Source organism: Mesoplodon mirus, assembly GCF_964341445.2.
Source record: "Mesoplodon mirus genome assembly, chromosome: 3".
Taxonomy (NCBI): Eukaryota; Metazoa; Chordata; class Mammalia; order Artiodactyla; family Ziphiidae; genus Mesoplodon; species Mesoplodon mirus.
Window position 1 is genome coordinate 66,310,780 of NC_138978.1, and position 72,089 is coordinate 66,382,868.

Genomic DNA, 72,089 nt, shown 5'->3' on the forward strand with positions numbered 1-72,089 from the left:
CTTCACTGCATGTATACAGATCATTTGAATTAAGCAATTTTTCTATTTATAAGTAAATGATTATGATCATTCTAAGCTGCTAAAAGGAAGTTTCTTCTCTTAAATAGGTTTTACATTCTAAATAGTTTTACATATTTTAATTTACTAAGTAAATGTTTTATGCAAAAACAATGCAAAGATAAATTTGATCATGGATTCTACATTTCACAAAAGTTAGTCTTATGCTTTAGTGTATATTGGGATATCTCTATAAATAATACATTGATCATCAAAAGGAAATGGATTTCTTTTTAATGATATTACAGCATGGTCATGTTTAAATGCCTATTTAAAGAGAACCTCTTTCAGATGAAAGGGAATGGAATGTAGATAGATTCACCTTCCATTATCACATGATAAGAGCAGAGGAATGACCTTCAATGTCTTCCCAAACCTGAGATAAAACGGCTTTCTCTGGATACATAGAAAACAACGAAACAAAACAAGACAAAACCATGGCTTCCATTTACTCTGTCAATTCATCTTCTGCAACCTATCAGAAATGGTCAAATTGGGATTATCAAGGACTCATTTTAATCTTGGTTTCAATTTCTTTTTCCAGAAGCATTTTGCCAGAGAAAACAAAAGTAGCAGTTTCCTGTTCTCACTTGCAACTTACATCTTTTTCTCTCTCCTTACATCCAGATTAAGGACAAAATCTAAAAGACTTTGGAATTATTTTTAGCCTCTTCACCATTTCATATTGAAACTGTGCAGGGCCCTGTGGGTCCCTCTTGGGTACAAAAGCCTCTCCATGTCCCTGGTTTCTTGTTTGTAGCAAAAAAAAAAAAAAAAAAGGAGAGGGCTTTAGTCTCCCAGACCTTCCCAGAGTTACAAAGAGCAGATTCAAACAGTTAATGATTAGGACAATAGAGTCACAGGACTCCTAGTTCCTCCTGAAGGGATGCAGATAACAATCTGATGCATATCTTTGAGTTGTTCTATAGAAACTAAGATCCCCACTCAAGTGGAGGATGGTGAGTACATGCTGACCACAAGCACTAGACTCTGGACTGGTTGTAACCAGAATGTTGAGTTTCTGGAAACATAATTCCTGAACTTCACCACCAACCAATCAGAAGGTCCAGGACCTCATCATGTGCCCTAAGATCCTCTCCCCTAACTCTGTCTTTAAAAACCCTTGTCTGAAAGTGATCAGGAGTCCTGGTCTTTTGAGCATGAGCCACCCATTCTCCCTGCTTGGCCCTTGCAATAAACCTTTCTCTTCTCCAAACTCTGGCCTCACTGTGCACTGCGCACAGGAACTTGGGTTCAACAAATTTTTTTTCTTTTTTTTTATAAATATCTCTTCATTTATTTCAGCCAAGATCTCAAAAACAATAAAACTAAATTGTACCAGAAAGTGTCAGCAAAAATTCTCTTTCTCTTAGGAAGTCTGTAATATTCCAAAGTGACTGGGTGTGAGCACAACTTTGTGTGCAGGAGCACATCGTGCTGCCAGGTGTCCTCTGGAGGTGGATATCTAGATGTGGGACAAGGGAAGAATCCAACTCTAGGATCTTGAGCTGTGTTAAGACATGGTCACTTCTTGGGCTGGAAAGGTCAGATGCCAATACCAGAGATGACACTGTTCAAAAATGGTCTGAGTTGAAGCTTAACCATAGGTTTGGAATTCTAGGAAGATCTGTTAGTTGTATTCTTGGTCCTGATCTCTGAATTATAAAGAGTGTTATTTGGTTAAGCAACAGGACTGTGAAAAGAAGAACTACCACAGAGAAACCAGTAGTTGGTCAGGAAAGTCAAGCATCCACATTCCACGTACTTATGCATCACAGATGTGACCAGCTGTGAGCAAACCAGGTTCATTTCTTCTTTTCAGCCATCTTTATCAGCCGATGCTCTAAGTCTTGATTTAAGAATCAATGGAGACCAAGCAGTAGCAAGGCTTTTAGAATTAGTTTCCTTCTAATGACAGTTTTACTATAAAATGGATACAAATAAACCAACCCACCAATGGAAAACTGTGAAAAACTGGTGAGATCTGTAACAGCTATTATAGTTGTAAATTGTTTACATGATTTTATCATTGAATATATGTAACTTGCTTTAAAATAAGGCAGTAGCTTAAAGAAATGATGACTTACCTATCTCTAGCATTTAAAAGCATCCTATATCAAGACTTATAAGCAGTCAATTCTGTCTGTGGCTAACCCTGAATACTATAGACTACGTACCATAATGTTTTGCCCTCAGCAGGTAAAGAACAAATGTATGTGACAAATGTGAATATATCATTTCCCCTGTTCAAGTGAATAAAATTACACCCACTATGTTCTACCTTCCTGCTGACCCGACCTTCAACTTTTAGAGAATTAGGCATGTCTATGTGTTGAAATAAGTACAACTCTTTGTGTTATAGGAAGATAAGAACAGAGACTAATTCAGAAGCCTATACTTAATATTTATGAATCATATGGAAATACTTGGAATGGGTACCATTTTCAGTCACAGAACTTATTTTTAAATTAATTTTAAAGACCCCAAGATTAAAGTTTAAAAAACAAAAACAAAACAAAAAGAGAACATGAACAGCTATAGCTGTCCATATGCTGCTAATTCTAGAGAGGAATTCCACCAAATGTCATGAGGCAAAGGGCCTTGGTGTTTGTTGTTGGTTGTCTTGGAGGAATCCATCAGTGACTCTCCCATTTAATTGGCTGGTCTTAACCTATCAAATCATCTCTTTCCCTAGAGGAAAAGACTAGTAATAAATACTTAAGTTTAGTGTGTTATCTAACGTCCTTTATTATCATCCTAGAAAGTCTCAGTAAATATAAACATGAACTACTTATTGGAGTAAGTAGTGCCTGTCAGTGGTCACTCTATACTGATTTATTGAATGAGGAATACCTTGAACTTGAACTTCACTTGTTGCTCTCCCATCTCGGAAACTAAACTTAAGACATTGATTAAGCCCCACTGGTGTCTAACCTAGTGACTAATTCAAATGGGGCCAGCAGGGGCTAAAGCATAAGGCTTATGGCATTAGTACTCAAGGCACCCTAAAACCTTTACCTGAGCCAACATAACTTACCTACTTACTTATGCAAACTCCACCCCACAGCTTAAATCTGGAAAAATCAGTGGGGGGCGGGGAGGGGGAGGGAGATCAACACCTATAACACACTGCATGTCACTGCTTCTGCAGCCATTCCTAGCCAACACGTGGGAAAGATTTTATTTGTCATCACATTTCACTTTTCCTTGATCCTCTACTTTCTTAATGGCTGCTTGGATAGCCTCTTGGCTGACCAGGAACTGGTGAGGTCCAACAGCATGCAGGTTCTCATCCAGTTCCAGGAGAATGGGGACTCCAGTAGGACAAGTAATGTTGATAATGTCTTTATCTGAGATACCTTCCAGATGTTTCAGGAGTGCCCGGCTGCTATTTCCATGGGCAGACATCAGAATGGTTTTACCACTTAATACTTCAGGAGCAATCCTTTCATTCCAATAAGGAAGGAGTCTCTCCAGAACATCCTTTAAGCTCTCGGATCATGGCAGCTGATCCAAAGGAATGGTGCACACTTTGTACCTCCAGTAGTTGTAGATTTCATGGTAGTAAGGATGGGACTCCTCTATGGGTGTTGGGGTCACAACACCCTCTATGGGTGTTGGGGTCACAGCTCTTTCTCCACAGCCTCACTTGTCCCTCGCCATGATTCAAAGCCATTTGCTCCCTGTTGAGACCCATCAAGGCTCCATAGTGACGCTCATCGAGATGCCAGGAGCTTTCCATGGAAACCCACTCCTGCCCCAGCTCTTCCAGGATCAGCCAGGCTGTGAGGATGGACCAGTTCAGGATGGATATGAACATAAAATCAAACTCAAAGTTTAGTGCTTTGAGTTGCTGCCCACAGTTCTGAGCTTCTTCCATTCTTTCACTGTTAAGTTTTTGATCCACCCAGCTACAAAAACTGTTCTCTTTATCCCAAGCACCCTCTCCATGTCTTAACATAATCAGTTTGTACTTGGATATACTGATGGCTGAGCTTCTCTAGTGCTTTCCAATGGGCCAGTGTTCAGTGACAGCAATATGTCTGCAAAAAGGCCACCAGCGGCAGGCACTCCTCAGAAGTGTTGAGCAGCCAGTGCCTCTCAGGACTCCTCACTGCGGCCAGCGTCGACTCTCTTTTCTAGTCCGGGAGCCAGAAGGGGCAGGTCCTAACAAAAATATTTTCAATATCTTTTAGATGTGAAAAGGACAAATAGAATCACTGATCCAGGACTTTTAGAATATCCATGGTTAAATTTACTTTGAAAACATCAGTTTTCTATTTCAAAAGCCGCCCCTCATTCTGTGATTTGTAACAAAAATTATTAAAACTAGAAGATGCCTCATATATATGATTTTATATTAAAGATCAAATTTCAGATTTTTGCTTCATAAATTACACAACATGCCATTTGGAAAAGGCCAATATTTTGGTTCACTTGTCAATGCTCTCAGTGTTTAATGAAGCAAAGTGTAGCTGTGTTAATATTTTTACTGTGGCACTTGATCATATTTTCATTGGCAGACCCACAGATGGCCATTTTTACTCCAGAAAATATCTGGCTAGATAAATTCTAGTTTTGATCTACTTGTTGTTCACATATGTTTGGAAATCTCTGCTGCCTTTGCTTTTTACAATGAAAGCTTTTATAATGAAATATTTACATTGACTTCTTAGCTTTTTTGAAAGCCCTCCCCAGTCTGCATCTCAACTTATCTTTCCAAACTTTATTTTACTGTTCCCTTCGTATGTCCTCTGCTTTAGCTAAGTTGAACTGATCATCATTCTATATGAAAATCTGTCATTGTTCCTTCATTCCTGGGCCTCCCTTCACTGGAATTTTCCTGACGTCCAACAACTCACCCTAACCCTTATCTCAAGCATTATTGCCACCTATTAAAGTACCATGTGTCCAAAAGGACTAATCTCCAAAATATATAAACAGCTCATGCAGCTCAGTATTAAAAACAAACAAACAAACAAACAAAAAAACAACCCAATTAGAAAATGGGCAGAAGACCTAAATAGACATTTCTCCAGAGAAGACATACAGATGGCCAAGAGGCACATGAAAGGATGCTCAACATCACTAATTATTAGAGAAATGCAAATCAAAACTACAATGAGGTATCACTTCACACCAGTCAGAATGGGCATCATCAGAAAGTCTACAAACAATTAGTGCTGGAGAGGGTATGGAGAAAAGGGAATGCTCTTGCACTGTTGGTGGGAATGTAAATTGATATAGCCACTATGGAGAACAGTATGGAGGTTCCTTAAAAAACTAAAAAAGGAATTACCATATGACCAGCAATCCCACTTCTGGGCATATACCCAGAGAAAATCATAATTCAAAAAGACACATGCACCCCAATGTTCATTGCAACACAATTTACAATAGCCAGGTCATGGAAGCAACCTAAATGTCCACTGACAGACAAATGGATAAAGAAGATGTGGTACATATATACAATGGAATATTACTCAGCCATAAAAAAGAATGAAATTAGGTCATTTGTAGAGACATGGATGGACATAGAGACTGTCATACAGAATGAAGTAAGTGAGAAAGAGAAAAACAAATATTGTATATTAATGCATATATGTGGAATCTAGAAAAATGGTACAGATGAACCAGTTTGCAAGGCAGAAATAGAGACACAGATGTAGAAGACAAACGTATGGACACCAAGGGGAGAAATCGGGGGTGGGAGTGGTGATGGGATGAATTAGGATATTGGGATTGACATATATACACTAATATGTATAAAATAGATAGCTAATAAGAAACTGCTGTATAAAAAAATAAATTAAAGTTTAAAAAATAAAATAAAGTCCCATATGTCTAATCTTTCAACTCCATAAGTGCTGCACTAACTTTTGCAGAATTTTTTCCTTCCTTGAGCTCTGGAAGTATGGCCTTATTTCTTAGGACAAATTTCTGTTTACAAACTGTAAGCTTCTTGTTATCTTTCTCCTTTCAGAGTACTTATTCACATACTCTCACTACAACTATTCAGCAATATTGTCACCTCCTTTCTTCCTTTTCCTGACCCCTCTACTTTGCATCAATCTTTACAACTCTCCTTTCTCTTTTTTAACTTGAACTTCATGGCACTCTTAATATTATTCATACCCCCTAGAGCTTATTTCTTTATTTTAAGCCCAACTTTGAATGAATCAATACATCTTCCCTGTGCCTTATCTTCTGCTCTGTGGAAAAAAAAAAAAAAAAAGTAGAAGCCACCAGATAGTCTCCCTGATCCACCTACATGCATCCCATTTTACTAGTAAAGAATTGTTCTGCGTGTGCCAGTCTGAAGAAAATCTCCCCACCTGGCTGTAGATCCCATCTACTCCTTTAGTCACAAGTACTTTATCCTTCTCTGACAATTCTATCCTTTCTCTCATACATTCAACTTCTTCTCATTGCCCCAGAGATCTTAAACATAGTCAAATTTATTTAATTAGTTAAACAAACAAAGAAAAACACAAATCCAAGCTTTATTCTCCCTTTCCTTCCTCTCCAGTTACAGGGTCATCTCTCTTCTCTCATTTATAGCCAGAAGGTCAGATAGTGAACTACACTCAAGGTCACGATTTCTTTTGTTCCTACTCACTGCCCTACTCAAGCTAACATACCTTCAATCATCATGATTCCATGAAGTAATTTTCACCAGTGTGACTAATGATTTCATGTTGATAAAGATAATGGATATGTTTAAAGTACTTATTTCATATCTTTGTAGTATTTGAGCCAATTAACCACTGTCTTAAAACACTTTCCTTCCCTTCATTTCCATGACATGATTTCTCCTAGTTTTCTCGTAACCCTCTGCCTGCTCCTTCCCTGTCTCATTTGTCATCTCACCCTCCTTTACCTAGCCATTAAATTTAGAGTTCCTCAAGGTTCAATCCAAAACCTTCTCGTCTCTCACTTAATATTCTCTTCATAGGTAATCTCAACCACACTCAGAGGGGTAATCACCATCAATGCTCACCTCTGCCTCAGATTTCTCCCCTGAGCTAGACCTACTACTCTGAGTCTTAGCCAGTCTATTTTCCACACCATAGCTAGAGAGAGATTTAAAAAATCAGAATCTGAAATTGTCTTTCCAGACCCTCTCCTCCAAATTCTCCACTCCTGATTAAATTTCTTCAATCCTTTCCCTTTGGGATCTTCCCACACTAGGCTTTCTTCACTTCAATCACTCAGGCCTCATTTTGGTTCATAGTGATCACCATGATTTCTCCAACTACTAGTAATTTACACATGCTGTTTCTTTTTTCCTAGATGCTCTCCTCTTCTCCCTTTAACTTAAGTACAACTCATCCTTCAAATTTCAGCTAAAATAGAACTTTGTCAAGGAAGATTGTCCTGACCTTTCTGACTAGAAGACCCCCTCACTTACGTACGGCATATCTCTCCTTCACACCACTTAGCAGAATTGTCAACTTTTCTCTGATAGTGAGATTATTAGATTAATATCTCGCTTCCTTCCCAAGGGCAGTTACCTGGTCTTTCTTTTCTTGAAAATAAATTCCCAATATCTAGAACAGAGCCTAATATAAAATGGTAGTTCAATAAATATTTGGTTGGTGCTTCCCTGGTGGTGCAGTTGTTGAGAGTTTGCCTGCCGATGTAGGGGACATGGGTTCATGCCCCAGTCTGGGAAGATCCCACATGTCACGAAGTGGATGGGGCCGTGAGCCATGGCCGCTGAACCTGCGTGTCCAGAGCCTGTGCTCCACAACAGGAGAGGCAACAACAGTGAGAGGCCCGCATACCAAAAATAAATAAATAAAAATAAATAAATAAATAAATAAATAAATTTTTGGTCAATGAATAAATGAATACATGATGCATTCCTCTTTCAGTATACATCACTCATCAAAATATACTATACACCTTGCCCTTAATAAGAGTTTTACAAGTAGTTATTGTATTGTATTAAGTGATATATCAAATATTAAGTGATATATATCATATATTCAACTATATTTATATATGGTATATAATATGTATTTATATATATTTGAATGATTGAATGCTATTTAAAAGAAAACATAAATAGAGTAGAATCTGTAACTCTGAACAACATATTGATATTCAATTCAACTCTGTTCATGATTATTTCCATACCATTTTGTGTGGTATTTGAACAAGAGCCATGGCAATTGGTTTTCTTTTGGATTAAGAAATTTTCAATAATGTCCTTCAGCTCATTTATTAGAACATCTGATTAAGGTTGGCTGTAGCAGTTTCTGTTTATATTGAAATGTCACTTTGTTGTCCCTTTTAGACTGACATGAATTGACTAATCATTTACATTTTACATTATATTAAACTCCAAGTTCTTTGAATGAAATAGCTAGTAGTGTCATACTTTTGGAGTGTGGTTTTGATGAATATATTTGTCCTACTCCCTAGGAAAAAAAATGGTTATAAAAGCTCAATATAACATTATTCATTTTCCTGGCTTACCCCACACCTTGTTTTTGAGAGCAGCATGCATAAAACAGTAACAAAAATGTTATATTTTAAGGATGATTCATTTTAACACATTTTGAAGTAATCATTAGTTTGTGATCTCTTATTAATAGAGGAGATGCAAAAACTACAAGCAATAACCACTAATTAAAGTCACTGATGAGAGAAATTTGAAAGAAACACTTTACGTTTTCTTTGGAAGAAAATTCAGAAGTATGGCAGGGCTCTGGTTAAGTTTACAAATTTTACCTAGTCCCGGATATCTAATATCCAAATTGTACATTCTATATTAATCACTATTTCTAATTAAGGTTTGAAAATATAATATTGCCTTTTTATTAAACAAAAATGAATGTTGATTTCCACTAATTAAAAAGGAACTTATTATCACAGGATGGGGTTCAAGGGAATTCTAAAATATTTGCCAGGTTGATTTTGTAATAAATATTTTAATACAAACATCAATGAAATTATATTAAACAATTAAAATGAATGATTAACAAAAAGCACTTTACTTCTTATCTAATTATAAAGTAACAATCTCCTGACTGGTCTTTCTGCCTACAGTCTGGCTATATCTAAGCTCTACTCCTCCTTGCAAGCAGAATGGGCTTTCTACATGCTAAGCAGATTGTGTCTTTTTCTTTGTTCAAGTTCTTTGATTTCTCCCCTAGCATTTAAAAGAAAGTCTAATGTCTTCAATTAAAAACCCTGGACCTTCATGATCCAGATAGAACCTGTCTCTCATTCCAGCTTTAGTTAAAGCCATTTATAGAAACACACACACACACACACACACACACACACCCTCTCCCTCCAGGCAATGGAACTGCCTACATTTCCCAAATGCTTTATATTGTTCCTTTCTCTGGTCATTCATAGGGTGTTTGTACTACAGGAGAAAGCCTCTCCCTTTCTTCACCTAATTCCTGCTTATTTTTCAAAGCATTTTCCAAATTAAACTGAATATAATACAGTTAAAATATCACCTCTTGAAGGATGCCAACTCCTGATGCTCCAGTTTCTTTTAGGACCCCAGTGCACTTTGCAGTAAACCTCAGTCACAAGACTTTATAACTATAAGCATCAATTTGCTTGTCTGACTTTTGGCAAAAATGTGTATACTTTGAGGACTAAATTTTCTTTAATTTAGTACCTGCTGGCCCCTGACATACCAAATTCACTTGCCAAATACTTATCTATCTGGTGTGATGTGGCAGTCCCTTAGGTTAGAGCTACAGACACAGAGCTTAAAGACACATGGACCCCATCCCTGGGGAGTGGATCATGCATAGATAAACAGTAGAGACTCAATACTTAGTTGCTAATTGAATTAATAAACAAAGAAATCTCAATTCTGAAAACTGTCTAAAGAGAAAGCTAAAAACTTTAATTACAAAATGGTGAGAATGACAAATTATTACAATTTATTACAATATATGATTAAATGCATGCACTCTAAATCACTGACTGTGTTACACAAATTTAAGTTAACTGCATGAACTAAAATTGAAACTCAGCTCCTCTCCTTCTTTGCCATTTACTCATTCCTATGATAAATGGCATATGGAATATTTTGTTTATTGGGATCTTTGGTTTCAAGGATCATGTCCTACCCAGCCACCTTGTTGATATCTCCTTCCTAATCTGGCAGTGTAAACGTCAAAGACTAAGACAAAAGCATTAGTCTGATTTCTAACTTGGAAGCTTCATAGAGAATTTTAGCATTGGTGGTAGAAACAGAGATTGGTGTTGGGTGGGGACAGAAATAACTTTATGCTGCCCCGGCTAATTACTGACTCCACAGGCAAATGAAACACTTGTTACTGGCAACTTTCCAAGCCTACCCATAGTAGATATTTGTGACATTTACTAATATGTCCAAAACTATTAATGTTGCATGTCAACACCACTTTTGCCTACTTCAATACCAACTACCATCTGCTTTGCTCATTTGTCAAGAACAAAGCTTTTGTCCCAGAGTGTGCTGGCAGCTGCTCTGTCAATGGAAGGATTACCACTCAAATACCAGCTTTCTATCAGGATACCCCTTGGTTGAGGATTTGTCTCCAGAACAAAAGGGTTGCTACTTCCAGAGTACATCCAAAACAATGTGCAACGTGTAGTATCAGGGAGAAGCAATCTTGTTACTTAAGGTAAACTTGATGGGGAAATTACTGTGGGCATCACCTGAGGGTCCACTATGGTCGATTTTTCTATCAATGACTGGAGGACACATTTGATTCATTTCAGCCCAAAAGCATTCTCTAAAGTGTTATAGATGTGTTTAACATCATTCTTAAGAGAAGGGAGACAGGCAATTTGCTTTATCTGTTTCAAAATAGTATTATTCTTACTGTGCAACTCAGGTAACTCTACCATTAGGTGTTACATAGATATTTGAATGGGTTTCCTGATATAATTCGAGAGAGATTTTGATGAAACTGGTCAGCAATAACCTCTTTGGTTGGTTAATTTTACAAAAAATGCCTGTGAACATTTTCTTAAAAATGAAATTGTAATAGAAAAAAGATGCACTCACATAAAGTACCTTGTAAAATGTGTTTAACTGGAACTTCGGGGATTCTTTTTCTCTTTGTACATTTTTGGATGACTGGGACAGGATACAGAATATTTTTCTGAGTTATTTTATCCTTTCAGGGCAGAGATACAAAAAATCTTAATCAAAGTTCCTGTATATTGTGTGGCAAGGTGCCCTATGAGGATACAGAAGCAAGTAACTCCACATATTGCATAGATCTTGAAATGAGGGGAACTCCATGCTACCGAAAACTTATTTAAAAAAAAAAAATCTGGCATTGTTCCTAGAGCTTCTGGCTTTGTGCCACTTAATGAAACACTCATGATAGATGAGCACTCTCCCTGTCATGCCTATAAAGGAATGCTTGATGATTTTATTAACATAGGCAATATTGAAACCTCTCTTTGATGAACATTCTAATAAGGATGCCCTCTATGCTAGCAAAAGTTCAGGCAAATAACAAGGAAGAACAAATAGATGAAAGGAGACATCACAACATTGCAACACATGACAGGTATCTGACTTCAATAATCATGTGCTCTGAAACAGTATGCAATATATAGAATTATGTATAGCAATATATTATATATATAGGCCCAAAGAAAGAGAAATTCTGATTTTCAACTTGCAACTGGCAATGGTACAAAAATGTAGTCCCCCTTACGAAGCAATATCTTGATTTTGAGAATTTGTGTTATTTAAATCACAATCCGAATTTTTTTTTTTATTTTAGTATCTTATTGTAGTTGAAAATTTCTTCACTGGAATTAGCAAGTGAAACACAAAATGAGCTAAGAAAAGTTTCACTTGTTCAGAGAGAAACCAACAAACCAATTCAGGAGTCTACAGAAATCATGGCAGTCTAGACATGGAAATTTTTGCCTAAAGTCTATTGTTATTTAGGTGAAAACTTTAGACTTGGTGGTTAGCTGTTAATAAGGAATATTCTGGAAATGAGGGAATTGCAAATGTGCAAATGCCATACCTGTTTGTGTTTGACCTGCCTTTTCATTGCAAAACTATTAATGTTGCATGTCAACACCAGTTTTGCCTACTTCAATACCAACTGCCATCTGCTTTGCCCATTCCTGCCAATCCCTTACTATCTAGTTTAAAAGTCATACATTAATTTTTTAAACATCTTTATTAGAGTATAATTGCTTTACAATGGTGTGTTAGTTTCTGCTTTATAACAAAGTGAATCAGCTATACATATACATATATCTCCATATCTCCTCCCTCTTGCATCTCCCTCCCACCCTCCCTATCCCACCCCTCTAGGTGGTCACAAAGCACAGAGCTGATTTCCCTGTGCTGTGTAGCTGCTTCCCAACAGCTATTTTACATTTGGTAGTGTATATATGTCCATGCCACTCTCTCACTTCGTCCCAGATTACCCTTCCCCCTCCCGGTGTCCTCAAGTCCATTCTCTAAGTCTGCATCTTTATTCCTGTCCTGCCTCTTGGGTCTTCAGAACCCCCCCCCTTTTTTTTTTAGATTCCATATATATGTGTTAGCATACGGTATTTGTTTTTCTCTTTCTGACTTACATCATACATTCTTGGAAGCCTCCTTTAAACCCCACAGCTGCCTCTTGATATACTCCTCTAACTTTATCTTCTTTATATCACCTCTTATACTGTACTTAAATTGCCTGTTTACTTGCTTGCCACAATGAGATTATGACCTCCTAGAGGACAGAACAGTTGTCCTATTTGAAATTATAGCTCAGAGTTTAAAACCTAACAAACATAATATTTTTGAATGAATACATTAATGAAGATATAAATGAATATCTGCATTCATTATATAAGCCAATAGTGACTTATAAAATCATATTTAAAATATGTTCTGAAGTAACACACATATTTCAGGAACTATTATAGAGTTGAAGTGAAACATTTATTTGACTATAAAATAACTGATCATAATGCATTCGGCCTCTTTGGAATATCAAATACACATGTTTGTATGGGTTATATATATATATATATATATATATATATATATATATATATATATACTTTTTTCTATATCTCCCATATATCGTAATAGGTATTTATATAGATAGATAGATATAGATGATATAGATATATCTTCATCAAAATCTCTGCAATATTAGCATTTATTATACCACAAAACTTATGACATATTTACTCTCTTGGACATGGACATCCAGAAAAATCTTATTTATCTCAGCTCTATAAAAATGAAATATATTGAATAATATTTTATTTTATCCCAAAACAAAACATAAAAGTCTTGAAAGATACACATTTTAAGAAATAAATTCTTATTTGGTTAAATCCAAGTAACTCTTTAAGTTCAGTTTTAGCCATAATTAGAGAATTTAATTGTTGTTTCTTTTCTTTGGATAGGATTGTTGTGTCAATATAAAAATACTTATATATTATTCATTTCAGAGCTTACACTGAATTTTAGTGAGAAAGGAAATTCTTTTTTAGCAAAAGTTATGAGTTTAATTATAAAATATATAATATTTTGAAGACATTACACTGGAGGTACAAGTTTATGATATGATACAATAAAAATTTGATGAATGTATATGATACTAAATGCATTAATTAGATTTGTGTGTTATACCATACATTTGTAAATATATAATTTACAATGTTGCCAATTACATTAGTAAAACCATTCATCTTTTTTTTTTTTTTTTTTTTTTGCGGTAGGCGGGCCTCTCACTGTTGTGGTCTCTCCCGTTGTGGAGCACAGGCTCTGGACACGCAGGCCCAGCGGCCATGGCTCATGGGCCCAGCCGCTCCGCAGCACGTGGGATCCTCCCGGACCGGGGCACGAACCCATGCCCCCTGCATCAGCAGGCGGACTCTCAACCACTGCGCCACCAGGGAAACCCAAAACCATTCATCTTTGACAAACAATTTGTGTACATTAGCTTCTTTTGTCTTTTTAACTATTCCTTTGAATTACTCTTGGAAAATATTTACTTTACTTTTGGAGACTTGATATAGTATATGTATTAAAATATTTTCAAAATAAATACAAAAACACAAAACAATAATTTATATATTCAGTCTTGTTCTATCATTAAAAATAATATCAATTTCACTATTAATTCAAATTATATCTGTAAACAATCATACTATTTCAGTTCATGATTTCAATGATTCATCTTATGAAGAAAGTATATTTCCCTCAAGGTCATAGGTTAAGTCTATAATACCGAGGTTTTCAAAATATTTGAAATCTGATTCAACATTTTGTGAACTTAGAAATACTCTACTATTAGGTTTGTAGCAGAATTTTTCTTTTTGTTGACTATCAAAGATGATATCTTTGTTAGTTACATTACTCTGCATTTATACAAAGGCTGTTTAAAATTTAAGGTAGGGGTAGTAGACACAAATGTATTTAACAAGGTCATTTTTCAAATTTGAAGAGTTCCAGCACTTTGCAATGCATCAAAAAGCAATTTGTAATTGACAGTTTTCTTACCTAGAGTGTTTCTCAGTCAAGAGATTGTTCTCCAAAGACAGTCAGCTGGGTAAATGTCAGAAGCACAAAAAGTAAATTATAGTACAAATAGTGTTGATATTTCTATGAAATGGAAAAAAAGCATATTTATTTTTAAAATATAGAATTTTATTTAAAACAAGTGAAAACTTTCTATTGTGACCTTTACAAGATTCCAAACAGTGACGAATTTGGTCATTACAAATAACCTTTTCCAGAAAGAGCTTTACCATTTGGGACTTTCATTTGGTAATATATGTGAATTAATTTCCTTTCTACAAAATAACTCATGATATTAAACTTTTTATGAGATATTTTATCCCTAAGATTACAGTTTTAAACAAATTTTAGAAGGGAAAAAAAGTAAGGGAGCAGCTATATGATAGCCTATCATTTTAACTTGTATGGGGGGAATTATTAAGTCATTTTCTCATTTCTTCCTTCTGTAGAGAATGATATTGTACTTTTGTGAGCTTTGTGGGTAATTAAGTCTCACAACATTCTTAAAGAGCTTAGTAGAATTCTATTCAGAAGATTCACTCTAAAGCAGTTTCCAACTTAATAGATGGGATTCTCTGCATTGTTAAATCATTTGTTTGGAATCTGGTATTCCTTTTCACCATACAAATAATATGATGTATGGTGGTTTAAAGTAGTTTTCCAAGTTAGTCTTCACTATTTTTTTTTTAACTCTTGGGTACCCAAAGAGAACGTGTGTGTGTGTGTGTGTGTGTGTGTGTATTCTAGAATATATAAAATTATATAAAATTATGAAGATAAATTTAAAAGTGGGCAAATATTATTACCCACTCTCAGTAGCTTGCATAATAACATCTCTATTAGAATATGAGTTCCAGTCCCAATCTAGAATTATAAGACCACAAACTGACCCACTGCACCTGACAAAAATGTTCTTTTTCTTCAGTCCCACATCTCTAAGACACTGAAAACCAAGAAGACCATAGTTCTGTTTCAATGATTGGATTTTCTCATTTTACGACAGGATTTCTGAAAGGCAGAGGAAGGGAATGCATAGCAACACATAAGGGATTAAGGTGCACTAAAAGACCAGGTCTCTTTCCCTAGTTTAAAGTCCTTGTCAAATTAGTCCTGAGTTTTTTTCACCTTTCCATCTCTTTCCTCCCAGGAACACTGTCCCTGCCATCTTCTCCATGGTTAGCCAGCCACTTAATTGCAAACTCTATGGACTACTGGGAAAATAGAATACTTTATACCAGGCTGTCTACAAAACCTGATAGGGAATGGTGAGTGTCCCCAGAAAGCTAACACATAATAAGGAGTGTGACATTAGCACTTTTCAAAAACTCTTTAAGAATTATTAATAAAAATTATATCAGGGGCCTCCCTGGTGGCGCAGTGGTTGAGAGTCCGCCTGCCAATGCAGGGGATACGGGTTCGTGCCCCGGTCTGGGAGGATCCCATATGCCGCGGAGCGGCTGGGCCCGTGAGCCATGGCCGCTGGGCCTGCGCGTCCGGAGCCTGTGCTCCGCAACGGGAGAGGCCACAACAGTGAGAGGCCTGCATACCGCGAAAAAAAAAAAAAAAAAAATTATATCAGTATTCTTTGGAAAGTAGAAAAGACTAGATTTAGACCTTGCTTCCCAGTTATATATGAATGGCAATGAACTTCTCTGACCACTGTATCTAAAATGGTAGCCACAGATTCGATCCTCTAATTCTGCTTTGTAACCTTTATCATTACTGATATATTTGTTTTCTGCTCCTTGCACTAGAGTAAAAGCTTCAGTGATGCAGATATGTTTGTTCTGTGTAAGTTTGTGTGGTATTCTCAGGTGTTAGAACAGTGACTAGCATACAGTAGGTACTAGATAAATATTTGTTGAGTGAATGAACAAATAAATGAATACTAATTCAAAGACTTAATTGCTTTGAAACGTGACTCCCTTGACAATACATGCTTATATACATTGCAAATAAGAACAAACTATCTCTTAATGGGAAGACAGTTTTAGACACCTGCTTAATGACTGCTTTGCACATACATTTCCTGTATGAACTGGTTTCTCCTAATCCAAGTCTCCTTCCACAGCAGTTGTTAGGCTTCCCTCTTTCTCACCAGACCTGACTTCAAAGCCACAATTCAAATAGGCCACCTGTTTTCTCTGCTTCACAAATTAGATACTACATGGTTCAAAGCTGAAAAGGAGCATAACAAAGTGGATGAGAGACAAAAAGGATAAAAATCAGAGCTTGAAAAAAGAAAATTAGAAAATGTCCATAATATACATAAATTGCACTACACTGCAGAAAGTGATTATTTGCTCATCTAGTCTCTTCAGATCCTGAAATGCTGAGATAATTCTACATACATTTTACCCATGAGTGTGTCCAAGAAGACTGTGAGAGTCACAGAGGTGATAATACAGCCTACTATGGGTGGTAGTGGCCAAGCCATTAAAACATTTCTTGGTTCCTTTGTATCAGAGACAAACAGGATACTCATGCCTACAGAAAATATGTCCCCTTATTAGAACACAAAAGACGCATGAAACCATAAAATATTATTAATTTTACAATGCTATTATTTAACAGAGATGATATGGAAATTAAGCTTTACCTGATAGAATACTACCTGAAAGTTAATTTGTTTGAGGGAATTAGTCTAATTCCACATAGGATTTCAGGTGTAATAATGAAACACATACACTAAAAATCAAAGGTAAAAGGGTAATAATGAATCAGAATCAGGAAACTGTGAAAGGAGTTTAAAGGCCAGAGTTAAATATAACTATCAAATTTGATTCAGTTTAGTCACAATTCCCACAAATGTTAGTTAGGCACCAATTAATACCAATGCAAAAATAAGATGAGGTAATGAACATGATGAAAACACTAACTTCAATTCCATAAACTTAGTTTTAAGCATCTGAGATATTCCAGGCTCTATTAAGAAGCATTGAGGATCCAAAGACAACTACCCTACTGAAACTTAGCACCTGGCCATCATGCCACTTCTAGCTCTATTAGAATTTATTTTCACTTTCTCTTTATTTTTTTTATTTTTACATTTTAAAATTATTTCATAGACATGTAATCACCTACTATGTTTGATATTATTATACTGGTTAAATATGTCAAAGTCTCATGTACTCTAATTGTTTTGCTTTAACTATGAATACTTACATCTTGAGTACAAGAATACAGTCTAACCTTAAATCAATACACTTCTCAAAAGAATCAGGTGTTTTGTGAGATTTTATATCTAGAACCATACTCTGATTTGAAAACACGTTTCCAGTGAAATGATGGACATATGTAATCTAAAAAATAAAAATTCAGAGAAGATAATAAGTGCCTGTGAAATGCACACATATTTTCAAGGTGTTGGACTAAAAATCCAGTACAATGGGGTTTAGATTGCAGCTTAAAATAATAGTTACTACTCAGTGGGAATCTATTTTATAGCAAGAGGTATTCTAGGTGCTTTAGACACTCTGTCTCTAATCTAATCTTGAAAAAATTCCTGGGGATTACATATCATTTATCTGATTTTATATAAGGTGAATTTAGGCTTGGGGAAGGGGTTAAGACTTGCTAGAGATCAGGTAAAACTAGAACAGCTGGGGTTTCAATTCTCAAGGGTTTCTCAACACTTCAAAGTCTGCTCTTTCCAGTAAAGTAGGCTGACTCTCAATCCTTAATTGACTGAACTAATCAAAAATGACACAGAATTACTTAAGGCTGCCCCTTTAAAATGCTCCTTCATGATGCTGAGCCTACCAATCAAGTAGGATCTTACCGTTTAAATACTCCAGAACACGTCAGCATTTTTGCATTTTTAGAAATAGTTTGTGTTGTAGCATTATTATTTACTTACCTGTTTTGGCTCTTTTACTAAATTATATTATAGAATACTGACATCAAGTTTAATAATATATTAGGATAAAAATATGGAAGCCTGTGTTAAGTCTTTATACCTTGGCAAACTCAGCATATCAAAAGGATATTTACATATTAGTTTATCACAGCAAAACTCAATACTGATTATATAATCTTTTTTTTTTTTTTTTTTTTTTTTTTTTTTTTTATGGTACGCGGGCCTCCCACTGTTGTGGCCCCTCCCGTTGCGGAGCACAGGCTCCGGACGCGCAGGCTCAGTGGCCATGGCTCACGGGCCCAGCCGCTCCGCGGCATGTGGGATCCTCCCAGACCGGGGCACGAACCCGTGTGCCCTGCATCGGCAGGTGGACTCTCAACCACTGTACCACCAGGGAAGCCCTGATTATATAATCTTAAGAGCCTTCTTTTTTCTAAGCCTCACTAGATCACAAAGGTGCTCTAGCTCATGCGTCTACTAAGGACATTATATATATATATATATATATATATATATATATATATATCTTCAAACAGGAAGGGACATTTCTAGTTGGCCTTATCTGTAGACACACAAATCTCCCCCAATATGGACAGTCTTCCTGTGGTTGTGTTACAAGAGTCCTCCTACCCAGTGTCATTTGAGCCTGTAGAAGGAGACTGAGTTTCGTTCAGAAGCAAAGGAAAGCTTTATTCTTTGATCAAAGAATGGAGAGGTTCGGGCTAGTGCTCCAGAGTACAAGATCTCCCTGAAAGGCCCTCAGCTGGGCTATTGTATAAGGATCTTGTCAGTGGGGAGGGGGGCGGAGTTCTTGCAAGTCTGGCACAGCTGTGCTGCTGCTGCTTCTGCTCCCAGCACTTACTCCTGATTGCAGTGTCTGACGCAACACCTCTGCACATGGCCCACCACCGCGATCTTGAATCAGTGTGTGCCCAGCACTTGGGAACAGGCGCCTTGGAGCTGAAGTATCCTGTGCAGCCACTTCACACTGGGAACTCTGGTCTGAAGTGCCGGGTACAAGGCCTCTGCACTTGGCACCCCAAGAACAAGTGAAACTAGACGAAGTACAAAGGAAAAGGAAAAAAAAAAGGTTAGACTTTTTTATTTTATTAAAAAATAAAATATTTTATTACCCAGATTCTATATTTCCCAGAGGATAATTAATGGGTTTTGCTGGTGACAAAGCCTTCTGTTGTTTGTCCTGTTCCTCATTTTTGAGAGGCACTGAGGGACGCAGGTCTGCTGATTTGAGGCGTCATCATAACCCAGGTTGAGGAGCGGTACTTGCCAGCTGCTTGTAGACATGTTCGATTGTCCCCAGACCTTAGCCCTGTTTGCCCTGAGCAACAACCTTTTGTCTAACGTTTTGGAGACAAAGGGTACCAGATAATTTAAGATGAATGGTGCAAATATTAGAAGAGAATAATGGTCACATGTCAATTTTTTCCTGAAAATGAAGGTATCTAGGTCTTTTGTAGGCAAAAGTGTGCCCTGATGTTGAGGCTCACTGCCGTGGCCTGAATCTCCCTGGTGATACTTCTGTTGTTTTCCAGAAGAGAAGCTTCAGGTCAGAGAGGGGTTCACAGGAGTAGTCAAGGGGGTCTGTTGCACCAGGTTGTCTCTCTGGACGTTGGGGCTCAGAGGCCCTCTTCACTTGAGTGTGATGTGCCTATAGAGTGATCCCTGCAATTTCAGGGCACAGTAGGTAGTTAGGATTACCAAGTGGGGCCCATTCCACTTAGGAGTGAGCTGACCTTCTGGGCTTTCTGATTTTCCAGGTTTTTAGGTTCACCCAGTCTCCTGGCTGGAAGGGGTGGAGGGCCAGGTCAGTGGATGCAGGCAGCACCTGGTTACCATATTCAGTGAGAGCTTTCAAGGTTTCTCCTATCTCGAGGGCATACTTGAGTTCCATTACAAAGGAGTTAAGGTGTCCCTTCTCTTGGGCATGGGGAGTGGGTCTACCATACCTGAGTTCAAATGCACTTAATTTTAACTTACCCCTTGGGGCTAAATGCATGTGGAGCAAGGCAATGGAAGCAACTTAATCCAATTTTCTTGAGTTTCCTGATGTACCTTGGCTAAGGCCTGTTTCAAGGCCTGATTGGATCTCTCTACTTTCCCTGACAATTGGGGTCTCCAGGCTGAGTGCAAGTTTCATTTTATGTCCAGGGCACTCATCCCCTTTGTCACTTGAGACACAAATGCTGGATCATTATTACTTTGTAGGGATCCTGGGAGCCCAAACCTGCAGATTATTATCTTTAGTGAAACCTTAACCACTTCAGCTGCTGTCTTAGTTCTAGCAGGCAATGCTTCTATCCACCTAGAAAACGTGTCTACCAGCACCAAGCGATACCTGAAATTGCCCAGTACTCTTGACAGGACAGGAAAATCAATCTGCCAGTCTTGGCAAGGATATGTCCCTCTGGTCGGAATGGGCCTTATCTAGTGACCTCTGAGGGGTCTGGTGTTGGGGTCGTTAATCCGACTGATTATACTTTTTATGTCAGGAGTTACCATGACCTCAACTAACCAAGTACATAGGGCTTCCCTCCTGTAGTGAGTTCCTTTTTGAGCCTCCCTGATGGCTTGACAAGCTGCAGTTTGGGGAAAGGAATATTGCCCATGTTCATTAACTAGCCACACATGGCCTCCTAGATCTCTATTGATGCCCCATTTTCAGGCTTTGTCTAATGCTTCCTTTGTGTAGATTGGGGAAGACCCAAATAAGATTTCTATTTCAGGAAGTTTGGAACTAGCACCAAACTCTTAATGGATTCCTCGAAAGACCAAAAGATATAACTGGGGGTCCCCCTTGAATTTGTAACAGCCCATGCTTGAGACAGTCTCTCCTCAGTTAGAATATCCCACAGGAAGTTAGACGGGACCGCCTCCAGTCCAGAGCAGCTTGGCCACGTTAGTTCCTGATCAACTTGGTTCATTAAGGTGTGGCACAGCTGTCTGAGGCCAGGGTGTTCTCTTTCTTCCTTCCAGCTGAAAGGGAGGAGTTTTCAGACTTCCTGCCGGGTGACAGCTAAAAGCTCCAGGAATTCCTACAGGACACTCCAAAGGCCGTGGGCAGGGCTGCTTTATTGAGTTCTTGTCAGCAGGGAGGGGGCAGAGTTCTCTCAGGTCTGCACAGTTGTGTTACTCACAGCACTCCAGATCACAGTGGCAGCACAGTGTCTTTGCACACAGCCTGCAGAGCTAAGGTGTCAGGCACAATGGTTTTACACTAGGAACTCTGGTGTGAAGTGCTGTGTGTAAGGCCTCTGTACCCTACAAGCAAGTAAAACTAGATGAAGCACAAAGGAAAAAAAAAAAGAAAAGGTCAGACTTTATTACCCAGATCCTATTTTTATTTCCTGGGAATTGTGAATGGGCTTTGCTGGTGACTGTCAGCAGAATAAAGTGTCCTCTCCTCCTCCAAAGTTGTCTACAGCCTAATAATCCCTGAAACCTATGATTATGTTATGTTACATGCCAAAGTGGAATTAAGATTGCAGGTGGAATTAAGATGCTAATCAACTGACTTGAGAGTTAATCCTATATTATCCAGGTGGGTCCAGTGTAATAATAAGAGGTATTCAGAGAGAGAGAGAGATGTGACTATGGGGAATGTCAGAGTAAATGTGATAAAGGCGGGACCATCCATTCTTGGCTTTGAAGATAGCAGAAGGGGAGCATGAACAATGGAATGCAGTTAGACTCTAGAAGCTGGAAAGGCACAAAAATGGATTCTCCCCTAGGGCCTCCAAATAAGAATGTAGCCCTTCCAACACTTTGATTTTAGCATAGTGAGACTCATTGTGGACTTCTGAACTATAGAAAAGGAAGCCAATAAATCTGTGTTGTTTTAAGCCACTACGTTTGTGATATTTTGTTACAGCAGCTATAGGAATCTAATACACCTCCCTTGGCTGTTCCTTCTAGGTCAACAGCAATTTTGGTAGATGTCAGAGTATATGGATGTGTTAAATTCAGACTTTCTTTATTATATGTTTTGGCTAGCTCTTGTCCATTGATAGTTCCTTCTTTGGAAGACTAGTAAAGAGATAGTTTCCCATAGTGAAGTTCTGGCCTTGTCCTGTAGCCACAGGTCACATGTATGGATCTTGATTATATGCTTTAATAGCCTGTTTCATTCTTCTCTGTTACTTTTGAACATACTTTCTTAAAAGAATGAATTACTGAATGAATAAGCATAAAAGTAGGCTAAGGTTTATCCTCCTACTCGTACAAGTATGAATTTTTCTTCCCAGGACAAAAGGTTAAGCTTTGTTTTTTCCAATGAATGAAAGGAGTTTCCTTAGCAATTTCCAAATTTGAATTACTTCAATCCTAAATTACTCATGTTTCTAAATTTTAGAGGATGGGTATAAATAAGAACATCAGAGCAAGTTCTTCATCCAAACAATGTTTAGAAGACACAATAAGAATTTCAATTTCTGCATCTATTATCCCAAATGCAATTGTATTCTCCAAACAAATTATATTTCCAAGCTAGATCAGTATTGCTTTTATATTCCAGGAACAGATAGAGTTATATGAGAAGGAAAGGGGAAAAGAATGCATAAAAAGGAAAGTTTTAGCCCTGCCAGTATGTTCTTCAGTTTGTGCAATGTCTAGATGAAATACAAAGGAAAAAAAAAAAAAAAAAACCTTGTAACTTCTGCCCATCTGAGAAAAATCTACAATCAAGATTTTCATTTTCACAAAATGCTTTCATATTTGTAGGAAGCCATGGAATTTGAGACACTACTGCTTTCTTGGAAATTCAGAGATGGGCCTCTTGTATCCCATTACCCATTGCCATTTCCATTCTCTTTTCAAGCCAACCTAGCTATGATTTTATAATATTTTACTTGTTCTTTATGTTGGCTTCTTGCCTCCCCGACTAAGAAAACTATTTGTTTGATAAAGGTGTAACTCCTTCTTTTCTTCCATACTTTGCTTTTTGGAACAGATATATGTGCTTAACATCTTCACTTGAGTTATAAAGAGGAAGATAAGAGATATGACATCTATGACATCTAAATACAAAAGCGCCTATTGTTTATGCTAATTATCTCAGTTTTACTTCCCTCAGGTAGGGTAGTGTTTTTTTTTGTTTGTTTGTTTTTTTTTTTTTTTTTTTTCCGGTACGCGGGCCTCTCACTGTTGTGGCCCCTCCTGCTGCGGAGCACAGGCTCCGGATGTGCAGGTCCAGCGGCCACGGCTCACGGGCCCAGCCACTCCGTAGCATGTGGGATTCTCCCGGACCGGGGCACGAACCCGTGTCCCCTGCATCAGGAGGCGGACTCCCAACCACTGCGCCACCAGGGAAGCCCAGGGTAGTTTTTTACAGGAGGAATTTTTCCTTTAGGAAGCAAACATTTAACCCAGGCCTGCAGTGTATTTCTTATTATCCTACCTGATGTGTGGCTTATTTTCCCTTTATGACTTTTTAAATTTAGACTTCAAAAATTTCCTAGGGGTTTATGAATAAGGCATGTAGATAAATCAGAGTGAAAACATGGACCAAACTACCTGCTTTATTAATAACTAGTCAACCCATTACCCCTTTATGAACTCATAACATTCACTTTTCATTTAACAAACTATTCAATTGTGTGGTTATAACATTTTTTAAAAAAATCAGGTATGATAAATTTTATGAAAAAGTAATAAAGCAGTTTAAGGAGAACAGAGTGTGATGGGGCAGGAGGCAACTCTTCTAGAAAGCAGGCTGAGTAGGTCTCTTTGTTATCTCCTGAACAGAGAAGTAAAGTGTGAATACTTGGGTAATGACTATCCAGACAGAGGAAACATCTTTTGCATGTTGGTGAGCTAGCAAGGAAAGAGACAGGTGGGGATAGTGATAACAATGGCTTCAGAGAGAATGGAAGACCTAACTAGTAACACCAAAAAAAAAAAACAGAGCTCTTGGGTAATAGCTGGACTGGAGTCAGAACTTCTACTTCCCCAATTTAAACCTTGAGATCTGTACAATCATATGTTACCTTAGAGCCTAATCAGCTTAAGAACAATTATTAGAAGCTCAGCTTATCTTAATGAGTCATGGGAAGACAGTGACAGAAGAGGTAGCAGTGACAACAGTGCACTAGAGAGCACTGGTCTGCTCATTAGAAATGTGGCCCAGTGGCTAGTAAGCTTGGATCAGCCATTCTTACATCTTGGGGAAGAGTAGTAACTGGAGAAAATAGATACATACACTCCAACCCTTAGTGATCCCATCAGGCAGAAAGCTGTGTGGAAATCTCAATAAAAAGTGAGTTTATGAAGAAAAAATATTTCTTGCTAACACTTATCATTAGCTAGTAGCAATGCAGCTCATCATTTTGAAAGTCATCTAATATATGGGAGATGCCTTGATATAAACCTTCTAAATAACACTTTTTAAAAGATTTGCCCATGATACTTATTTTATTATGACAGCTTTGCTTTAGAACTGTCCATAACAAGACTGCTGAAAGGCCATTAATTTTGCAATGCTAACATAACATTTTACATGATTTCAGACAAAAATGTGACTGTTTATTGATTGTTACTATAATAAGTATTTTTTAATTAATTTTTTATAAACCTTATGAAAATAATCTCAGGCAGATGTAAGATGATAAGCTTTAAAGGAAATCAATACTGGGCTAAATTTTTCTTACCTATTTTTAATTATCTGTTGAAAATGATTAATTACAATAATATTAACCTCCATATTTCTAACAATAAGAACTCAAACGCATAGATGCCCTAGTCTTTTAACAAAGGTAAGAGATGACATGGTAATATGACCACTCCTCTTTACACAAACTCCAACTTGAATTTTTTTTTTTTTTTTTTTTTTTTTTTTTTTTTGTGGTACGCAGGCCTCTCACTTCTGTGGCCTCTCCCGTTGCGGAGCACAGGCTCCGGACGTGCAGGCTCAGCAGCCATGGCTCACGGGCCCAGCTGCTCCGCGGCATGTGGGATCTTCCCGGACCGGGGCACGAACCCGTGTCCCCTGCATCGGCAGGCGGACTCTCAACCACTGTGCCACCAGGGAAGCCCTCCAACTTGAATTGTAATGGATGTTGATTGTTCTGAATAAATTGTGGAGGTAAGAGTATTTTTTCTGTTTTTTCTAAATTTGGTCGTAGAAAAAAGAAAATACTATTGAATGTATCATAAAAATGACTGAGGAAGTTAATTCTTTTTTTCCCGCAAATGATAGTAGGTTTGCTTGCCTGTAGTTATTGAAAAACACTCTTGTTGTTAAAAATTCATATCAAATAGATGAATATAGAAAAAATGCTTATAATAGTACCACACTTAAAAATAATCACCGTTAATGATTCTGTATATGTTTTTCCAAATGTATTTTCTGGCATATATGGCTTTTTAGAAAAAATGGAATAATAATGTACACATTGCTTTGAATCCTTTTTCCCTCACAACACAAAATACTGTGGTCCTATTTCCATGTCAATAAATTTACATCTATGTCATCTTTATAAATTGCTCTATTCCTATAATGGATAGTCCAAATATAGGAATATATATGTCAAATATTGTGGATGTATTCCAAAGTGTGAACATTTCATAGTTTACTTAACCATATTATTATAAATAAAATTGTGATGAACAACCATTTATTTGAGGGCATGATGTGGGTGGAGAAAATTATTATAAGAAAAAATCACTCATACTTTTTGGGACATATTACATTTTCCTGCAGAAAATGTGAATTTTCTTTCCACTAAGTGTATGACAGTGCTTATTATGAGATTGTTTGTGCTGGAAAATATTCTTAATTTCTTCATCATAAAAGAAGGAATGGCAGCAAAATGTTTTTTGGTTTTTTTAACAAAATAATTGGAAATGAAACTAAATATTTCTTAAAAAGTAAATCATTAATTTTTTGATTAGAGAAATAAGATGATTTCTCATTTCATTTTACATATTTTTGATTGTGAATGAAGCTATATATCTTCACATTTTTTAACAAAACCTTTTAAAAATTATCTGCTTCTGTCCTATTTTTATTTTATTTATTTATTTAAACATTTTTATGGGAGTATAGTTGATTTACAATTTTGTGTTAGTTTCAGGTGTACAGCAAAGTGAATCAGTTATATGTATACATATAGCTACTCTTTTTTTTTTTTTAAGCTTCTTTTCCTATATAGGCCATTACAGAGTACTGAGTAGAGTTCCCTGCGCTATACAGCAGGTTCTTATTAGTTATCTATTTTATATATAGTAGTGTGTATATGTCAGTCCCAATCTTCTAATTTATTCCTCCCACCCCCGCCCATTATCCCCTGGTAATCATAAGTGTTTTCTACATCCCTGACTCTACTTCTGTTTTGTAAATGAGTTCATTTGTACCCTTTTTATTTACATTCCACATATAAGTGATATATGATATTTGTCTTTCTGTTTATGACTTACTTCACTCAGTATGACAATCTCTAAGTCCATCCATGTTGCTGAAAATGGTGTTATTTTGTTCTTTTTTATAGCTGAGTAATATTCCATTGTATATATGTACCACATCTTCTTTATCCATTTCTCTGTTGATAGACATGTAGGTTGATTCCATGTCCTGGCTATTGTAAATAGTGATGTAATGAACATTGGGGTGCATGTGTCTTTTTGAATTATGGTTTTCTCGGGGTATATGCCTAGGAGTGAGATTGCTGGGTCATATGGTAGTTCTATTTTAAGATTTTTAAGGAACCTCCATACTGTTCTCCATAGTGGATGTATAAATTTACATTCCCACCAACAGTGTAGGAGGGTTCCCTTTTCTCCACATCCTCTCCAGCATTTATTGTTTGTAGATTTTTTATTATGGCCATTATGACTGGTGTGAGATGATACCTCACTGTAGTTTTGATTTGCATTTGTCTAATAATTAGTGATATTGAGCATTTTTTCATGTACTTTTTGGCCATCTCCCTTACCTATTTTTAAAAGGGGTTTTATTTATTTATTAGTACTCTTTATATGTTATGGATATCAATCTATATCCATAATATGTAATTTTATGGTTTATTTTACATTTTCACCACTTAACTGTGTTGAATGTGATTTTTTTTGTGAAGCCATCATTCTGCATCTGAAAAACACAAATCTATAATATTCTCTTCATTATTCCTGCTGCTGTTGAGATCATATATTGTTTGTTTGCCATATTTTACTAAGAATGAACCTCATCAAACAAGGATTTCAGTTGTCCTTATGAGCTATCAGATATTATAGAGGAATGATTCAGTCAAATGAGTACTGTAAGCAATCTGTATTTTCTTAGATTACAAACATGTACACTCAAAAAAATAAAAAGAAACAAAAAAAACTAACAGTTCCCAATTTTCTGACTTCCACTATCTGTTAAATTACTGATCTATTTTTTTATCAGCTAATTATCAAATTTCTCTTATATGTAGTCTACATTCCCTGGAGTCCAGTGTCTGTTCCTATCACTGTCTACCAGTGATCTACTTGGTGAAAAGTTTCTGGGTTTTCTATCTGTTTTTATCCCACTCAAGCAGACTGACATGTAAGACTGTATAGTTTTTTTTTTTCTTTCTTTTGGCGATATCTCCACCTTTATGATTTGCTCTTGGTTTATATCCTATGCAGTATCCTTCAGTGATTTCTCTTTGTCCGCACTTGGTGAAATCATGCTTTTGTTCCTCTTCTCATCTCTTCTAACAGGATCATCTTAAATGATAGCATATGCTTATGTGGGTTAAACTACCACCTCTGTGCAATTGAATCTTGCATCTGTAACTTTGACTTATGTCTTGAGACCTCTTTGGAGGCCTATTTAATAAATGTTCAATAAAATTAATGAGTGAAGAAATGAAAAAGAGCACAAGTTAGAATTAGAAAACCTTTGATTTGAGACACTGCTGTGGCATTATTAATTTAACAACTGCTACTTGAGCATTTACTATAGTGAGGCAGTGTGCTAAGGTTTGGGGTTAAGGTGGTAAATTATTAGTACATGAGTCCTAGGAAAAATCACTTCACTGCTTAGTTTACTCAGTTGTAAAATAGGATTTATAATACTTTCTTAGATTCATCATTTTTTTGAACTTTAAAATATACAATGAGCATTAAATCAATTTGCCTAATTATATATAATGTTGAGAAAAACAAAAGGTGATAAAGTGCACAGCTTTTCCAAAATCATTTGAGAGAAAGAAGAAGGAAATTTGGAGTAAAATATTCAGAGCTGAAAGCTGTCAAGCAATCCATTTACTTAAATAACCAGAGTGAAATGAAGACTCTATTATCTGTGCAACTACATTGCCTTAAGACAAAATATTAGAATGTCTGTGATATAATGTGATCTGAATTCCAGACCAACTAAAATAGGATCCTAGTTTTTAGTTTGAGAATGCTCCTATATGAAAAGACACATATTTCTTGGTAAAATCCCTATAAAAAAATGAAGGTCACCAGGGAGTCCAAGAATGAAAGTGCACTGATAGTTAAATTAGATTCCTGACTTTCAGCCAACCAGTTCAGGACTTATCATTGTGCACAGACACCTACGCATTTCCTCTGAGATGGAAGTAGAGAGAGGAGAAACTTCTGTACCACTAAGTACATTGTAGGTGTAACCATAGCCTCCCCCTGTGTTTCACATAGGTTAAAGATGAATCAGATGAGAAAACTTTGAGTCTCACACATGTGTTTTATACTCCGACTAGAAAGTGACAAAAGAGTTGCCAGGGTCCTCAACCGCTTTCACAGTGCAACTGTGGACTTACATTATGACTTTTGGAGAGACTTCTTTCCAAGGTTCTCCATACATTGAACTAAGAATGCTCATCTTTTGCAAACCTCTGATCCTGGAATAAGGTAGAGAAGATCAGAGAACATCAGAGGCAGACAGTATGTGGTTACTCTCTTTTGTTGAATTTTGACTTTAAACCACTCCTATTGTCACTAAAAGTATTTAAAAATAAGCTGTTTTTCTGATTACAAAAGGAATATGTATTGATAATAAAAGTTATAGAAAGTTGCAGAAATTTTAAAGAAACAACCAAATGAATTCACCACTGAACCTATCACAGAGAGGTCTTTCTAAAAATTTGTGGGTTTTTTTATATTTTTTCTGTTTTAATAGTGTGATATAAGCATTTCATCATATTTTGTAAACATTTTTAAGGATTCTTAATGGTATATGATAGCCTATCCTTGAATGCATCTCAATTTTTAGATTGAACCATATGAAATTGCTGTTTGTATATCAAAATAATTGAATATCAGCAATTTCATATCATTAAACAAATATATAACCATTTTTAAAGACTGGTTACTGAAGTTTTTTCTAATGTTTTAATATTATACATTTTACTTTTTTATGTTACTGGGAAGCCAGTAACAGCCTAAATAACAGTAAGAAGTAACTACACAAATGAATTTCACCCATAGGATGCTATTAAATATTTTTATTCTATCGGCATTTGTACTATTCCTGACATATTAGATTAAAAAATAGAATTTAATACTGTATTTTTGGCATAATCAAATCAATAGTAATATATAGTCATAGAAAATAACTGAAACTGAAGTGTGTGGAATTTATCTTTCATTATTATGTGTGATTCATGTTTCTTCTGTATAATTTCTTGGGTTTTCAAATGTTCTACAGTGGAGATAAATTTTGTTCATATTTGTACAAATTGCTGCAAAAACATATTTCTACTTCAAAAGTATTCTTGTTTTCACAGAATTATATAATTTAATAAAATGTTTATTTTAAACTTAGATTTGGTTTTGCAGATGCTATAAGACACAGGTATACAGGAGAACTATATAGGAAAAGGAAAGAATAGCCTTTGTTAATTCCTTCCTGTGTGCAGATGCTTTCTTTCTAATTGTTTTTCAAATGACTTAATACTCTCTCATGATCACATGCTGATCAATAGGGGATAGGATTACTATACTTAAGAAAAACAAAAACAAAACAGGATGTCAAATTTGAATTTCAAATAGAAAATGAATACCTTTATTTAGTATGAGCATGTCACATGCAATATTGGGCATATAATTATACTAAGAGTGTTCTTTGTTTACTTGAAATTAAAACTTAACGGACTTCTTGTACTTTATATAGCAATTTAAATAGGAGCAAGTTCAACCGTTTAAACAGATTTTTTCCATGTGGCAATGTGAACCTAGGTTAGTCAGATATTTTAATTTTTTAAAAGAATTGGGGATGCATGTTCCAACATTATCTCTCCTAATTTTCATATGTTCCCAAATAATTAAAACACTTTAAAATACAGCTTAAAGTGAACAGCACATGCCTGTGTGCCATGTGTGGCCTGTGGGGGACCTGTTGGTGATGGCTGCCAATAGATGATATAATGGATTGATGCTTCTCACAGTTCAGTGCCTATAGGTGTTACCTGAGGATTTTGTTAAAATTCAGATTCTAATTCATTGTCTTTGAGGGGTTCTGAAATTTTGCATTCACAACAAACTTCCAAGTGAGGCCAGTAGTTGCCTTCTGTTGATCACACTTTTAGTGTTAAGGAATGCATGGCAGGAAGGGAAAGGAAGGAAAAAGGAAGTAGGAAAATAGAACAGATATCCAACCCAGTAAAAGGGGATGCTGAAAGAGAAGAGTTGAAGCAAAAGTCTCATCCATCTGTTATTCTTCAAATCAAGAATCAATCTTCTAGCATAAATTCAGAACAAATGCAAATAAATCTAATATCAGATTCATTTATCATATAAAGTATCTTAATTAAATGATCTTAATTATTTGAAAGAAACTAAGTATAAAGAAGAAAATCAGCAATATTAACAATGCAGATAATGAGGTGTTAGCTACCTGCACACAGATGCATGAGCACACATGCAAACACACACAGTATGTTCTAAAAATATACATATATATATACAGATATAGATATAGCTATATTTTCACAGACTCCCACCACCTTGTAATTCAGTGGTCCCTTGGGAAATACATTAAAAGTGGATATATAGGGATAAATATCAAGATAGAGTTTTAATTGCCTCCGTTGATTGCCCCAATCATGAAAGTAACCATAAACCACTACACCTGTCAGAGCCAGCTGTTGGTCACTGGGAAAGGCAAAGATGAGGACAGGATAATGAAAGAAAGCAGGGAACAGGGAAAGGCAGAGAATTAAAGAAATGTCTAGTGCAGCTATCTGATGGAAGGTATTCATCTTTCTTTTTGAGAAAGGACAGGTAGGATATTAAGAGAGATAAGTAGTGAGGGAGAAAGGTGAAAGAGGAAAGAAACTTAAAACACATTACACAACACTGAGGGGATTGTATAATGCATGTTACTTCCTACAATGTGGTATGTGCTTTCCTCACGCAGGCCGGGACTCAGTAGCTTACTCTGAATGTTGAGAATTCCACACGGGGACCAAGATACATAGCTGTGGGAACCTCTGTCAAATCAATGAAATAACTACAGTCACAAAGTTAAAAATCCTGCTGATTTCAAATAGATATTTTAAGAATTAATCTATACTTAAAGCTACATAATTTTTTCTTGGCTTAAAATTATCTCACTTAAGAAAGTTAATTTTTTTTTCTATTAAAAGAAGTAATTTATGTACTGTAAACAGTTTAGTAGAAATTTGCCTTTTGAAAGTATCAGTCTAAAATAGGGATGCATTTTGTAAGGGCAATTCCTGCTGAATTTTTAGCAGTATATGTTAACACCAATCACCATTTGAAAATAAGCAGGTCATTCCAGATCAGTAAATCTCTGGTATTAAAGAAAAAGAGTATTTAGGTCAGCAATACCCTTATCCAGGTTTGTCTAGCCCCCAAAATATCCCAAATATGGCTTTCATTTCTTTGTAGATTAAAAATTATTGATTTCTTTAAATCTGACTTTTTAATTTTTCTTTTGTATTCTATGTTCTGGAATAGAATGAAGCTTAAGCCAGTTGTTCTCGAAGTGTGGTCAGCCACAGCAGCATAATATTGCTTGGGAACTTATTAGAAATGCCAATTATTGGGCTCTATCTCGGACATACTTAGAAAGAAACTCTTGGAGGTGGGATCAAGAAATGTGTATTTAAAACCCTCCAGGGCATTTTCATGCTCACTAAAGTTTGAGGACCACAGTCTCAAGCTATGATTGCCTCCATTTTTTAAGGTTCTCTTTCTCTCAGCATGTTTCTGAAAACTTCCAACCTTGAGAATTCCCTAGAGACAGGGTGACTCTTATTAAGGTGAGCCAGATGACTACCTTAGGCAACCTATTTATAATTGTGAAGTAATTTTGAATACTGCAAATTCTAGTAGCATTCCTAAATACTAAAGTCCCTCCTTCAGGCTTACAAATATGGCTGTGGAAACCAAAATGTATTATGTAAATTTGTAGCTTTCTAAAAGAGTAGAACTGGTTTAGGGTTTGTTTGCAGACTTTGACAAACAGCAATTCAAAAATGTCTGTATGAATTATGTAAAATGTAAACTAGTTGCACTATTACTTTATTGAAACTATTGTTATTACAACCTGTGTTATTGTAAATCTATATCCTTGAATTCACTCAGAACACTCAGACAATAACAGAATTCTGTCAGATTTTGCAATGTCTTGAGCACCTACAGCTAAGGGATGGAGTAATTTATTTCCAATTGCTATCAGGAGAATTAGCTCACAAAACTAGTGTTATCAGTCAGCATGGCTCATAATAAGCAATTCATATCCATTGCAAAAGAAAATCACCCACAGTTGGTAACTAGAATGCAGTTGCTAAAGTATCTGTGGTCGTGTCTGTAAGGCAAGAGAAGATTAGTTGAATAAGGTTATGTAAAAAGGCAAAAGTAAATGACTTCAAGAAAAATGCAACTGGATTTCTGTCAAGTCTTATAGTTAGAGACTCGTACACTAGAGAAAAATTTAAAGAGGTTTCAGTCTAGGAATACATGAACATTTTCTTACTCTTGTTTGACTGTACTACTGCTAAGCAACCAGGCCAAGGTCATTAAACTTTGCTCCTAGTTACTTTAAACACATCTTTCTGACCTGGCTCCAATTAATAAAAATAATTATTTTTCCATTCTTTCAGCACTGTCATTTTCCTGGTCTTTGAATCAGTTTCTCTAGAGCGGGAATCACTTGGCTTTAACATTTAGGCTCGGCCGTGCCTCATTGTACTGCTTGTCCTGACTCTTATTTGAAAGATATTTGAGGAGCTATGCCAGCACTCATGAATTAATATCAGGGTAACCTCACTGTGATTTGATTCTTAGCTGGTATCCCATTCTGATAACAGTGTCTGCCTTTTCCCTGCCACTGAATTCCTCTGCCCCTCTTATGACCTAACTCTTCCAATCATGATCCCTATGCCTCTGTCATTACCTGTGAGATATGCCCCATATTTCTTTGCCTTTTTATGATTGAAATAAGATTATTTTCCTCTTCATGCTCTCCTTCTCCTCAACTCTCACCCACCTTTACTATTCAACATCTAAACCAGAAGCTAAGTTCCTGCCACCTCCTAAGAGACAACCTCAATTCAAACTGCTTGCTTTGCTGCCTAGATTTCTGGTGCTAAGTCACCTATAGATTCTCTAAAACTGCGAGTCACTGATTTGCTGGGATACCTCACTCTGCCTGGCCGGGTTATTGCTTGAAGTATGTGACACTCTGTAGTATTCTGACAAATGTGAATTGAAGATGCTTGAAGGCATGATAGAAGGAGAAGCCACAGATACACATGAAGAGGCAGTGCTCACTGCACAGGGCCTCACCGAGGGCATATTATGCACTTGCCATGTTAATTAAGGCACGTTATTGTTAATATCATCCACCACATGACTAAACTAAACTAGAAATTATGGAGATATACAAAAAGTATAGTTTCTATTTTTAAGGATATTGTATTCTAGTTATGGAGGCAGAGTAAAAATGGAAATATGTAAGTAAGGAGGCTGAAAGGAAAATTTTAACAATAAAAATCTAATTGTTTCTAGTTCAAAAAAGTTGCACCAACGTTTTTGGAAATTGATGTAGGATAGCAGTGAGAGTGGGGCGTGGGATAAAATGTTTAAGATATAACCAAACCTTTAATCATTTTAATTTTTGCCACGCTGGTATTCCATGTCCACTGCTCTAGCTGTAAAATAAAGAGAAAGGCTTCTTTGCTCTTCCAGTATTTGGCATCTCTATTTCCAGTCTCAGCATTACACTCTTATGAAAGGTAAAGACAGAGTGATATCGTCACTGAGTACATACCTGATACTGATATGTAAACAAGCAAACAATCAAAACACCCAAGGCTAACACTAACTCTTCAGCGTGTAATACCTTCAGCATTTTAAATATTTTGTAATTCAATCAAATATTATCAGCCTAAACTACAGGAAGCAAACAATGCATAAATCTTCTCATTCTGAGACCTTAGAAACTAAATACTTCTTAAATGGTGGGTGATATAGTTTTCTAAATATGGATGATAATGTTGCTCAAAAGAAATAACTAGGTTGAGAGTTAAAGCAACATCTGTAGAAACAAAGTGAAAACCATCCTTGTACGTTAAGGACACTAGCAATACCTTTCCACACCCATGTGCATTGATTAATAAGTATTTTGTAAAAGAACCATTATATTTTCAAAAATGGAGAGGTGTCCATATCTGAATGTCTGCTACAATGGAAGGCAATATCAGAGAATACAGCCCCCAAAAGCTTGGTATGATAAATTCATCAGGGAGAAAATTCAGCCCGTATTTCAATAAGGGAAGCATACGGGATCACGTAAACAAAAAGCAGAAAGAGGGAAGAGTAAATGCCCTGGGAACAGCATTAACATAATTGAGCACTTAAATGCATAAGAAACAAATTGAGACCACTTAAGTAAATAAGGAGAAAGCTATGTAAAGGCAGCATCAAGATGCTACTATTGATCTTTAACTGCTACCATCTCTGCAATTAAGTAAGGCTGACACCTCTAAGGATTAGTTACTCAGCATTGAGCTAAATGGTTATGTGCCTGAGCTTCTGCAGTGACAGCTTGGGTTTGAATCCAAGCACCAGCACCTGGCAGACGTATCATCTTCAAAATTCAGTTTCCTTATCTGTAAATAAGACACAATAATAAAATTTCATTACAGAATGTTGTGATTTTTAAAGGAGATAATAGTAGAAATTACCCTAGTGTATGCCCCATAATAAATATTCTATAAAATTATTTTACTGTTATTATTTCCACCAGGTCTGAAAAGGCATGTAAGCTTCAAATGTGTACTTGTGTAACTAAATGCTAAAGAGTGGATTTGTGTTAATAGAATTTTTCTTTCTATTAAAAAATTTATCTCACAAAATAAATATTGAATCAAGACTATTTTGATCTCCATTAACATTGCTTTATTTATGCAAAATTGAAAGGAAATTGACAAATTCGGATTATAAATCTTACAATATTATAACCTAGAAGGGAAAATTAGGAAGACAAAGTTTTACAAATTGTCTGATTTATGAACTGTAACTGACTACTTCAAAATACAGCATCAATCTTGGTTAAAACAACCAGATATTTGGACACTAATTATTGAACTGAATGTTGCAACTATCTACACTGTGGTTTGATCTAATTAAAAGAAGTGATTATAGATACTTGCACATGATATTTTTGTTTTAAGTCATTTATTAAATAATTTTGGTAATTTTTTTATTGAAGTGTAAAATATATATAGTAAAGTCATAAATATTAAGATTGCAGGCTGCTAATTTTTTATAAAGTGAACACATCAGGGCAACCAGTACCGAGATCTTGGTATAAAATATTACAAGTACCACAGAAGCCTCTCCTGTTCCTGTTCCTTAGTCTTTACACACACCCAAAGGTAGCCACTAGTCTGAGTTCTATCACTATAGATAAGTTTCAACTTATTTTGTGTTTTTTACACATGAAGTAATGTAGTATGCAGTATTCTGTGTTTGGGGTTCTTTTGTTCAACATGAGTCTGTGAGATTTATGTGTATTATTGCTTGAAATAGTATTTTCTATTTCATTGCTATATAGTAGGTCATTACATGAATTTATTATATAACATGTATTTTCTGTTATACAATTGATGGTGGTTATCTCCAGTTTTTAGATATCGTGAATTGTGCTTAGTGAAAATTCTTGTACATGACTCTGCTGAACATGAATTGCTTGGTTATAAGGTATGCAAACATTTAGTTATAGAAGATACTGCCAATAGCTTTATAAAGTTGTTGTACCAATTTTCAATAACACCAGATGTGTATTAGAGCACCGTCGATCTACTTAAGTGCCCCAAATCAGTACTGTCAATTTCTTTAAGTTGTAAGCATTCTGGTAGATATGTAGCAGTATCTCATTGTGGGTTTAATTTTTTTTTTATTGGAGTATTGTTGATTTACAGTGTTGTGTTAGTTTCAGGTGTACAGCAAAGTGAATCAGTTATACATATACACATATCCACTCTTTTTTAGATTCTTTTCCCATATAGGCCATTACAGAATATTGAGTAGAGTTCCCTGTGCTATACAGTAGGTCCTTATTCGTTATCTATTTTATACTTAGTCGTGTGTATATGTCAACCCCAATCTTCCAATTTATCCCTCCCCCCACTCCTCATTTTGGTTTTAATTAGTGTTTCCCTGATGATTTATAACATTGAGCACTTTTTCATATGCTCATTGGCTATTTGGATATCCTCTTTTGTTAAAAGCCTGGTCAAGTTTTTCACTAATTTCTTTAAAAATTGTTTGTTGTTTTCTCCTTAATTTGTAGGATTTATTGAATAGTTCTTCTATGGATATATGTATGAAAAATATTTTCTCCTTTTCTGGGATTTACCTTTTGAGTCTCTTAAAAGTATCTTTTAATTAAAAAAAAAAGGGCTTCTCTGGTGGCGCAGTGGTTGAGAGTCCGCCTGCTGATGCAGGGGACACGGGTTCATGCCCCGGTCCGGAAAGATCCCACATGTCACAGAGCGGCTGGGCCCGTGAGCCATGGCCACTGAGCCTGCGCGTCTGGAGCCTGTGCTCCGCAACGGGAGAGGCCACAACAGTGAGAGGCCCGCGTACTGAAAAAACTTTTTTGAATCTCATAAAAACCAATCTGCCAATCGTTTCCTTTGTGATCAGTGTGTTTTTGTGTGTGTTCTGTTTAAGAAATATGTGCCAATCTCAAAGTTATGAGGATTTTGACCTACAATAATTTCTAGAAGTTTTATTTTATTATTTTTACCTTAATTATAGAATCCATTTCTAACTGATTTTCCTGTGTTGTTTCCAGTCAGGTTTAACGTCCATTTTTTTTTTTTTTTCAGATGAATACCATTCTTAAAGACTTATTGAAATCATGTAATATCTAAGAGCATTTCTCTGCTACTATCCTTTTGAAGATGCTATTGTAAATCCTTTCGAATTCTAACAATTCAAACATTTATCTCTGACAGCAACTTTTTTTTTTAATAGTACCAATTGTGAGGATAGTCAATATAGTCTACCGTTGGTTTAATCTACTCTCTTTCAAAATAACTTCTTTCAGGTTTTATTTGTGCCCTTGCAGAAAAAAAAAAAAAAACACAAATGTAGTAATGATTCAAAATGTTGTTTTGAATCCTTTCAATTCTAATAACATTACATTTATTGAATGTGTGCTTTAATAGAGATGGTCTACCAAATTATTCTCCAGCAGAAGAGATATAATTATGGCCTTAGAAACCAATACTTGCTTGTATACCCCTCATTATAAAGATTATGAAAATCTGCTAATTGTTGAAGTCATTATTATTATATTTTAATTTTCATATTAAGTGTACACTTGCCTTAAGTAATGACTATTTTGTATTAGTTGAATTCATTAATACATTCACCCATATATTAATTCAACAAATATGTATAAAGTACAGGCTGAGTGTTAGGTTTTATGGATACAGTGGTGTATAATATAGATATAGATATAGTTTTTATATTATATAACATAGACAATATGTTTCTCTGCCCTTAGAAGCTTACAGCCTAACATTAGAGTTAAATATCATTGAGTAATTTACCATATGTAAATTATATACTGCCTGCTTGTTAGTTTTTAACCATGCAAAGTATTGTCTTATATTGTCATGTGATTTTTGGAAATTTTATAAGTAATTAGTGAACCGTAACACACCAAATTGATTATTTTTAAAGTGAGTGTGAGAAGTTTTTTAATAATTGCTCCCACCGAAGTTCAAGGAACATTTTAAAAGCATGTGTAATTTCTGATGTAATCATTTATATATATTTGAAACCCACAGTTTGTGAAAATACCAGTGTGTTAAATGCCAAAATTCTTTAAGAAACAATGGCTAAGTAATAAAGAATAAATTCAAGAATAAAGAACTTTGAGATTTTTTAAAAAACTGTGGTCTAAATATGACAAAAAAAGCCCTAGGCAGATGCTCTTTGAGATAGTTCTTGTCAAATGGTCACAAATTAAATGTACTCTTATTTCACTTGAAGTGGATTAAATTGAAAGGACTTATGGTGACCTTGCCTCTAGTCTCCTGTCCACTCCATTTAAACTATACAGCATTGTTGGACTGAACTACTGTTTTATTATAACAGTTTCCTTTAAAAAATGCCATAATTTCCCATTATATCAAATATAATTCTTTATCTTCCACTTTCTGGCTTCACAGTCCAGCCATACTTCTGCCATTTGCTGATATATGATTTCTACTAGTAAGATGGCTTGATAATCTCTTCTCCTGCATCATTAATGGAAATGATTGTTATGTGTTAATCTGGTGTTTTTAGGTAATGTTGGAAACTTATTGGTCCCTATATTATAATTTCCTTGTGAAAATGTGGTCTAAATTCTAAGAAACCTGTCTTTACAAAAAACTTCTTAAGTATAATTTTTCACAAATTTGGCATTGCAGATAATTCTTAACTTATAATTTTTGTTCTATATGTTATATTTTCACAAATATTAGCTATAAGTTTCTTACATTATTATACTGTGATATATTTTTTCATCATTTACACTTTTCTGATTTATCCTCTATTTCATATCTTATTCTCCTCTTATGTTTTTAAATATTTATAGACTTCAGTTTTCTGTTTATTTAATCCACTAACATATTAAATATTCAAAATGAACTAGGCACTGTGTTATACACTAGAAGTTCACTAGTGAACATCATAGATATTCCCTTTGAAGCCCATGGATCGATTACACTCCAAGAAAAAACATTTATGACACCTATTAGTTTCCTTTTGTTTCTTTGATATATTACCACAAATTTAGTAGCTTAAAACATCCATTTATTATTTCATTGTTTTGTGAATCAGAGGTCCAAGTTCAATGTTACTCAACTGGGTCCTCTTCTTGGGGCCTCACAGACCAAAATCAGATTATTACAATGCAAAGCTTTTATCTGGAAACTCAGGTTAAGATTCCATTTCCAAGATCATTCAGGTTGTTGATAGAATTCAGTTACTTGGAGTTGTATGACTAAGTCCCAATTTTCCTGCCACTTTTCATCTTCAAGCCAAAAACAACTCATTGAATCCTTCTCATACTTCAAATCCCTGACTTTCTCTTCTGTTACCAGCCAGAGAAAGATCTCTGCTTTGAAAGGTGATATGTTACTCCCGTACACATAATTTAGGATATTCTTCTTAACTTAAGCTCAGCTGATTAGTAACCTTAATTACATTTGAAAAGCCCTTTTGCCATGTAACATACTCATGGGAGTATCACCAAGAGCCAAAGTTCACAGAAGCTAAGATTCTGCCTAAAACACATGCAGACTAGAAAATATGTCTAGGTATCTTCATGGTATCTTTGTGATAAGAACAAAAAAACTGGAAAAAAACAAATACTTTATTTGTTTATTTGTAAAGAAAAATGCACAAATTAATTGTGTGTTCACACATTGAATATTATCCAGAATTTAAAATTAATGAACTATAGCTATAAATTATACAATGGATACATTTTAACAATATAACATTGATGAACAAGAGAAAGATTAAGTTAAAACAAGACCAAATTAAAACTAAAACATAATGTATAATTAAAAAATAAGAATGCTAAATATGATTTAGGATGATAATTGTCACTAGAGGGGAGTTTAAGGGAAAATTGCCGTAGGAATTTATGAATAGATTTAAGGTAATATAAAAGCATTCAATCTAAAAAGAAAATAAAGATTTACTCCAGTGTCAGGTAGTGGATTCATGGGTACTTTTTGTATTAAAATAGGTACATACATTCTCAAGAAAGAGTCATGTGAGGGCCAGATTTTCAAATGTGTCATGAATGAAGAACTATGATTAATCAAAATTTATATACTTGTGACTATGTATATAGAACTGCTAAAATATTAAAATTTATATAAGGAAAAATTGCAGGGTGCCTTAAGAAAGTATAACATGGATCCTGATTGAGGATAAGGAAACAAAGACAACCTTTCTTTGGAAGCTGTATTTAAACTAAGATATGAAGGACTACAATTATAGGGACTCAGCTGGGAGTGCAGGGAAAAGCAGATGTGTTACTCTGGAAATCGGTGTGAAGTCCTTGAGACTAGAAGACAAGTAGGAAAGAAGTCTATTGTATACCTGAAACATGGAGAATGGCACAAGACAGGTTGGAGGGACATGGGACCAGATATTGCTGCAGGATGCAGAAAAGTGACATGATCAGGCATTTTAAAAGGATGTCTTTTTTGACTAAAAGACTTGGAGCTGGACAATAACAGAATATAGAAGGTTATGTCTTGAGACCAGGGAGACTCCTATGGTGGATACCTACTACTGCATATGAGAATATCATTTTTTTTTTGGTTTTGTGTTATTTATTTATCCATTCATCAATTCAGATGAAAGTTTTTCATTTTAATAGGAAAAAGATCACCTAGTACAGGAGGGCTTATCATGAAAAACAGCAGTTCTGTAACCCACATGTCTTTCTACCCACAGTCCTGCTCCAAAGAGACAGCTAATTGTAAGTTCTAATTTTGTGTTCTGCTACTTGTTTTTATTTTTAATCTAAAACATTTATTTCCCTAAGCCTAATCTTAGAAAAAAAAACTTTTTTTTTTTTTAAAGAACAGTTTAGGTTCGCAGCAAAATTGGAGGGAAGTTACAGAGATTTCCCATATAGCCCTGGAGGCACACATGCATAGCCTCCCCCATTATCAACATCATCCCCCACCAGAATAGTACATTTGTTAAACTGATGAATCTATATTAACATATCATAATGACCCAAAGTTTATAGTTTACATTATCATTTGCTCTTGGTTTTGTACATTCTGTGGGTTTGGACAAATGTATAATGACATGTATCTATCATTATGTTGACTATCATTAATAAAAATAAAGTATTTAAGGAAAACTACCACCATGATATTATGGCACTTGACATGAATAAATGGAATAATGGTGTTATGATTTACAAAGATAGGAAATAATGAGAGAAGAGTAAATTTGAAAGGTCATTAAAATTTCTGAATTGAATTTAAATTTGAGAAGTTTATTGCACATTCAAATGGAAGTGTCTAGGAGGAAATTGTGTGTCTCAATGTGGAGTTCAGGGAAGTGTCAGAAATATAAATATAAAATTTGTGAATTATCAGAGTATATGTAGCATTTAATAGCCAGATTACTGACCAAGAATATGTAAGGAATCAGCATAAACTACATGTAAACTGAGTTCTGGGATTCCTCAAGATGGATAAATTTTAAAACAAAAAAGTGAAAATTCAATCAAGCTAATAAAGTTGTACAAACTATGTATAATAATACACAATAGAGGAAAATGTTAATGGCTGTAAAAAAAACATGTGTTTGCGGGTTCATGGGTGTATGGTAGGTGTGTAGTGCAAATATAAAATATATGGACAGAAAGTGATACACAAAAATTGCAGGAATATGTTTGCCTCTGAGAAGAGTGGGGAAAAATGAGAATAGGAAAAGTATACAAATGGTTTTCAACTTGTCATTAATTTTTTTATTTCTATGAAAAACAATTTGAAACATAGGGAAATTGATTAAATGGCTAATAAAAGATTAGATAAAAGGGCATAGTGTGTTTAGAGAGTTCTTTTTTTTTTATTAGTTATCTATTTTATACATATTAGTATATATATGTCAATCTTAATCTCCCAATTCATCCCACCTCCCACCACCCCACTTTCCCCCCTTGGTGTCCATACGTTTGTTCTCTACAACCATGTCTCTATTTCTGCCTTGTAAACTTGTTTATCTGGACCATTTTTCTAGGTTCCGCATGTATGCATTAATGTACGATATTTGTTTTTCTCTTTCTGACTTACTTCACACTGTATGACACTCTGTAGGTCCATTCACATCTCTACAAATGACCCAATTTCATTCCTTTTTATGGTCGAGTAATATTCAATTGTGTATATGTACCACATCTTTTTATCCATTCTTGTGTCAATGGGCACTTAGGTTGCTTCCATGACCTGGCTATTGTAAACAGTGCTGCAATGAACATTGGGGTGCATGTGTCTTTTTGAATTATGGTTTTCTCTGGGTATATGCCCAGGAGTAGGATTGCTGGGTCATATGGTTGCTCTATTTTTAGTTTTTTAAGGAACCTCCATACTGTACTCCATAGTGGCTGTATCAATTAACATTCCCACCAACAGTGCAAGAGGGTTCCCTTTTCTCCACACCCTCTACAGCATTTGTTTTTTATAGATTTTCTGCTGATGCCCATTCTAACTGGTATGATGTGATACTGCATTGTAGTTTTGATTTGCATTTCTCTAATAATTAGTTTTTTTTTTAAATATTGAGTTGCATGAGCTGTTTATATATTTTGGAGATTAATCCTTTGTCTGTTGATTCGTTTACAAATATTTTATCCCATTCTGAGGGTTGTCTTTTCGTCTTGTTTGTAGTTTCCTTTGTTATGCAAAAGCTTTGAAGTTTCATTAGGTCCCATTTGTTTATTTTTGTTTTTATTTCTATTACTCTAGGAGGTGGATCAAAAAAGATCTTGTTGTGATTTATGTCAAAGAGTGTTCTTCCTATGTTTTCCTCTACGATTTTTATAGTGTCTGGTCTTACATTTAGGTCTTTGATCCACTTTGAGTTTATTTTTGTGTATGGTGTTAGGGAGTGTCCTAATTTCTTTCTTTCATATGTAGCTGTCCAGTTTTCCCAGCTCCATTTGTTGAAGAGACTGTCTTAGAGAGTTCTGTTTAGAAGTTTGTGTTCAGAATAAATGGAGTAGAAAGACGGGGCCATAAATGTAACTTCAGAAGGTTTTTTTTTTTTTTTTTTTTGCTATTGTTATGAGTTTGTTATTTGTTCACTTTTGTAAGTAGAGTGCTAAGAACTCATGTGTTTTGGTGCTGATGGAAAGACAGCTTTACTTAGGAATTAGATAATTTCATCATTATAATGGAAGAAGAAAAAAGAAAACCTAGAGATAGATACATTTAAATTGGTATATTTGGTAGGGGGTGGGATGAATTGGGAGATTGAGACTGACATATATACACTATTATGTATGAAATAGATAACTAATAAGAACCTGCTGTATAGCACAGGGAACTCCACTTCGTTGTATGGTAGAAACTAACACAACTCAGCAGTTCCAACCTTACCCTTCTATATTCTACTTTGTGGGGCTGAGACTCTGCAAACCACATTTTTGCTTTGTCAGCTGGCTCCCTGTTAAACTCTGTCAATGATGGGCATCAGAGAGAGACAGCAGAGCTGGAAGACAAAGGACTTACTCTTTTCTGTTTGTTCCTTTTGGTCTCCTGGACTACTTTCTGTTCCTGTAAGCATCATCCCAACAATACTTCCCAGCAGTAGCAAGGCTTTCCTATAGCAGCAGCTAAATCCAATTTGCAGATTTCTCCACACTTGCAAACCCAGCTTCATCACCTGCCTCTTGTAAATATTGATATCATCTGCCAGTGCCCTTTCCTCAGAGACCCCATCTTAGACCCAAGGACATTCACCCAAACTCAGAGATACCAGCACCAGTGGGGTGAAGCCTCCTTTTCAGTAGTGCAAGTTTCAACCTTTGGGCTCCTCCTATAATTTTTATGTTTTAATAATTCCAGACTCTTCCTTTTGTTCCTTTGGCCCTAAGGGTGATAGTTGCTTTCTCTGTCATTACATCCATGATACCTTAGAGCTATCTTTTTACCTTTTCAGTTACTTAGTTAACAATATTTTTACAGCAAATGCTCCTATCTAATAACCAACATGTCTTTTTCTTTTGACTGGATTCTGTCTGATACAGTCTCTAAAATAAACTCATAAAAGTTCAGAATAGGATTCTAGGTGCTCAGGCACAGGTCATGTTTCTCCCTCTATGCCTTTGGCTGTGTATGATACAGTGGGACTATGACTGACCTATTCTGGGTCAAATATTCATACCTGTTTCTGAGATGAGGGTACACCATGACCAATAGTCTCAGCAGGACCATATGGTGGTATAGAGAAATTCTCCAAAGAAACAGATTGCTGCCACTAAAATAATGGGATGGGGGATGCCTGCTGGTGTGGAGTGAAGAGCATTAGCTACCACAGATAGATAGCATATCACTGCTCATCCACTTATAAGTGTACTAGTTTATTAAGTGTTCAAAATTAATAAATTATAATCATGACGTTTTATTTGTTTGTTTATTTATTTTACTCCAGTCATTTCAAACATATTCTGCAAAACATTTTGTATCCCTAAAAAAATATTGGGTGGATTTCAGAACTTCCTGTCACTTTCAATTACTACAAATCTATGTGGTTTTAGTTTTGAACTTCATCTTCAATTCAAGTTTCCCCCTCCTCTGCCACCTGAAAATATTGTTTCTCTTCCCTTCAAATCCAGAGCTGAAAGAGAGAGATGCATCTGTCTTTGAGACATGTCATCTCCCTATCTCCTCTAAATTCTGTGTCCTGCAGTGTATCAGGATGCACCGATGGGAGACCAAATTTTACACATGCTTTTTTATTAACAGGTTATATTGTAGATTTCTTTCTTTGTTGGTAGCAACAGCTTTTCTGGCCAACAGATGTATTCTCTGTGTGATGAGTGTGCCAGTGATCTGGAGCACATATATAAGTTCTTCTGGAGGCGCTATGGGTCCTCCTCATGGCACAGTTCCCTGATTCGTGAGATCTAGCTCAGACATTCTTGGCAGTATAACCTACTGTGCCTGTTACAGTGATATTTTATATAGTGAGACAATTTCTCATGAAGATACCACGAAGTGGTTCAAATACAACTACTTCTAATTTCCCTTTACTGACAGGAAATTCAGACTTACATATGGAGTGAACATAGTCAATGCTACTGCTTCCTCCTCCTGGCATCCAAGTGGAGAAGACTTGACCCTACCATTCATTATTGTAGTAAGAAGTTTGATGGTCAGTTTTATGTGCCAACTTGGCTGCCCAGATATATAGTCAAACATTACTCTGCATGTTTCTGTGAGAGTGTTTTTGGATGAGATTTGCATTTAAATCCATGGACTTTGAGTAAAGCAGATTGCTCTTTGTAATGTGGGTAGACCTTATCCAATCAGTTAAAGACCTGAAAAGAATAGAATATTGGCCTCCCACCAGAAGAAGGAATTCTACAGCAGATGGCCTTTGGAGTTGAACTACAGCATCAGCTCTCCCCTGGGTCTCCAGCTAGGCTGCCTATCCTTCAGATTTTAGGCATACCAGCCTCCAAAAATATGTAATCTAATTACTTAAAAATCTCCCACATCTAACTCTGTCTATGTGTGTGTGTGTATTCTTTATACACATTAATTCTGTTTCTCTGGAGAACCTGACTAATACAGAAATATTAATAAGCTGAGATTACTCTCCTTCAAGTCTGCAATAATGGTCTTGGTTACTAGGAGGTGGGGTGGCTCTTTTGCCCTTGTGGTCTACATTAGCAAATGCATAAATCCTCTTGTTTCCTTGACTTTGGTCCCAAATACATTTTTCTTTTCCTCTGCTCAGGCCATATCAGTATATTTGGGGCATTTTCAGTAGAATAATGAAATGCCATTTATTGTGTTTGTTAGACACCCTTAATCTCTACAAGCTAATATTTTAGATATCTCTTCACTTGTCTTAGAGCTAGGTGAGTATGAACACGGTGATGCCAGGGAGTATTCACCTCACACACACCCCTCCTGACCATTTCCAGGATAAAAATCAGAATGTTGAGGAGATTCCTTGTGATGGCATGACTGGTTATGCCCCCTTTTAGTAAGCCATAAAGGAGTTTTTTGCCTCCAACTGTTCCCACTTTACCTTAGAAAGTGGGGTATTTTGTATCTCTTTGATCTGGGTTTTGGTGATTTATGCAACAGAAAAAGTTCCATTCAACCTCCTTTTACCCACAACTGTTTTAATCTTGTAGTCTTGTAGAGAATAATTTAATTTTACTGGAATATCTTACCATTTAGATGAAATTTTTATAGCTGATCCTTCTCTATTTGGATACTATACCTTTCATAATGGCTACCTGGATTCTTGCCAGTGGAAACATGTATGCATTTCCCTCATTGTGAAAGCAGAGCAGAAAAATGTGGGTAGCTGCCTGGTTAGAAAGCTGGCTTGGCCTTTGATACAGGAGCAAACGTTAGCAGGATTATTGGCTTCCGTATGTCTCTGGGGAAAACTCAACCTGTGTAATTTCTTCCTTTGCTATGTGGGCAGCCACTAGGAAACAGGACGTTGGCACAATGTCTGATGTGGGCATAAGGGCAAATAGAGTCCATGTTGATGCTTTAGAAATACAAACTCCTCCATAGACATTTTTTTCCAACAGATTTCTGCATTTGGACAACACACATATACAACCATTAATATAACACTATTAGAAAGGTTGAGGAATCTATTCAGTGTTGTATTTCTTAAAGTATTTAACCAATGTATACCCTTGTTTAAGAGAATCACATACCAGGATAGCTCAAATAACCTTATCTGATGTTTTTAAAAGTGTAAAATATATTGATAAACTAATGAGAAAATTTTGAAGTAGCAAAATTGATTGTATACTCCATTGTTTGGCATTTAGGTTGTGGAGTGTTCATAATTAACTCTAAAATTATATTCTGTAGGAAGTTATATAAGGGCATGAAAATTATGAATTATGAAAAATTCAGTAAAATAAGTATAATTTTGGAAAATGAATTAAAATTATTCCTAGCATTTTTAATTAAAAAGTGAAATATATATATATATCTTCATCAAAAAGTAGGAGTGCATTTGGAATTGTTATCCTTACATGCCAAATGACATAAAGCAAGATATATTGAAAAAATTAACAAGATGGCAGAGGAGAAGGCCTTGAGCTCACCCACTCCCCCCAGAATACCAAAATCACAACTAACTGTTAAACAACCATCAATACAAAAGATTGGCATCTACAAAAAAATGATATTCTATGTCCAAAGACAAAGAAGAAATCACAGCAGGATGGTAGGAGGGATGTACTCTTGTGATATAATCAAATCCCATACCCCATGGGGCAGGTGACCCACAAACTGGAGAATTATTATACTGCAGAAGTCCTCTCATGAGAGTGAGAGTTCTGAGCCCCATGTCAGGCTCGCCAGTCTAGGAGTCTGGCATTAGGAGGAGGAGCCCCCAGATCATTTGGTTTTGAAGGTCAGAAGGTCTTGATTGCAGGAGTACCACAGGACTGGAGGAAACAGAGACTCCACTCTTGGAGGGTGCACACAAGGTCCTGCTCATACTGGGTCCCAGCACAAAAGCAGTGACTCCATAAGAGCCTGGGCCAGATGTGCCTGCTGGTCTTGGAGGGCCTCCTAGGGAGGCTGGGGTGGGGGAGATGTTGTTCTCTCTTTTGATATAAAAGCTGGTAGGGAACATATCCAGGAGTACTCATCTGAAGACTAATATCTTGCTTGGGACATTAGCACCAACAGCTGGCCACACCTAACAGCCTGTAGGCTCCAGTGCTGGGATGCTTCAGGCCAAACAACCAACAGGGCAGGAGCATAGTCCCACCCAACAACAGACAGGCTACCTAAAGACTTTCTGAGCCCACCTTTGCCTCAAGACATGACCCTTGACATGGCCTGGCTCACCAGAGGGCCAAGACCCAACCCCACCCACCAGTGGGCAGGCACTGGCCCTTTCCACAAGGAAGCCTGTACAAACCTCTAGACCACACCCATCCATGAAGGGACAGACATGAGAAGGAAGGAAACTACAGTCCTGAAGCTTGCAATACTGAGTCTGCAAACACAGGTCAGAACCAACTCTAGGACCAGCTGGATCCTGGTCCTTGGGTGATGAGAGGGGAGTGTACTGCTGGTACACATAGGACATCCCAAAATAAAGGCCACTTCTCCAAGGTCAAGAAATGTAAATGAGCTATTACTTATGTAAAAATACAGATAGAAACTTAAACAAAATGAAATGGCAAAGGAGTATGTTCCAGATGAAGGAACAAGAAAGCCTCAGTAAATTTAAGAAAATTGAAATTTTATCAAGCACCTTTTCTGACAACAATGCTATGAAATTAACTATCAACTACAAGAAAAAACTGCAAAACCCACAAACACAGGGAGGCTAAACAATATGCTACTAAACAATCAATGGATCACTGAAGAAGTCAAAGACAAAAAAAAAAAAAAACCTAGAGAAATATGAAAACAAAAACAAGAGGATCCAAAACCTATGAGATGCAGCAAAAGCTGTTCTAAGAGGAAAGTTTATACAATCTTACCTCAGGAAACAAGAAAAACCTCAAATAAACAACCTAACCTTACACCTAAAGCAACTAGAGAAAGAACAAACAAAACCCAAATTAGAAGAAGGAAAGAAATCATAAAGATCAAAGCAGAAGTAAATGAGATAGAGACAAATAAAACAATAGAAAAGATCAATGGAACTAAAATCTGGTTCTTTGAAAAGATAAACAGAATTGATAAACCTCTAGCCAGACTCATCAAGAAAAAAAAGGGAGAGCACTCAAATCAATAAAATTAGAAATGAAAAAGGAAAAGTTACAACCAACACCACAAAAATACAGAGGACCATAAGAGACTACTACAACCAACTATATGCCAATAATATTAAAAACCTAGAAGAAATTGACAAATTCTTAGAAAGGTACAATCTCCTAAGACTAAACCAGAAAGAAATAGAAAATACACACAGACCAATTACAAGTACTGAAATTGAATCTGTGATTTTAAAACTCCCAACAAACAAAACTACAGGACCAGATGGCCTCACAGGTGAATTCTATCAAACATTTAGAGAAAAGGTAACACTTATCCTTCTGAAACTATTCCAGAAAATTACAGAGGAATGAACACTTCCAAACTCATTCTATGAGGCCACCATCATCCTGATACCAAAACCAGACAAAGATACCACAAAAAAAGAAAATTATAGTCCAGTATCACTGATGAACATACACAAAAAAATTCTCAACAAAATACTAGCAAACTGAATCCAACAATACATTAAAAGGATCATACACCATGATCAAGTGGGATTTATCCCATGGATGCAAGGATTTTTGAATATCCAGAAATCAATCAGTGTGAAACACCGTATTAACAAACTGAATAAAAACCATATGATCATCTCAGAAGATGCAGAAAAAACTTTTGATAAAATTCAACATCCATTTATGTTAAAAACTCTCCAGAATGTGGGCATAGAGGGAACCTAACTCAACATAATAATGGCCATATATGACAAACCCACTGCTAACCTCATACTCAATGGTGAAAAGCTGAAAACATTTCCTGTAAGATCAGGAACAAGACAAGGATGTCGACTCTTGCCACCTTTATTCAACATAGTTTTGGAAGTCCTAGCTATAGCAGTCAGAGAAGAAAAATAGATAAAGGAATTCAAATTGGAAAAGAAGAAGGAAAACTGTCACTGTTTGCAGATAACATGATACTATACATTGAAAATTCTAAAGATGCTACCAGAAAACTACTAGAGCTCATCAATGAATTTGGTAAAGTTGCTGGATACAAAATTAATACACAGAAATTTGTTGGCATTCCTATACACTAACAACAAAAGGTCAGAAAGAGAAATTAAGGAAACATCCCATTTACCATTGCATCAAAAGAATAAAATACCTAGGAATAAATATACCTGAGAAGGCAAAACACCTGTACTCAGAAACTATAAGATACTGATGAAAGAAATTGAAAAGACACAAACACATAGATAGATATACCATATTCTTGTATTTGAAGAACCTACTGTTAAAATGACTATGCTACCCAAAGCAATCTACAGATTCATTGCAATTCATATCAAATCACCAATGGCATTTCTCAGAGAACTAGAACAAAATATTTAACATGTGTATAGAAACCCAAAAGACATTGAATAGCCAAGCAATCTTGAGAAAGGAAAACAGCACTGGAGGAATCAGGCTCCCTGAATTCAGACTATATTACAAAGCTATGATAGTCAAAACAGTATGGTATGGGCACAAAAACAAAAATATGGAACAGGCTAGAAAGCCTGGAAATAAACCCATGCACTTATGGTCAATTAATCTATGACAAAAGAGGCAAGAATATACAATGGAGAAAAGAGAGTCTCTTCAATAAATGGTGCTGGGAATACTGGACAGCTACATGTAAAAGAATGAAATTAGAACATTCTCTAATAGCATACATAAAAATAAACTCAAAATAGATTAAAGACCTAAATGTAAGATGACATAGAGGGAAAAATTAGGCAGAACACTCTGACATAAATTTCAGCAATATCTATCTGGATCTGTCTCCTAGATTGATGGAAATAAAAACAAAAATAAACATATGAGACCTAATTAAACTTAAAAGCTTCTGCCCAGCAAAGGAAACCATAAACAAGACAAAAAGATAACCTACAGAAAGTGAGAAAATATTTGAAAATGATACAACCAACAAAGCATTAATCTCTAAAATCTACAAATAACTCATACAGTGCAATATCAAAAAAAAAAAATCCCAATCAAAAAATGGGGAGAAGATCTAAATAGACATTTCTCCAGTAAAGACATACCGTTGGCCAATGTATACATGAAAAGATGCTCAACATTGCTAATTATTAGAGAAATGCAAATCAAAACTACAATAAGGTACCATCTCACCCCAGTCAGAATGGGCATCATCAAAAAGTCTACAAATAAGAAATGATGAAAAGGGTGTGGAGAAAGAGCAAACAGAACTCTCCTAAACTATTGGTGGGAATTTGAATTGATACAGCCACTATGGAGAATAGTATGGAGGTTCCATAGAAAACTGAAAATAGAATTACCATATGATCCAGCAATCCCACTCCTGGGCATGTATTCAGAGAAAACTCTAACTCAAAAAGATACATGCACCCCAATGTTCATGGCAGCACTATTTACAATAGCCAAGACATGGAAGTGGCCTATGTGTCCATCAAAAGATTAATGGATAAAGAAGATGTAGTATATATACATAATGAAATTTTAGTCAGCCATAAAAACCAATGGAATAATGCCATTTGCAGCAACATGGATGGATCTAAAGATTATCATACTAAATGAAGTAAACCAGACAGAGAAAGGCAAATATCATATGATACCACTTATACGTGGAATCTAAAAAGAGGATATAAATGAACTTATTTATAAAACTGAAATAGACTCACAGCATAGAAAACAAACTTATGGTTACCAAAGGGGAGGAGAAAGAGGGATAAATTAGGAGTTTGGTATTAAAATATACGCAGTACTATATATAAAATAGATAACCAACAAGGACCTACTGTATAGCACAGGGAACTAAATATCTTGCAATAACCTATAATAGAAGGGAATGTAAAAAATGAATATATGTGTGTGTGTGTGTGTGTGTGTGTATATATATATATATATATATATATATATATATATATATATATAGCTGAATCACTTTACTGTACACCTGAGACTAACACAACATTGTAAATCAACTATATTTCAATAAAAATTAAAAACATAAAACAAGATATGTTAATGCCAAAGAGTTTAACAGTAGTTAAAATAACCTGTAGCAACTGTTAATACTCTTCCTGTTAATGTTGTGAGAGTTGTGAAAAGGAAGTACCACTCTAAAAATTGTTTTTCTCAAAATATGTATTTCCTTCAGAAAAATATATGTACAAAGAAAAATAATGTAAATATAAATATCTGGAGTCATAAATTTTGAGGATATTTACATTCATGTTCCAGCTTTCTGTTACTACTATATTACATTGAGGAAGACCTATTTTAGAACATTTTAATTGTTGGCCTAATAAGATTAGGTAACTGGATAAAGTGTCCTACAGAATAGTAGGATATTTAAACATATAGAAATAACCAAGGGGGAAAATATCTAATTAGTGTCTCAATTCTGTGATCTTTTCAGTGGTACATGAGTTAATTGATTCTGGGCTTTAACAAGAAGCAGAGAGGGCTATTCAAATATAGATGCTGATATTATATATTGTGTTATTATTTGAAAAGGTAGATTTTTAGGTTAAGTTAAATGATTTTTGTAGGCTAGTAAAACACAATATAAATTTGAGAACATAGGGATTTTTAAAAATTTAACAAACAAAAATGGTTTATAAATTATTATCTTAGTAAGTGAGAAAATCTACAAAAACATTCAGCAATGCTATGCTTATTTAACATATTAATAAATAAGTTAGTGGTCTGATATATGAGTGGACAACTTTATTACAATTCTTGGAACTCTTCATTCCCCAAAATTGTACCAAAGTAATTTGTTGGTAACTTACTTTAATCGACATTTTGCATTATGCACTGAAAGGGCCAGAACACTTTTGCAAACATATTTTTAAAAAAGGTCTGATGGAAAATGCACAACTTTAAGAGTCAGAATCCTGATGTTGCTCTTTGCCTCTTGTCACCTTAAGCAAGGGCCATTTAATTTCTTGGAGCCAGTTTATTGCTCCAGAACAAATGAAATAATATATGTAAAGTGCTTTGTGCATTATAAAATGCAATATAGGATTAAGTTGAACATAGGATTTTAGCTTCTCTTATGGAAAACGTGCCCAACCAAGGGGGTTATTAGAATATGGGTAGGGGGAGGATGAAGGAAATGTCTGCAAATATTAGAATATGACTTGATTAGAAAAAAAAAAGTACCATATTTTATATTAAAAACATTAGAGTGTGGATTTTATATTCTCATGAAAGGGCATGAGTTTAACTCTGTGAGGATCATGGATTTAATATTTAATGTTATATTCTAATTTTTAGAAAAATATGTACATTTATAGAGTAAAATTCATTCAGTTAGGTAACATAAGTTAATCAACATATTATATTCTACACTAATGATTGTTTTCTATAGGTAAACATTTAACTTCAGAAAAAATAACACTGAATATCTGATAATTCAATGGACACATTAATTCAGTCATCTAATTAACATGTTTTATGTTATAATATTAGAAATCAGGACAGTGATCTTGGGCTATCTTAAACTGTAACAAGAGGGAGAAATATGTTTAACAGAATTCCAGGTGTGGGCTGCTCCCTGTGAGAAGAGCTGTGACAGAGAGATAAGGACAGTATTTCAGAGGGCTCTGTTTGGCAGGGACAGTCATTTTCCAGAACGTGGGTTTTGGCATACATGTAAGGAAAGGGGTGCTTGAACAGCAGTGCTGAAATTTCAGGCGAATGCAAGAGAGGAACATTTTAGTGAGTGACTGTAAGGGAAAAGGAAAATGAAGACTTTAGCAGATTCCATGACAGACTGTTCTACTCAGAGTGATGTCTAAAGAGAAATTTTAGTCAGGTTCACTAGAATATGCAGTGGGAAATACCCACCATGTCTATAAGGAATCTAGTATGAAGATATATACTATAATTCTTAAAGGATTTTAGATTTAAATTTAGGGAAATGATTATTTGTTTTAAAGCGGTAGAGATATCAAACTGGCCCCAAAGTGACCCACATTATATTTAAGGTTAAAAAAGAAAAATAGGTGTATATTTCACAGCACACTACTTAATTGCAGGATAATATACGTCTTTTCTGTAGTTAACACAGTTGAAAGCAGTTCTATTAACTATATGTTTCCACTCCTACAGGACACTAAATACTGGGTTTAACATCCAAGTATATATATAACAGGTTGGCCAAAAAGTTTGTTTAGGATTTCCATAACATCTTATGGAATATATTTAATAATTTTCTATGTTTAATCATAACTTCCTCGAAGTTATAATATCACACCAATATTTGTTGCACAGGAAATATGTTTTATGAAACTTTTCAGTTTATCTAGCAGTTATAAATGTTTTAGAAGTAGTTTTGTTCATAGCACTTTTTTTTTCAACTAATCAATATTTTTTTAAAACACCATGTGTGTTTTTGGTATATTAAAGAATAAATTTCAACAATATTTACTTAATCAATGGTAGATTATACAGAAAGATTGAGGCAAAAATCTTCTATAGTAAACCTTAACAAAAGATCTATGAATTAATTTTTAATTTGTATTATAATTACAAAATCATCTTTAAATTATTATTATTTTTTCTTTAACAGGCTTTATTTATTTAGAGCAGTTTTAGGTTCACAGAGTACTATATTGTACAGAGATTTTGCATATGCCCAGCACATGCATAGCCTTCCTAATTATCACTATTCCCCCACCAGAATGGTACATTTGTTACAACTGATGAACCTACATTGATACAGCATTATTGCTCACAATTCATAGTTTACATTACAGTTCACTTTTGGTCTTTTACATTCTAAGAGGTTAGACAAACATATAATGACTTCACACATAGTAATTTCACTGCCCTAAAAATCCTCTCTGTTCTGTCTATTCCTGCCTCCCTGGCAACCACTCATCTTTTCACTCTCCATAGTTTGCCTTTTCCAGAATGTCATGTAGTTGGAATTATGAAGTATGTAACCTTTTCAAATAGGCTTCCTTCATTTAATAATACACATTTAAGTTTCTTCCCTGTCTTTTCATGGCTTGATAACTTTGGTTTCTTTTTAATGCTGAATGATATTCCATTGTCAGGATGTACCACAATTAATTTATCCATTGACATACTAAAGGAAATCTTTGTTGATTCCAAGTTTTGACAAATATGAATAAAGCTGCTCTCAAAATTGTGAGTTTTTGTGTGGACATACATTTTCAACACCTTTGAGTATATACCAAGGAGTGTTTTTGCTGGATTTTATGGCAAGTGTATGTTTAATTTTGTAAGTAACTGCCAAACTGCCTTTCCAAGTGGCTGTACCATTTTGCATTCATACCAGCAATGAATGAGAGTTCCTGTTGCTCTTACATCCTCCACAACATTTGATGTAATGCTCTGAATTTTGACCATTCTAATAGGTGTATTGGTAGCTAACTGCTGTTATATTTTGAATTTCCCTGATGATCTACATGCTGTGGAACACCCTTTCTTTTGCTTGTTTGCATTTGTATATCTTCTTTGGTGAGGTGTCTGTTCAGAGCTTTCTCCCATTTTTAAATCAGATTTTTGTTTTTTATTGTTTAGTTTAAGAGTTTTTTTGTATATTTTGCATAACGGTTCTTTTTCAGATGTGTGTTTTGCAGACATTATCTCCCAGTACCTGGCTTGTCTTTTCATTTTCTTGACAATGTCTTACAAAAGGCAGAAATTATTAATTTTAATAAAGTCCAGCTTATCAATTCTTTCTTTCATAAATTGTGCTTTTAGTGTATAATTATTTTTATACAGTGTTGGGTTTTATTTGCTAATATTTTGTTGAGGGATATGTTTTGAGAGATACTGGTCTTCAATTTTCTTTTAATACCATTGTCTAGGGTAATGCTGGCCTCACAGAATGACTTAGGATAGTCCCTTGGCTTCTATTTTCTGAAAACGATTTATGGTAATTATTATAATTTCTTCCTTAAATATTTGGTGGAATTCACCAGAGAACCCATCTGGGTCTGGTGCTTTCTATCTTGGAAGGTTATTAATTGTTGATTAAGTTTCTTTAATAGGCCTATTCAGATTGTCTACTTTTATGTGAGTTTTTGCAGATTGTATCTTTCAAGAGGTTGGTCCATTTCATTGAGGCTGTCAAATCTGTAAACATTGCATTGTTCATAGTATTCCTTTATTATCCTTTTACTGTAAATGGGAAGTGTGGTGATCTCAATTTCATTTCTGATATTAGTAGTTTTTTGTCCTTTCTCTTTTTCCTTAGCATGACTAGAGGCTTATCAATTTTATTGATGTTTTCTAACTCAGTTTTTGGTTTCATTGATTTCTTAATATTGATTTTCTATTTTCAATTTCACTCATTTCTGCTCTAATTCTTTTTTTTTCTTTGTTTACTTCAGATTTAATTTTCTCTTCTTGTTCTGATTTCCTAAGATGGAAGCTAAGATGATTGATTTTAGTTCTTTTTTTCTTTTCTAATATGTGCATTCAGTGCTGTAAATTCTCTATAAGTACTGTTTGTGCTGCATCTCACAAATTTTGATGTTGTGGTTTCATTTTTATTTAGTTCAGATACTTCAAAATTTTTCTTGATTTTTTTTGACCAATGTGTTATTCATAAATGTGTTGTTTGATCTCCAAGTATTTTGGAATTTTCCAGCTATCTCTCTGCTATTGACTGCTAGTTTAATTCCATTGTGGTCTGTGGCAGGGGTGTTTTTGATGTGTTTTATGGCCCAGAAATTGGCCTATCTTGGTTCCATGTGAGTTTGAGAAGAATGAGTATTCTGCTGTTCTTGGGTGGAGTAGTCTATAGATATCCATTATATCTGGCAGGTTAATGGTGTTGTTGAGGTCAACTATGTCCTTACTGATTTTCTGTCCATTTCTGATAAAAAGGTGTTTAGATCTCCAACAATAATATTGTATTCATCTATTTCTCCTTTGTAGTTCTATCAGCTTTTGCCTCACATATTTTGATGCTCTGTTTTTAGGCACCTACACATTGAGGATTATTATGTCTTCTTGGAGGACTGATCACTTTTACACTATCTAATGCCCCTCTTTATCCTTGATAACTTCCCTTTCTGTGAAGTCTGCTCTGTCTGAAATTAATATAGCTATGCCCACTTTATTTTGATAAATGTCAACATGGTATATCTTTCTCCATTCCTTTACTTTTAATTCAAATCTTTAGAGGGTTTTTATGGACAACATAGAGTTGGGTCCTGTTTTTTGATCCATCTTCGTCTTTTAATTGGTACATTTAGACCATTGGCATTTGAAGCCATTATTGATATACTGGTTTAATATCTACCATATTGGTTACAGTTTTCTATTTGTTGCCATTGTTCTTTGTTTTTATTTTAACTTTCCAGTCTTTTCTGTCTTTTTTTTTTTTTTTTTTTGTGGTATGCGGGCCTCTCACTGTTGTGGCCTCTCCCGTTGTGGAGCACAGGCTCTGGACGCACAGGCTCAGTGGCCATGGCTCACAGGCCCAGCCGCTCCGTGGCATGTGGGATCTTCCCGGACTGGGGCATGAACCCATGTCCCCTACATCGGCAGGCGGACTCTCAACCACTGCACCACCAGGGAAGCCTTGCCTTTTGTTATTTTAATTCAGCATTTTATATAATTCAATTTTGTCCTTTCTTAGCTTGTCAGTTATACTTTTTTTTTAAAAAAGGGATTACCCTAGAGTTTTCAGTATACATTTATGAAACTAATACAAGTCCACTTTCAAATAACACAGTTTCACTTCACAGGTAGAGCAAGTACCTTATAATAATACAGAATTTCTAATTCTTCCCTCCCTTTCCTTGTATCATTGCTGTTATTCATTTCACTTATATATAAGAAAATATAAGCATATAATTATAAATAAAATATTAAATATATATAAATATAAGGTATATATACATTTATACATATATAAAACTATATACAATTAAAATTCACTGTCATTATTTTGAACATATGATTTTCTCTTTGATCAATTAAGTATTTTACCTTAATGTATTCCTTCTCTGATGATTTTTCTTTCTTTATGTAGATCTTAGTTTTTACTGGCAACAAATTTCCTGAAATTTTGTTTGAGAAAGTTTTATTGCTCCTTCACTTTTGAAGGATTATTTTGCAGAGTATAGAATTCTAGGTTGGTGGGTTTATTCTCTCTCTTTCAACACTTTAAATATTTCACTACATTCTCTTCTTTTTAAAAAATTTTTTATTGGAGTAGAGTTGATTTACAATGTTGTATTAGTAAAAAAGCAAAGTGAATCAGTTACACCTATGTATTCTCTTCTTGATTCCATGGTTCTGAGGAGAAATTGGATATAATTATTATCTTTGATCCCGTATATGTAAGGGTTTTTTTCCAGAAATTTTGTTATATTTTATTTTCTGTGTTTTGAAAATGATAGGCCTTGCTATACTTTGTTTATTTGTTTTTTTAAGTTATTTTATTTTTTTGTTTTTTTGGGAGACATCTATCCTGCTTGATATTCTCTGAGCTTCTGTGATGTTCTCTGGGTCTGGTGGATTGGTGTCTGACATTAATTTGTGGAAATTCTCAATCATTATTATTTCAATTATTTCTTTCATTCCTTTCTTTCTTATCCTTCTGGTATTCCCATAATGAAAATGTTTTACCATTTATAGTTGTCCCACAGTTTTTGGATATTCTGTTCTCTTTTTGTCAATCTTTTTTATTTTTTCTGTTTGCATTTCAGGTATCCTCAAACTCAGAACTTTTTTCTCAGCCATGACCAGGTACTAATAGACCCATCAAAGGCATTCTTCATTTCTGTTACAGTGGGGTTTTTTTATCTCTATCATTTATTTTTTTGCTTTTTTCTTAGAATTTTCATCTTTCTGCTTATATTGCCCATCAATTGTTTCATGCTGCCTACTTTATCTATTAAAGCCCTTGGCATATTAATCCTAGTTATTTTAAATTCTTGTTCTGCTTATTCCAACATCCCTGTCATACCTGTGTCTTGTTCTGGTGCTTGCTATGTCTCTTCAAACTATTTTTTGCCTTTTAGTATGCCTTGTAATTTTTTGTTGATGGTGAATATGATGTACTGGATAAAAGAAACTGCAGTAAATGGGTCGTTAGTAATGTAGTGTTAAGGTGTGTGGGAAGGGAAAGTGACTGTAGTCCTATGATTAGGTCTCAGTCTTTTAATAGCCTGTTCTTCTTGATTGTGAACTTCATACATACTTCTCAGTCTCCCCCTTCCCCTTTTATATGGGGCAGGATACCTAGAGTGGACTGGAGTTGGATATTTCCCTTATTTTACATGAAAGGTGAGAGTTGTCTAGGGGTGGGCATTTCTCTTCCTTCAGGTAAGTTGGGCTCTGATAAAACCCCAGAAGGTTATGCTCCAGCTAAATAGTTTCACATGAGGGCAGACAATGTTAAGAAGAACAGAACAATATGGCATATTTCAAAATGGTTCCTTTTTTCCTCACCCTGATGAAAGCACAAGGGGATATCTCTCTGATATCTACTGTAATAATTTGTTAGAGCTTCAGGAGGTAAAACTCACAGAAGTGTGGATGTCTCCCAAACTACTGTACCCTCCTGGAATTTTTCTCTCTCAGGGTTTTCCACACTGAGACTCCGGTAATTCATTAATTACGGTTCAGGATTCCCTACCCTAGCACTGGCTTCCATGAAAATTTCCAGTCCTGATTTCTGTTTCAGTAAGTTGTGATTCTCTGGGTTTTTCTGTTAATCTCTCCAGTTTTGAGGCAGCAGTTTGCCCTGTGACCTTACTTCTCTGAGGAATGTAAGAAATGTTTATTTTTCAGTTGTTCAGCTTATCTCTTGTTGTTAGGTGGAGTGGCATCTTCCAAGCCTGTTATATGCTGGTCCATAATCAAAACATTTTTATAAGGCAAAATTGATTTATTGATTCCAGAAAATTCATCCCTTTTTATTTACCTGTAAAACCATACTACCTTGTTTTCATTACTGTGCAACTACTAATCCTTTTCCTTCCAAATTATGATAAACATTTGTAAAGAGTAATATCTTCATAATACTGAAGGCAAAATTATTTTTGGTAAATTTTGAAATATTGTATTTTGACTTGAAAATAAATTTAAACAAAATATCATTTAGCCATACCAATTCCATGCTTAAACAATACTCTCAGCTGATCTCTCTTACCAGTATTTTGGCAACGGTTTTAAGCACTTACCAGCCTTAAGTAGCTGCAACAAAGATACCAAGAAAACTAATTAATTTCACAAATATGGTCTGCCTTTTTTCTTCCATATATTTATACATGGTAGCTTTTCTGGCTTTATGGCCTTTCCAAACTATAACTTCCTGTTACCTGTTTTAATTATGCATTATGGTTTAGTTTAAATGCTACCTACTACATGACTCTTCTTTGTTATTTCAGTCTGCATTGATTGACTTTGCCCTCATTATGTTATGTAAGTAGTCTTTTCAGTCATGTTCAACAGTTTACAATCTTACCTTCTCTACTTGATTATGCATAGACCTTTGAATATAAGTATCAATTTTTGTTGAAAAAAAATAAACCATATGGAGAGGCAAAGGTGAAATTTCACTAAAGTATCAGTATAAGGAAAATCTGTCATTCCCATGAGCATTGGGTATATTTTTAATTCATAGACATTAACCCTTATAATAGACACTATTTTCTTTTTTAAGAAGCTCAGCACCAAATCTGTACCTCATATCTTGGAATTGTAGAGCATCTTATGGCCTTTTTAAAAAATGAATCTATTAACTTCCTATTGTTTTCATTTTTTATTCTAATTCCCTTTGTCCTGATAGCTTTTATTTATTTTTTAATCTTGATATTCTTAAAACATCTCTGTAAACCACCTCAAAATATCTTTATATCAAAGAGTAGCATAAGTAAATAAATGAACAATAAACTGTGTGAAAATAGTTATCTTTATCTGGAGAATTAATTCCAAAATAGAAGTGCACAAGAAGTAATTTGAAATGTAGGCAAACATATTTAAACATCTGTACTCATTTTTTATTTTTAAAAGTAAGCAAAGAATAACTTTAGAAATATTTAATATACAAATTAAAGAAGTACATGTATGTCATTTAAAAATACACACACTGTGTGTGTATCTGTGTCTCCCTCTTTCAGCACTGAAGGTCCTATACCAACACATGCTAGGACCATGACCAATCTACAACAGAGGGCTCTCAGACTATTGCTGGAATTGCCCTTAGCTGAAGAATAGGTTCACTTCCTCTAACTCAGTACAACTCTGCAGTACCATCCCAGCCTTAGAGTTCCCTGTGCAGTAAGTTGGTACTTTTGCCATGACTGCCTCATAATCCACTTCTTCTGCTCAGTCCTACTTCTAAACATCTCTTATTGTTGTATATTCTGAGAATACTTCCTGATAAATATCCTGCCAACTAATCTCCATCTCAGAATCTGATTCTCAAGGTCAACCTGTGGGCTTCCCTGCTGGCACAGTGGTTGAGAGTCTGTCTCCCAATGCAGGGGACATGGGTTTGTGCCCCAGTCCAGGAGGATCCCACATGCCACAGAGCAGCTGGGCCTGTGAGCCATGGCTGCTGAGCCTGCGCATCTGGGGCCTGTGTTCCACAATGGGAGAGACCACAACAGTGAGAGGCCCGTGTACCGCAAAAAAAAAAAAAAAAAAAAAAAAGGAGGTCAACCTGTATAGATGGCTGAATACACAAATAAATGATAGATGATCATGGACAGACAGATAAAGTAAATAGATCAATGAATCATAAATAGATAGACTCATAGATCAATTGATTGATACATAGATGAATCATTGATACATAGATAGATAATAGATACATATACATATACATATACACATTGAGTGATTGACAGAGTGGTCTGACATCTGCCTACAGTACAAGGTAAATAACTACAACTGAACAAAGTGGACAAATCTCCATGACACTTGGAAATAACCTAAAAATCTCGAGTTCTAAGCTATTGGTTCTTATTTTCATAGGAATACATTTAATCTTTTCATGTTACTTCGTGGTTGAGGGCTAAATTTCATCCAGCTGATAAAAGAGCTGATCTTTCTAACTGGGCGGCAACAGTTATGGCCCTTAGAGCCAGCTGCTTGTGTTGAATCTCAGTTCCTCCACTTATTAAATGTGTTACCATGGGGCAGTTATTCACACTCTCTGGGCCTCAGTTTCCTTATTTGTAAAATGATCATAGTAAGAATGTGTCACAGGATCGTTAGGACAGTACAGTGACATAGTTTAAAGTGCTTGGGAAAATGTCTAGCAAATATAAGTGTTAGCTATAATCATAATAAAAAATAGTTGAAGTCTGTACCTAATTTTGTACACTAAGCACTCTGGGGATATTATCTTAACTAGCTGTTCCATATAGCCTATATAGATAACACTCTAGTGAAAAGTAACTTAGAGCATTATATAATTAGTGGCAATGAAAAGATAGTCATGTGAATTGTATCTTTGGCATTTAAGTATTATAAGAAAAATGATATTAAAATCTAAGGTACTGAAAATTATACTATGTTTAGGTTATTACATTAGGGTCATATTCCAAAAGATGTTCTGGGTAATTTGGCCTCCAAATTAGATGGGACTACTGTGGTGATTTAAAACAAGTCTGTAAAATCATTTTTTCCATCTTTATTGAGATATAATTATTTTATTGAGTTATAATTGAGATATAACTGAGATATCAAGATATAATTTTATTGAGATATAATTGACATCGTGTAAATTTAGGGTGTACAACATAATGATTCAACATATGTATATATTGTGAAATGATTACCATGGTAGGGTTAGTTAACAAATCCATCATCTCATATAGTTACAATTTTTTGTATGTGTGTGGTCAGAACTTTTCAAATCTACACTCTTAACAACTTTCAAATAAATAATACAGTATTGTTAACAATAGTCACCTTGCTGTGCATTACATCTTCAGAAGTTATTCATCTTATAACTGGAAGTTTGTACCCTTTGACCACTTTCACTCATTTTTTCCAGTCCTCACTTCCTGCCTCTGGAAACCACCTACTTATTCCATTTTTATGAGTTCAGTATTTTTAGATTCCACATATAAGTGAGATCATGCAGTATTTGTCTTTTTCTGCCTAACTTATTTCACTTAACATAATATCTTCCAAGTCCATTCATACTGTTGCAAATGGCAGGATCTCTTTTTTAAGGGCTATTGTGTATGTGCATAATATATCACAGTTTTTTTTTTTTATCCATTTATCAATGAACACGTAAGTTGTTTCCAGGTCTTGGCTATTGTAAATAATGTTGCAATGAACATGAGTGCAGATACCTCTTTGAGACAGTGATTTTATTTCTTCAGATATATACCCAGAAGTGGAATTGATGGATCATTGGGTAGTTCTATTTTTAATTTTTTGAGAAACCTCCATACTGATTTCCATAGTGACTGCACAAATTTACATTCCAACCAACAGTGTACAAGCGTCCCCTGTTCTCCACACACTTGCCAAGATTTATCTCTTTTCTTCTTGATAAAAGCCATTATTCCAACTTTCTCTGTAGAAGTGAGGTGTTCTGACTATTTTTGCTTAAAATTGAGCAATTGAAATAGGAATGGTATCAAATCACAACATTTTTGGTCATTTGGGATCATGAGCAACTCACCACCTAGTATCTAATAGAATTATTATGTAGTAGTGAGTATGCATAATATTTCAAGGCAGAAGGAAAGATATATGAATTTGCTAGTATAATCTGTACTTTCGTGTTCTCCATTGCTGTAACTTATAAAAATTATCTTTTTGGAATAAAACAGTCTTGTGATTCCAATGAAGAAGGAACACTACTGACACTTTATGAATCCAGTTCTTTCTCGGAGGGAAGAGGGACAGACTATGGCTCATGGCCAAGAGGCTTGGTGTGTAAGCTCAGAATTTCCCAAGGGGGTCCTGGCTCAATAAGATGTCTGTTTTCTAATGGAAATGTGTATAGATTTTTAGATGCTAGGATAAGCATTTGATATTATACATTATATTGATACTTTCTATAGCAATTTATAAAGCAATTGGACCTATTACTTTCTGGATAGGAGTGGCTGAACTATTGGAATATTTTCTTTCCAAATATTTTTTTTTTGCATATACATTCTCAGTGTACTCTAGAAACATCCTGTTGTAATGAATGTACAATGCTTGATTGGTTGTTCATTTAAACAATAGTGGTTGGAAAATAAAGGGATTATTAAGGCAATATTAATCTTGCACTGTAAAACTTGTTTTCATTGTAGGTGAGCACATCTTTATAAATAAATTTAAAAATAAAATTCTGTAAGGCATTTGGAAGCAGATACTAATGCTCTGAAGTCTCTACTGAAGTTTGATTTGTCACCTATGGAAAACTAATTCTGAGTTAGTAGTACAGATTAGTCATTCTGGCCTTTACTGAATTACAGTTGTTCAGGCTTCACTAGAACCTTCCCCATCTTCTGGCACCTGAGTGCTGTACATGTCACCTGGGACCACAAACTGAACCTGAACCAATGGTACTGAGTTGCCCAGAATGGAAACACTTATGTTGGCAGTTGAGGGAAAGACTCAGAGGAGGCCCAAGTTAACATGACAACTCCACTGAAGCGAATCACCACTAAAGGAAAGACTTTAGCATATGCAAGCTGGTTTTCATATTATACAGAATTTCTAGAGGAGAATAATATTAAGAGGTTCTTCATAACATAGGATACTTTTTTCCTCAGTATTCTTTCTAGTAAGTTAGCTAAAAGAAACAATGTGAGTGTTCTGAAAATCCAATGGTTTTCTGTGCACTCAAAAATCCTAGTATCCACTTACATTAATGTCACAAGAGGGGACAGAGATGCTTGTCTTGAAAGGAGTAACAACATTCTATTCAAAATTGTGTTGAGTATTAATATGTCTTCTGACCCAGATTCAAGGTAACAGCTAAACATAGACAACCAAACATAGGAGTAGTTCTTTTCATATAAGTATTTAGCTTAATTCTTTCCTCTTTAGAAACAGAATTTACATTTTCTTGAAAAAAAATGGAATTTTCCATATCTTGCTCTCTTACTTTGTATTTTCCCTATTCATTTGTTAAGGCCTCAGACTATGAATATTGTCAAATTAATTGTATCATGATCAAAAATTAAGTGAATTTATTATCTATTTGGGGGTAAAAAGTGTCTAAGTTTTCTTTGGAATGCAGCACCCTATTTACTGAGGCAAAAGCTCTATAAAGATATTTATGTGCCAAAGAAAACTAAGTATCATTGGTCTTTACTTCATTCATCATCTCTCTCATTTCTGAATATATATATATATATATATATATATATATATATATATATATTCATAGGTGGGTGTGGCTTGGGGGTAGGTGTTAAGAATAGTTTTTTTCCTCCACATGTACATATGTGAAAACTCATTTAAAGCCTAGGAAGGACAGTATCATGCTTCTGTACTAATGAGAACACAGTTGTTAATACTCACTTGTAGCAATAAAATACACCAAAAAGAGAGATATGAAAGCATACACCGTTTTTAAAGATGTTTTAGAAGTAGAACCAGGTTCTTGAACTTTAACTTGTATTCCATTAGGTGATTTGATTTTCTAAAGCTGAGAGGATGGATCATAAAGAATTGTCTACATGTTTCTACCTAGGTTCTTTTGTCTTTCTGGTGACTGCAAAACTTTTCCAAAAGCACTTTGGAAGAATATTTCTTATATTTCCAACAGATTCTTCAGCTGCTTTAAAAAATATTGAGGCCATCATCAAAAAATCTAGAAACAATAAATGCTGGAGAGGGTGTGGAGAAAAGGGAACACTCTTGCACTGCTGGTGGGAATGTGAATTGGTACAGCCACTATGGAGAACAGTATGGAGGTTCCTTAGAAAAACTACAAACAGAACTACCATATGACCCAGCAATCCCACTACTGGGCATATACCCTGAGAAAACCATAATTCAAAAAGAGACATGCACCAAAATATTCATTGCAGCTCTATTCACAATAGCCCAGAGATGGAAACAACCTAAGTGTCCATCATCAGAAGGATGGATAAAGAAGATGTGGCACATATATACAATGGGATATTACTCAGCCATAAAAAGAAACGAACCTGAGCTATTTGTAATGAGGTGGATAGACCTAGAGTCTGTCATACAGAGTGAAGTAAGTCAGAAAGAGAAAGAAATATACTGTATCCTAACACATATATATGGAATTTAAGAAAAAAAAATGTCATGAAGAACCTAGGGGTAAAACAGGAATAAAGACACAGAACTACTTGAGAATGGACTTGAGGATATGGGGAGGGGGAAGGGTAAGTTGTGACAAAGTGAGAGAGAGGCATGGACATATATACACTACCAAATGTAAGGTAGATAGATAGTGGGAAGCAGCCGCATAGCACAGGGAGATCAGCTCGGTGCTTTGTGACCGCCTGGAGGGGTGGGATAGGGAGGGTGGGAGGGAGGGAGACGCAAGAGGGAAGGGATATAGGAACAGATGTATATGTATGACTGATTCACTTTGTTATAAAGCAGAAACTAAAAAAAAAAAAAAGAAAAGGGCATAAAGTAGAATGAAAGGGTGTTGAAAGGGAATGGAGGATGTTAATGTGAACACATGATTTTCAATATAGAGACATTATAGAAATAAACATAGACAATATGTATGCAAAAATATTGATTAAATTATTCTTTGGTCATAACTAATACTATAAAGAAAGTTATCAAAAATATAGTTACACTCAAAATATTTGACTTTTCTGAATAAAGAAATAATACATAGTACTTGACACTGCACTTATAATTTTACGCCTCAGTGATTTTAATATAATGAATAACATATATGTAATTTCAACTTTCAACTCTAGTAAGAGATGGACTTGCCTCTGTCACTTGGAATTTAGATTCATATCTTTTAGCTCATTCAGGAGAGTTCCCATATAGGATTATTTCAGTCATCAAAATGTTCAATTTGTTTGTAATTACTTTGACTTTTTTCCATTTGAAGTGGTTGTTAATTGTTGGTTATATATCGTTCCAAAGAAATTCTGTGTACAGATTGACAGAAGTTCAGTTTAATACAAAAAACATTAAAATAAGCATTTTTCTTTAACTCTATTAAATGCTTATTATCTCCATAAGCAGTAGTTCTCAAAGAATGGTCCCCAGAACAGTAGCAGCAGCACTATCTGTGAATTTGTTACAAATGAAAATTCTCAGATCTTATCCAGAACTACTGATTTAGGAACTCTAGGGGTGGGACTCAGCAATCTAAGTTTTAATGAGATCTTCATATAATGCTGACATGTTGTCAAATTTGGGAGTCACTGGTTATAATAAAAAAGTGAGTAGGATTTAAAACAAAACATACAAAAAGCCAGATAGAATTGATGGTCTGATAAGTAGGGCAATAATGCAGTAAGAGGAGGTACAAGGGAAATAAAGTCACCATCACATGTGCCATGTTAACTGACTTTAGAAAATTGGTTAGAATAATAATAGTTTATAAATTTGTAGTAAATTGAAGCTATAAAATTGTTTTCAGATATTACATCATATTGATTTCTCATATTAACCTTCTACGTTAGATAGTAGAAACAGTATGTTGGTCCCAATCTACAAATAAGCAAACGCAAAAGTTTGTCAAAGGTCACCAGTTGGAGATACTATTAGAATTCATCTTCTTTCTTTGGGACTTCTTGTAACATATGTTAAAATAAGACCCCTATGAAAAGATACTGATTAAAATATGGTACATTTTAATCATTCTACATCAATAATGTTTCTAAGTTTGGTTATTACTCTTAATATTAAGTAATATAGTAAAGTGTATCAGATGAAAGATCTTCACTTATTAGAACTTTCATGATCTGAGTGGTATGATTTATTGAGAAACATTTACCTTCTGGTACAAGTTACATTTAAAGTTCATCTATTGTATTGGTTAGATATAGTTATATTGCAAAATTTATAATAAAATACAAATATTTGCAGAACATTTTTTGTCTTTAGGTTTCTTTCTATGTCATACTAAAACTTTGGTCAAGTTATCACTATTTTCTTCACACATGAGGTATTTTTTGAGTGCCTACTTTATGGCATGTGCTTTTCTAGGCATTAGAAAAATAAATGTATGTCCTAAGTCTTACACTCCTAGAGCTTCATTTATCTAGAAATAGAACAAAACTTAGAAAAGGCCAAACCACCATCACATAGCCTGAAATATAGCAATAGCCTCCTCAATGTTTTCCCTGAATACACTCTTTTCCCTGCCACAATAGACAATGAATCTTCTCAAACATAAGTGGTTTTATATCATTTCTCTGCCCAAAACTGTCTAGAAGCTTCTCATTATATTTAATGAACAAAATCCTAAGTATTTTCCATAGCTGACAAGACCCTACATTATCTGACCCTGTTGTGAGCCTCTAACTTACTGTGTCTTAACTCTCTTTATTGTTCCTTCAATATGCTAAGTATATGCCTAACCTAGATCCTTTGAACCTGCTGGTCATTTGCTCTGGAACACTTTTGCCCTAAACATTTACATGGCTCGTTTTGTCATTTTACTCTGGTCTTTTCAAATGTTACCTTCTTTCCTCCTTCTCTGACTGACAACTCTATGTAAAATAGTCCCACACACCCAATCTTGTCACTTTCAAATCCCCTCGTTTTGCCATATTTCTTGTTCAAAGTGTGATCACATTATATACCTGACAGTATACCGTATATTATATATGAATTTTATGTTTCTTGCTCAACATTTTCTATTATAAAGAATGTACCAATAATTATATATTAACTATATTTTGTTTTTAATTAGTTTCTTCCTGTAGTATTTGCATTACGTGAAGGTAGAATTTTCTGTCATTTGTTCAACACTATATCCTTGACACTAAGACTTAAATGTTAGAACATACAACAAACTATGCTTTAAAAATAATCAGGTCATTTTATAATGGAAAATTTTCATTAATGATGAAAAGTAGCACATAGCATAATTATGCCTTAAATAACATTACTACCAGGTATCATGTACAAGATAAATAGATAGATTTGAATTAGGAAATAGACATAAAAAGATAGCAGGAGAGCTCTTCTATCCATTGTAAGAAGCATACTGCTCTATAAAATAGGCATAATAAAACATATGAGAGGTGAAAATATGATAAATTTTGTAGAACTTTTAAAAGAACCAAGTAACACTAGCAGAGACAGTCTCGCCTCATTCACTGATTTTTATATACGTTGATTATCTGATAGGAAAAATAAAACTTTATGGGAAATTCAAATGTTTTTGATTTTTTTTCATATTCTATAGATGAGTAAGTGATAAATTTTGTTAAACTATATGTTAAAAAAAGTTGAGGACTTTCTACTTTTTACATAAAATCTATGGTGGAGTATGTATATGTTTGGGATTTCTCCCACAAAACAAGTTCATGGAGATAGGACTTTTTTCTTATTTTTCATTAAATCTCCACAAAATATAATGAAATATTTTTAGATAATAGGTTCTTAATATATAAATGAAAGAATAGCATGAATCTATGCTTTTATTTCCAAATAACTGATAGCTATTTTTCTCTTTGCTATTTGAGGTCAGCTACTGGCTATCCTTTCTTAGAGGTAAGGCATTTTTTACTTTAATTTAGTGTAAATCCTTACTTTGTGGTGCTGTCAGCTTGTAGGTAGTGTTTTCATTAATCATCAATCATTTTCCTCTTCCTAGTTATACAGGTCTGATGTATAGCCTGAAATATTCTGTACAAGAAAAATGCCCATTATAAGTAAGGTACCAATCTTTTGGAACAACTGCACTAGTGAATGAGGACCTTTATAAAATGGTGGGCAATTGAAAAACCTCCAAAATATATTTGGAAGCATAAAGCATCTTAACTAAGTTCCTATAAGTAAATCTAATATCTTGAAAAGAAATTAGGCAATGATTCCCAATATTTGGTATTCATGAATCAATGTGAATAATTTGACTGGTTTTTAAGATACAAAATGCTATTTTTAAGGTTTCTTCTTTGGGTGTGAATATAGATGAGTAAATAAATTTATAACATGTTTGGAAATCCTGCCTAAGTGGGAAATATTAATAATTAATAAATCGTTATGATTTATGGTTGATAACAAAAAAATATGTTACTCCTGGTTAATCTCAAAGGGAAAATTAGTGCACATGTATTTGAAAAGGAATCAGGGAGCTCTACATACTTTGAAGGTGAAGGTGGAGAGATGGACTCAAACAATTAAGTAGACTTGTTTCCCTTGTAGGGGACTTAAATAGATATTATTTCTTATTGTTTCTTTTCTGCTCCTAGTCACTTACAGAAATATTCTTTAAGGATTCAAAATTCAAAGTGGTAAAATAAAATACATATTTAAAAGTGTGAAGTAATGATATAAAATATTGGTGATAGCATATTAGTACAAAGTGTTAATAAGTAATGATAGTAGTTGTGTGGTAAATGTTACTTCCTGTAGGTGGATTTAAGATACACATCTGTTGACATAAATTTAGCATACCTACCATTGTTGAAATTTAGATATGGACTCTCTTTTTGATTTAAATTTCCTGTTATATAGTACATGAAATTATTTTCCTTCTCCCAACCCCATGGAGTTAACACATAATAAACTAAAGAAATGTAGTTTGCAGCAACAAAGAAATTTGAAAAGTCATTGTAATCATCTTTGATGGACATTATAATGGTTTTATCATCTACCTGATGTATAATTTTCAGGAAGATTTGTCAATATCATCTTTATGGTTTGTGGCATGTAAACATAATGATTTGTTTGAAAATGTTTGCTATTAACAATAATAGTCTCCATTATTGAATGCATATTATGTACTTATCATTGTACTAAGCTTCTTACATATGTTATTTCATTATTCCTCACAATATTGCTATAAGATAATTAATAACATCCCTGTTTTACCAATGATATTTTACTGGGTTTGTACTGATTTTACTGGGGCTTCAAAGGGTATGTCAGTATCCTAAGAGAAACGAGAAGAAAGAATTTTAAACATATGTCCGACTCCAAAGCCCTTGGTTTTTTTTGTTTTTTTTCCACATTGTTAAAATGAAGGTCTCTGTAAATGTTGGCTACTGGGTGGGTATTTTTGCTATATTTCTCATGTTTCACTGAGGAATTAGTAGTACCTTAAAAATACGAAGATGGGTTTCCCTGGTGGCGCAGTTGTTGAGAATCTGCCTACCAATGCAGGGGACACAGGCTCGAGCCCTGGTCTGGGAAGATTCCACATGCTGCGGAGCAACTAGGCCTGTGAGCCACAACTAGTGAGCCTGCGCATCTGGAGCCTGTGGTCCGCAACAAGAGAGGCTGCAATAGTGAGAGGTCCATGCACCGTGATGAAGAGTGGCCCCTGCTTGCCACAACTAGAGAAAGCCCTTGCACAGAAATGAAGACCCAACACAGCCAAAAATAAAAATAATAAGTAAATAATAAATAAATTTAAAAAAAATACAAAGAGTCTCCTTGCTTGTCATTGGATACAATAAGGAAGACATTAAAGCTATTGCTCTATGTAGTCATTTTGCAAGAGGATAGGAGTGGGTAATAGCAGAGCTCTATGGAACCAAATGGACAATGGCAGCTGAAAGGAAGCTGATTGAGCATCTTGTTCT

General features: G+C 35.0%; 1 pseudogene across 1 annotated transcript; it reads right to left on the bottom strand.

Annotated features, from left to right (window-relative positions):
* Positions 1 to 3,237: 3,237 nt before the first annotated feature.
* LOC309799147 (bisphosphoglycerate mutase-like) lies at positions 3,238 to 20,355 on the bottom strand (annotated as a pseudogene). Its single transcript has 5 exons — positions 20,198 to 20,355; positions 19,306 to 19,498; positions 17,750 to 17,886; positions 7,058 to 7,130; positions 3,238 to 4,057 (listed from the first exon to the last, which is right to left on the bottom strand). The product of its transcript is annotated as a bisphosphoglycerate mutase-like (transcript).
* Between the last annotated feature and the right edge of the window lie 51,734 nt (positions 20,356 to 72,089).